This window comes from Lactuca virosa, chromosome 5 (genome assembly GCF_052849685.1).
Source record: "Lactuca virosa cultivar CGN04683 chromosome 5, Lactuca_virosa_CGN04683_v6, whole genome shotgun sequence".
Lineage (NCBI taxonomy): Eukaryota > Viridiplantae > Streptophyta > Magnoliopsida > Asterales > Asteraceae > Lactuca > Lactuca virosa.
Genome location: NC_136430.1, coordinates 409,336,585 through 409,408,673, shown reverse-complemented (window position 1 = coordinate 409,408,673; position 72,089 = coordinate 409,336,585). Strand labels below are relative to the sequence as shown.

The window sequence follows — 72,089 nt, the reverse complement described above, 5'->3', positions numbered from 1 at the left end:
AACAGTGGCGAAGAATACCGTCACAATGGAACATCCGCGTGGCGGTGACACCCACGACAATCCAACAGTGAAGGAACAATGGCGGAGGGCAGCCGCTCGAGTGGTAGATGGTGGCAGGAAAGCAGCAACAGCAGCGCCATCTACGACAGCCACCATGGGCGGCAGCCATGGTGGTTTTCCTCGGATTTTTCTGGCCAGACGAACACATATACACGCCTCTGCCGGCAAACTCGAATCCAACCGTTCTTCACGGTGGTTTGCAGCGGTAGCTAACGGGGAGAAGCGAAAGAGGTGGCAACGTAGCAACAGCGAACGACCGCAACGAAGTTCCGGCGACAGAATAGATACTCCGGTGCTCCTACGGTGGTTTGTGTCCCCAATAGCGGGGTGGCGGGCGGCAAGGACGGCGACCGACTCCTGGCAATGTAATGGCGGCTGAAGGAGCTCTCACATTGTAACATCCGGATTCCCAGGTATCTTATTTTAGTTATTTATTTTGGGTTTTATGTAGGGACTCGGCGAGTAGACGCTCAGACTCGCCGAGTAGGATCGCGAGTTCTTGACTGGATTAATGATCGGACTCGACGAGTAGATACGTGAACTCGGCGAGTCCGCGCTGTAAAGTGAAACCCTAAATCCCCGGGCATGTGCCCTATTTAAAGGCCTTTATGGCCTCCATTTGCGGCCAATGCACCACAGAGAAACCCTAGAGAGAGCAGTGAGAGAGTTGAGAGCAAGAAGAGGCTAATACATCACTTTTGGTGTAGTTATGCTAGAAGGAAGAAGGAAACACCCATCTAGAGCGTGAAGGGAGCTTGGATCTGGGCTAATCATCTTGAGAGTTCATCTCTGGAGGTATAATCCCTTCTATTTCGTGTTGATATGATAGATTTCATGATTTTAGGGTTTTTACCTCTATTTTATGTAAGATCTAGTGAGTATGAGGCCCCCTTTGTGTTAATAGCATCAGATCTGGACCATGAGAGGTCCATAGAGTCACTATCCCTCAGCTTTATGCAAGCAAATGAAAGATTGAGGACTAGGTTGCCATTTTTAGAGTTATTTCTCCATTTATGACTTGTTGTGGGTTGCATGCACGTAAAGGTTGCACCTTTATGTGACATTTGAACATTTGAAGGGTAGATCTGATAGTTAGGGAAGCAGATATGACCTTAGGAGGTCATTTGAGGATGAACATGGAGGCAACTCGCCGAGTCCATAAGTGGACTCGACGAGTCGAGTCGGGGTTGCCCTGCGATTCGTGACAGGTGTATCCCGTCGAGTGGAAGGATGACTCGACGAGCCAAGAGAGGCTGAAGGGATTCAAAGGACCTGCATGGACTCGCCGAGTCGCCGTTGTGCACTCGACGAGTCGGGTCAAAGTTGACCGTTGACTTTAGGGTTCTGGTCAAGACTGATTCAGGAGAGTTCAGGGAAGGGTAGAATGGCCTTCTACCCAATCTGTAGAGATGAGATCATGAGTGAATATTGATCGGGGATGTTATCTGAATAATAGGAGGAGGCTAAGTCGGGACGTTGAGCACGAGAGTTTATCCGATTTCATTGAGGTGAGTCTTCTCACTATACATTACCTAGAGTGGTATTTATGTGTAGACCAGAGGGTCTTGTATGCTATGTGTATATATATGAGTTATGTGCATTGTGTTGTATGTATGCTATGTGTTGAACAGACCGGGCCGGAGGGCCCAACGATATAGACCGGACCGAAGGGTCCAACGACACAGACTGGACCAAAGGGTCCGACGATCTATGACCGGACCAGAGGGTCCAACGAGCTACGGGACTGGAGGGTCCCGCTGAGACACATCGACCGGAGGGTCGTATTGTAGCCTCGAGTGGCGTATGTGTTGCATGTGGTATTTTGGGGAACTCACTAAGCATTTATGCTTACAATTGTTGTGTTATGTGTTTCAGGTACTAGCAAGGATCGCGGGAAGGCGCCGGCATGATCCGTACACACTGAGAGGATTTATGTATTTGAGGATCTTGGGATTTGTTTATTAAAATAACATGTGTTACATTGGATTACTATGATATTTTATGAATGAGAGTATGTTTTTTTTAAAATGAAAAATTGTTTTGGAAATTTACGTCGTTACACACATGGTGGTGGCGGCTGGGGGGGAAATGGGAGGTATAAGGTGGGTTGCGGGTGATGTAATGGAATTAGGTTTAGGGTTACGGGGAAATGCAACAGTTTATACCGCTCCCTTCAAAACTATTATCCATATTGACAAAACCCGCCCCTCCTTCTCCTTTCCTTTCATATTAAACCCCAAAATTACCATTTAACCCTTGACTCCATAAAATCCTTTCAACTTTGATCCAATACTTACCAAATAACCCCCATCTCTCATAATTCATTACAACTTAGGTACAATATTTACCAAACACACCCTAACCTCTGAAATCCTTTTCAAACAAATCCCAAAATCACACTTTAACCCCCGAGACTCTAACTCATGACATTTGGCTTCCCGAAACCAACACCCCGCTAATTATTATTTGATTTTGGCTATAACAACATAAAATAATAATAATAAAATTACTTCTCGGGCTCTGGGTTTATTATTTAATTAATCTATTTTAAACGGGATGTTACAACTCTCCCCCACTTAAATTTGATTTCGTCCTCGAAATCGTTTCTTATCATTCCTTACACGTCAGACAACTTGAACTACATGGCCACAATCCCAAGCATAACCCCACCCTTTCCAAGGCAACCGTAACCAACCCTCACAGGGTTCTAAAACCTGAAAACAAACGAATCCATTGCAGTATGATCACATTTACTCGACCCGTAACCTGAAGTCTCGAGATGGTCTGGCTCCCTGACAGACCTCTCATACCAAATCATTATTGTTTAGCCCAATCCGCTTGTCTCTCATCTGACTATTCAACATTTGATATCTGGGGGTTCCGGCATGAATACTCAATTTGTCAATACCACCCTAAACACGGAAACTGTCTGAACACTGATCTGCCTGAAGCAGTATGCTGCCACAAGGCTGCTTACCAAAATCTACCGAGACCTCCCTGGCCTCAATTTGTTCACCGATCATCTGACATACCGGGTTCCGGCCCGGTCGAGGAGCTAAAGGACTCGCACATAGTTGCCTCACACACGACTTCCGAACGAAATCCTTCCCTGGACTAGTTGCCACTAGTTATCATGCCATTGCAACTCTAACAACCTCATGATCCAACCGATCGGATCCATGTGTCGAATCCCGTCGTTACCAAATCCACGGCTAAAAGTGATTGCTACATGACCAATGGTAGCCTTACTTCACAAGCAACCTTAAGCAATCCATTGCTTCCATGATCTCGTAACCGTAGTGACGTTCCTTCGGTCTTATCAATGGCTTAACCAGGTCTAATCCCTCTGGGGAAACCCATAAACCAATCCGTGGATTTTCATATCCTTACTGCTACACCCGAACTGGTGGGTACTACTGTCCATTCTACGTCCTAACAACACGCTCATGCTATCTACCAACCTAGTAAATGTTGCGGCTACACCCGCAGACTTACAACACTTCTAGCACTATCTACTGCTAGTGAATGCTACGGCTACCCCCACAGTCTTACAACACTTTCCCAAACTACCTTATCGCTAGTGAATGCTACGGCTACCCCCGCAGTCTTACAACACTTTCCATACCGGTCGAACACGCACTCGAACTAACACACAACTGAACTTAATTCATGGCTAGAATCCCAACCTGATTCCCCAAGTTCTGCTATCATGCACCGAGAAGACACGATTTCCCTGCTGGGGAGTTTTACCGAACTCCCAACTCACACAACACTCAACCAAACAGCCACAAGGGTTGTCTTCCTTCCTGAAAACGATGCGAAACTTATCCCAGTTTCAAAACTGATCCTGCTTCTGCATTCCGGGACGATTCTCCCCCACTTAGATTCAACTAAGTCTTCACAATACATGAAAATTTAAGAATTCCCAATCCTTCTCACTTTCTAACGGTCGATCTGATGACAACCAGACCTTTCCAACTAGTACTCCTTTACTAGCCAACCTCAAATGATCACATGCTTCTAATAACTAGATGAACACTTCCTGAATCCCAGGGAAACCAACAGTCCCTAATGCTCGAATGATCATAGACCCAAATCTTGAAGTCCAAAGATAGATGCTCCAACTAATGTCTCAACAACGAGCTACTTCCCTTGGCGCTTTCCTCCGCCAATCAATAACGGTTACTAAAACCACTGAATCCTGACAATGCTGAATAACCATCCTGTGGGACTCAGTCCGCAGACCTCCCACGTAACACCCTTCTTCTCAATATTCTCCAAACAAGTCTCCCGCTATCCGGCTCAAGAAATCATTTCATTCAGGGTTCGCACCCTGACTCAATCACCAGTTTAATCATTCACATCTGAACTGTAGTAGCTGAAACAACCTCTGCCTTAAACCGTCCACAAACTATTCCCAATACATAGTCTCCAATCCCCAGAAGTGTAATAGATCGCACAATCAATCCTTACCGTCAGATACAAGAGGTCCAAGGTGAATCGGACCTTAGCTCCTATGGGTCGGAACAGTAATCGCGTACGCCTCACAAGATACTCATGCCACATCGTGTTGAATTAATGTCTAAGTCCATAACTATAATTGGTAAGACTTGACCCGACCCGGTATGGTCCATTTGGGTTGCATGACATCAGGACATTTGGATTGACAAGATGAGGAAAAAGGATACTAGTGATTTATATTAATATATTATAAGTTCTAATATATTAATATATAATCATATTATTTAATTAGTATTGATCAAGAATTAATTTATAATTAATTAAGTGATAAAAAAGGACTAATTAAATATGGACTCTTAGATATATATATATATATATATATATATATATATATATATATATATATATATATATATATATATATATATATATATATATGTGTGTGTGTGTGTGTGTGATGGACCAAGTTCATTTAGGTTGGGCTAAGCTTTCATGGATAGTCCATGGAGTGTTTAACCCATGGATCATATGAAATGAAAGGTCATGGGTATTAGGGTTTAACCCTAATCTCCACACTATATAAAGAATTCCTTCGTTGGTGAAATTGGTACTAGTGTGTGTACACAAAAGGGCAAGGCCGATTTCACTAGAGAGAACAAAAGTATCCTTATTCTCAAGGTTATTCCAAGTGTTCATGGTGTTGTGTGAACCATTTGAGGTGTCACACTTGGGGCACTAGGAACTCAAGCTTCATGAAGACAAGTTACATAAAAAAACGTATGTATTCTATCTATTTTATTACCCAAGTATATGATATTTGTACTCTAGTATAGGGTAATTTCTTGGAAACTTCATATTTGCATGTATAATAGAGAAAACATAGATCCAAGGTATTTAGGGTTGTATGTGCACCATAGGATGTTGTAGTATACTAAAACCCAACAGTGGTATCAGAGCCATGGGTTGTTTTCTGTTATATTCATGCAAATGTTTGATTTTCAAAGTTGAAAAAAAAAGAAAAAAAAAACATGAAGTTTGTCAAATTTTAAGATAATTACTTGTTCTGTGAAAAACTAATTATTTGTAAAATTTGAATCATTTGCTATATGAGTTGAATTAGGTCAAATTCAGTAAAAGATAAAATGATATGATTATTTTATTAGTTTTAAAAGTTTGATCTAAATGTCTTAAGGAGTTACAACTTTTGTCATAAAATTTTGGAGCTCAAAAAGTTTTTTTTAAAAGTTGTGATCTTATGTGTTTTGAAACCTCCATAAGTTATGGATATGAAAAGGTTTTAAAAAAAAATTGATTCAAAGTTTTTATGGAGTTACAAAATTTGGTGTTAATGTTTTAAAGAATTCCATAACTTATTCTTAAGTTATGGAACATGAAAAGTTTCATCATAAAACAAGCATTTAACTCCATAAGTTATGGATTACCAAAAGTTCTGTGTTTCCTTGATTTATGAGTTAGTTTAGATTAATGAAAAAAAAAATTGTGTTTTAGTTGTTTTCAATCCTAATTAATCTAAAAGTTGTTCATAAAATGTGTTTCTTTTGTAACTTGTCCTCAAGTTATATGAAAAGTCACATTTATGAATCTTAAAACTCATAAATATGCCTTAGGTTACAAAAAAAAATGAAGAGTCTTTTCTTATAAATAGTTTTTATGGCTCCATAACTTGTCCTCAAGTTATGGATGTCCAAGAGTCTCTTCATTAAAGGTTTTAAAGCTTTACTTAAAACTCATAAGTTATGAAAATTCAAGAGTTTTGAATAGTTTCAAAACTTGCCCTCAAGTTTTGGAATTTGAAAAGTTATCTCTAATGAATACTTTAATTCCAAGTTAAGCCCTTAGAATTTTAAAAGTTAAAATTCAACCCTTATACTTTATAATATTATAAGTTAATAATATATATATATATATATATATATATATATATATATATATATATATATGTATAAGAGCAAGTCAGTCTTACCATTAGTAGGCCTCATTCACGAAGCCGGTCTATAAGGGGGGTATAAGGTTGTTGCCTATAAAATGGCAGCTTAATGGGTGTCCACTCTCACCCACCGCTTCCTTGACTGGTGGAGGGTCGTTAGCCGAACAGGTAGGACAATGATTATAATTCTCCCTTCATTAAAATTATTAATGATAAATACTAAGTAACTAAACACTTATAAATTCCCAATCTTAGTTACTTAGGAAAATGTGAATAAGGTGCTAATCTATGAAATTACACTTTGCACTTTGCTTAAACCGTTAGTGGAGCGTGTGTGGTTAACCGACACACTAACCTGGATTTAACAAGGTAGGCAAAGGGTAACTTAATATTTATCATAGTATCGGTGGAGCTCGTGTGGTTAACCGGCACATCGATTGAGGGGTAAATATTAAGGGTACCAAGTATATTTGCATGGTTACTTCACACATTGTTTTGTGATCCTCGGCATCCCAGTCACAAAACCTGAAGGGCACACTCGAGATTGAAACATGCCATTGAAAAGTTCAATGAATCTCAAAAGATCTAGGAGTTTCAAATCCAAGTAAAAACCTAATTAAATTATTTCGTTTTTCATGGTGGAAATTGGTAAATCGTCATTTACCTACCTTCAACTATTTTATAACTCGGATTACGGCATCCCTCTTCCAGTTATAAATAGGTTGTTGGATCCTAGCCTTAATATTTCATATTGGGTGTTATATTAAGGACTTTAGATCAACTATCTTGAATATCTCCCAAAATATGTCTAGTTCAGACATCTATGATCTTCCCAAATCTCTTGGAACTTTACTTCCTCCACCTCCTCCAATTATTCTCCCTAACCCACAAGTTCAAGGTCACTCAAGCCCTAATGGAAAGCAAGGTCTATGTGTGATCACATCTTAGAGATGAAGTCACATATTGACAAGCCAGGAGAGTTGGGTGTCAAAGTCTTGAGAAAGTTGGATGTTCAATCACTTTCTAAGTCACATAGTGAGTTCCTTTGGGACTACTATGAAACAGACTATGACATGAACCTTAATGATCATATCTATTTGCTTGGTGCTGCTGAATCAGCAATGATTTGGAACGATAGTAAAGCAAATTTGATTAGAAGATCAACTTCCCAAAAACTTTATGGACAATGACAATGGTGACACTGGAATTCCAAAAAAAGCATTCTATTCCCAATGGAAAGGGATTGGCCATAGTCAACCCGGTTGACCAAATGGTAAAGAGAAAGGCTAAGTCTGAGATAGTACCATTACCAAAGGGTCCATATGTTTATTTTCCCAAAGGAAGGGGCGTTGATTGCAAAGCTGCCAAATTTACCTAAGGATGTTTATGTCAATAAGTTTGACTCTACATCAGGTAGAGCCCATTATCTAACTCTGTTAAGTTCTATTCTGAGATCCTCATTACATGATGTGACTGGGTCATATGTTGATGTTTTAAGAATCAAAGAATAGAGAGAAATCTTAAAGGAAGTATATGCTGATTCTGATCGCGAAGGTGGATTTCGATTGCATCAGAATTTTGAGCAGTTGCTTAAGAAGTTATGATATATTGCTAAGGAATAGATAACAACAATTTTCCATGTGGATTGTAAGGATAAGTTTTTCCGCAAAGTTTTAAAATAAAAGAAAATTGTTTAATTTTATTTATTTGAAGTATCCTTACAATGGCATTTGTGGAAAATTGTTGCTTATATGATTCCAGTGACAACAATATTGGAAAATGGATTTGATTCTTTCATTTGTGGTAGTGTCTAAATTTACCAAATCAGGAAAGTTCCTTATCGCCCAAGTTTCAATTGGACCGAAACTTGGAATCATGCAAGTTGAATAGTATGATGAATGAGAACTTTCATGCATTGGAAAATCAAGACTAATTACTTGTTCACATGGATGTGTGAGTCAAGTGAAGGACTAAAGGGATCGAGTACACATTCTTGTGCACTGGTCATGTCCACCACAAAGCTCGTTAAGACTATTTGATTTACTAAAGTTTAGTAAATATGGTTATACTTACAAGTTTAAGTATAATTCTGAAACATTGGAAAAGTCTCAATGTATGGCAGAACGAATGGGAAGAATCAAATTAAGCAGAAAGATAAAAGTTTCTCAAATCTGAAAAGATGGGAGAGTACTTTAGTATCATGTTTGTGATCATCTTAATGATTTAGAAATCATATCACAATTAGTCCTCTAAAGGTCATCTTAGTGCATTCTTATGACTAAGAAGAGGAGTCATGAATTGTTGAAATGGTTAGATCAGGAAGATGAGTCATACTTCGTTCCAAAACAATTCTTAGAGTCATACTCCAAGATTGTAACTTGAGTGACATATCTTAAAGAAAGGTTTAAAACACTTGTCAAATGTAAGAGTAAAAGTGTCCTACTCTTGTACATTTGAAATTGGTAAGTTGTGATGTTTTGGATAAAACAAAGACCAACTAAGGCCAATGTGTGAAGTGTTTGTCTTGATAAAGAATCCGCACTATCTCTTGAATATTTGGCAAGATAGTCTTATATGTCAAGAGTACAGTGGGAGTCTTAAAGATCCTAAAAAGAATTTCAAGAACTAATCAAGAATAAAACCTGAGGTTCTTCACTAGCACACGACTTGAGGTTTATAACCTATCGTGTTAACATATTCTGTGCCCATTCCAATTAAAGTTGGCTTTGCATAGGAGTTCTGAAAGTTCTCAATTGGTTGCATAACAACTTGGAAGCAATGACAGGCCCTGTACTGCCAGGTGGCAAGAAGTTAAGATTGCATAAGTTCAGTCCATATGAGTTTGGATTTGTCATTATCCTTGTCTTGTGACTATGGTTTTGACGATTCACATGGATAAGAACACATACACCATAAAATCTAAGGGTCATAAGTTTTCTCTCCGATTCATGAAAATGATGGTGAGGAAACACTTCCCCCAAGTAGATTTGAAGCAGATGGCAAAAGGTCTAAACAATTGAGACTATGATTACGGCATCCCTTTTCATAGTTCTGAAATTGTTTAGACACACATGCATGCTATCTAAGGAAAGGTATATGATTTTGATAAAGTTTTATCAAAGCATCTCGTATCAGAAATCTGAACTTTGGTAAGAAAGTCAATAAAGTATTGATTTCTAGAAGTCCAGCTGATTTCTGAGTACATGTCAAAGCTAGTGGGAGCATAAGTGTTATTCTAATAATCATCATGTTAGTGGGAGCATGATAATTATTGTTAGTGTTGCAAGTTAGCAATGTTAATTATAGAAAACAAAAGTTTCAATTCGTGAGGCTGTAGGGGTTGAAAGAGTTGTTTTGCTATAATTAAGGGAGAGGATATACTTCATTTCAGTTCTAAAGGCTTAGATTGAGACCTTAATCATCTTTAGTCAAGAATATATATATGAATTGCGTGTTGGATTGGTTCAACTTAAGGAAATTCTATATATTGCGTTCTCAAAATTCGTTTATGATTACGGCATCCCTCTTCATAGTCAAATTTTGAAAACATGGCAAATAAAAATATTGTAGCAAAAGACTGGTCTAGAATCATGTCTTTATGTGAGACATCATGAATCGTGTCCCATTTTCTTTGGGTACAGGATCGATTGCATGTGCTATAATATTTGTCTTTTCTAAATTTTTCCAAATGCCTAGAGGCATTAAGAAGGGAAAAGGTCTAGAATTGGATATGACTAAAATGATTAAGCAATTGTCGAGGACAATCTAAGGTTTACCAAAGATTGGTTGCTCAGGGACAGTTGGAAGTATAGTGCTAATTTTAGAAGGACCATATTGACATATTCTGAAAAGAGGCATCTCTTGTTCAGAAGTGATAGTCAAAATGAGAATATGGAGTTGTCTCCATAGGTGGAAATTATCTGTGTAAGATTAGAAAACCTAATGCAAGAAGCATGTCCAAAGCAATGTACTTTGAATATGAGACTTAGTTTCCATGGAGTTGATCTCCATTGGAATACCTTATAATGATTGTTGACAAGTCTTTGTGACTTTGTACATATTCATTACAGGATGGTCAGTGCATATAAGTTTAAAATCTAAACAGATTTCGATAAATGATAGGAATTTGAAATTCTCATATTTTTCGATAAGGATTTGGGAGTGTGAAATTAGAATCATTGAAATCATGTTCAATTGATTTATTTCTCAAAGTAAGGATCATAGACAAACATAGAGTGCATACTTGGTGTATGGCAAAGCTATTGTTTAGAAAAACATAGTGTACATGCTTGGAGCATGGGACAACTAGTGTTTTTAATTCAGGTATAAAGTTGATAAAACCGAAACAATGAAATAATGAGTAATCAGTATGGTGATAAATAAAAGTGGTCTATTTATATTCATAGGGTTTGATACCATATTTGATTCATTTATTCGTGTGTTTCATTTTGCATGTTTTGACTTCCAGAATAAATTAGGTCATTCTTCCTGGATGACTAAGTTATTCAAACTATCCACAGTCGGTCATATGTTGGAAGTAGATATGAATCAAGACTGTCATGGATTGGCTTGTAGAGGTCTAAGATGTTGGACAAAGCGGTGCTACAACACTCATGAGTGCTCATAAGTTATGAGTATTGGATTCAACCCACGCTCATTTGAATCACTTCATGGATTTTATCACGAGTGATCATGAGATGATAATATCTTATATTCTTAAAACCTAGAGATATGAGTTGTTACTATGAGTTGGTTATACATTGATTGCACGGAAACGAATTGATAACTCGATGTTATAAAACGTGTCTTTGTGTATGATTCAACAAGTAGTAGAACAAGCCATATGAGTCAAAGTTTATCCATTCCTTTTACCTTCGGGATAAAAGCGATATATGTGGGCCCCTCGATGATTTAGCGATGACACATGTGAGTGCTTGGCCCAGCCAGGACTGATTTGATTTGTTCAATCAGTCAGTCATCATAAATCGGAAACCGGGAAACAACAAATGGACAGAGAGAATGATTGATAATCCATGTCTCAGTCCATATGATATCTAGAATGGAGGAATATATGATCCCTTATCTAATGGACAAGTCATTGACAAAGGTCAGAGTTCATTGGAAAGGTCAGAGTTCGACAGAAGCTTTTGAGAGCTACAATTGCTAGTCGGGGTTTGAAGTCATACTCAATAATAGTTTTAGACTTATCCAAGTGGGAGACTGTTGGATTAATGTCTAAGTCCATAACTATAATTAGTAAGACTTGACCCGACCCGGCATGGTCCATTTGGGTTGCATGGCATCGGGACGTTTGGATTGACAAGATGAGGAAAAAGGATACTAGTGATTTATATTAATATATTATAAGTTCTAATATATTAATATATAATCATATTATTTAATTAGTATTGATCAAGAATTAATTTATAATTAATTAAGTGATCAAAAAAGGACTAATTAAATATGGACTCTTAGATATATATGTGTGATGGACCAAGTTCATTTAGGTTGGGCTAAGCTTTCATGGATAGTCCATGGAGTGTTTAACCCATGGATCATATGAAATGAAAGGTCATGGGTATTAGGGTTTAACCCTAATCTCCACACTATATAAAGAATTCCTTCGTTGGTGAAATTGGTACTAGTGTGTGTACACAAAAGGGTAAGGCCGATTTCACTAGAGAGAACCAAAGTATCCTTATTCTCAAGGTTATTCCAAGTGTTCATGGTGTTGTGTGAACCATTTGAGGTGTCACACTTGGGGCACTAGGAACTCAAGCTTCATGAAGACAAGTTACATAAAAAAAAAGGTATGTATTCTATCTATTTTATTACCCAAGTATATGATATTTGTATTCTAGTATAGGGTAATTTCTTGGAAACTTCATATTTGCATGTATAATAGAGAAAACATAGATCCAAGGTATTTAGGGTTGTATGTGCACCATAGGATGTTGTAGTATACTAAAACCCAACACATCGACCCACCTGCGCTGAAATATTGTCGCCAACCCCTGAGACTAATTGACTCGAGCTGGAACACAACCTGATCCTGGGGTCCCAAGTCTGTTCACTCCTTTGAGCTCGAAAAATGAAATGACACACTCCTTTCCCTATAAAACGACATCCCAATCTATCAAATAATCATTCTACTTCCAGTTACGAAACCCTAGCTGAACATAATCATCGCTCCTCTTCCGGAGTCCCTGCAACTCGAATCTCGTCCTCGAACAAAACCCCAGAAGCCTCAAATCCAGAAACTCTTATGCCAGTCTCTCCTGCTCAACTTGCGGAATGTAACGAGTACAAAACATCTCCCTAATCCCAAGTAATTGCAGCCCTCTACTCATCAGAATACGTCCAGTAACAAGTCCCCACCAGTCCTTCGGCCCGGACCTTAACAGGTTCAGAGCACGCCTGACCTTCTGGTCAGTAGAACATGAACAAGTGAAGCAACATCCCTCCACGTCAGATGGCCACAACATGGATATAACCGTGTCCCGAACCCTATCGAAAGTTGGGGCTTCGCATTATCGAAGTCCCGATACTGGAATGCCCGACTGGCTCCTTCCCCTGCCGTTGTTACAGCTGCTATAGCTGCCACGACAACCGTCTCCGCAATATCTGCATAACGCTCGTCGAAATACTCAACCATGGCGGTCTTGTTAGACCCAAACATCTCTGGGAATCTGACCCCGAACAATCCCAATCACCTTCTCCCGGATGATCTCCCTGATACGATCCTCTATCAATGTTGGCCTATCCTGGCTGCCAGTTCCCGATCCTGACCTGGATCCGATCTTAAGACGTCTCTGTAGTGATTATAGAACATGGTTTGGCATGCGGAATTAAAGATTGCACAATGAACATGGTGATGTGGGTGTTCAAGAGATGTATTGATTATGTATTGTGTTACAAAAAGGGACATAGATCTACATCTACATAAATAACACACACTTACACACTCACTTTTACACCTCTCAAGCACACCTCTACAAGTGGACTAAACCCACCTTATATAGAGGTGTTTACATGTCTCTCTCTCACTATCTATCTCTCATGTGTCATAAGGCTAATACTCCACATGCAAGTGGGTCTACAAAAGTCAACACATTACAAAGTCATACATGGATAACTTTGCACCCCAACATTCTCCCCCTCAAAGTTAGGAATGGATGACCCACTTCAAATCTTCCAAAATTGAGCAACTACGCGATCCGAGCCTCAAGGGTGACACATGTCGAAACGAACTTCAATCTTCAATTCTTTCATGATTCTTCAATTTGGGCTCTAGGATGTGAGACTATACAAACAGAGCATCAACGAATGATCACGAACTTCTCAAAATCCAAATAATCACCCAAAAGTTGAGCACAAAAGCACACCCCAAAAATCTTCAATAAAACAAAACCCATTTCGAAACGAAATCACTTCCAAACTTCCAATTGCATCATTTCATGTACTTCAAAAATTCAAGGTCACTTCGGTCTTCAAATCCGCGTAATATGAAAAATTCAAGTTCGAATTTCCATATAAATTTCTCCCCCTTTTTATAATCGAAATTTGATTATAAAACCTTCAAGGAAAGAGAACGTGCTCTATTCGGAATTTTTCGTGTCAAAACTCCCCCTTAACATGTGGCATAAACTTTGTGCTTTAATCCGGAAAATCCAAAAAATCTTCAATTTTTAACTTCGTTCACGAATCGCCTTTGACAAAATTTCTCAAAAATGGGTAGAAATTGTCAATTTCAAAATTCTGCAGTGACCTGGTGCGCCCAAAACAGCCAAAAATGCAAAACTCTCCCCTTTTTCCGAAGCTGGGTAGAAAGTGTCAATTTGCATAAACTGCAGGGGCCTGAAATGCATTTTCTTCAATTTTTCAGCAAAATCAGTCCATTTTCGAATTTGGGTATGAACTGCCAAATTTTCGAAACCTCAGGGACTAATTTCAAAACTTCTTTATTTCCCTTCAAAACTAACGAAGCTTTTACCATACATACGAAGGTTTAGGGGCTGATTTCAAAAAATTTCCATTTTTCTTCAAAACTAACGAAAAATTATACCATTTTGTCGAATCTTCTTTGTCCGTTTACGCTCACAAAAGAAAATTTCCGTAATTCTCTCTGTTCTTCAAATCTTCAAAACCCTAATCATGGCTGGTGCTGATTCTGCTTCCCGAACAACTGAGGACATCACTTCTCAACTAATTATGAAGATTCAAAGCACGAATTATCAAGTGGAAGGGGATGTTTCTTTATATCCTGAAGAATTGAAGATGTTAATCGTCGCATTGAAGGGTTCTGTTCTTTCAAAGGAGATGTTCAACTCGTTTGCTGTTCCTCTTTCTTGGCTTTCACAAGCAGGATCCACTACTACTTACAGCAAAGCAATGGATATCATCACTTTTCAACTGGCGAATGAAAAGAAGATCCGATTGTCCAAGAAGTTTTTTGTCAGATTCTTGATATTCCTAATTCTCCAATCTATACTGATCTTTCTTCTACACAAGTCATCCACATGTTTAGTGAGATGGGTCATCAACCCCCACTCACCAAGATCAATGATTTCAAGAAGTCTGGACTTCCGACGGTTTGGAATTTTCTCTTCGGAATCTCTCTACGCTGCTTGACTGGTCGCAGTGTTGGCTTGGATAAAGGTCGAATGGAGGTGTATGCGATGGTAGTTGGTTTGTATTATGATATCACTATGGATTATTCTACACAGCTGTGGAAGGAATTTCAGAAGGGTGTAGAAAATACGAATGTTGTTCAAGGCATTTCGTGTACATGGTACTGGAGTTTGATCCTTGGTTATTTTTATGACAAAGAAGGAATTGCGGTGCCTGCTGATGAAGAGAAAGATGAGTTCATGAAGTATCACTTCCCAAAGGAAGTTTCTGATGATGCCGAAGTGTTCACACACATTGTCAGGATTCCTGATGCAATGTTGAAGAGGGTTGAGCCATCAAATTCGGTGTTGGTTGACTATTTGAAAACAATCAATCCTGATGATGAAACTGGACGGTTATTGTCTAAAGAAGATGCTGGTCCTTCGAAGAAATCAAAACGTTCTAAGAAGGATGCAAAGGCTACACCGGAGAAGCATGTGCACGAATCTAAGAAGTCACCAAAGAAGCCTAAGAAGCCAGAAGAACATGTTTCGAATGTTGTGATAGAGCCTGTGGAACCTATTACTAATGATCATGTCAAGGAAACCATTCCATACAAGTCTGGTGTTTTTCGAAGACTAAAGAAGACAGCTCGTGGTCAACGACAATCTACATATGGATCATCTCGATTTTCTCCTTCAAATGTTCGTAAACCACAAATTACTCATCAAGGGGTAATTATTCGTGAAGTTCCAGCTCCTGTTTCACCTTTATCAAAGAAACGAAGAGCTGAAGACGTGGCTAAACATATTTCGAAGAAGAAGAAAAAGCAACGAAAGTTGGTTATACAAGAGGAGTTGTCTGAAGAGGAGATAGTTCCTGAGACACCCGAAACTATTCTTCCTAAATCAACTCCTGAGAAGACTGTGGTCATACTGTTGGGTTTTGAGCATTCTAACACTCCTAAGGTATACATGCAACCCTAAATACCTTGGATCTATGTTTTCTCTATTATACATGCAAATATGAACTTACCAAGGTATTACCTATAACTAGCATACAATTGTCATATACAACACAAGAATCTAGTTAGGATAACATACCTTATTATGGAGCTTGAAGTCTTGATGTATCTAGCCTTAAGAGCTTAGCCCCAATAGTGTGGAAGCCTCAAGTGGAATCATAACACATCATGGACAAAGGATGAACTTGAGAGAGAATCTTCATGCACCCAAAATCACCATGAACACCAAGAATACACAAGTATCTTACAAGTCTATTACCAGTAGCGATTTTGGCTATGAATGTATGTATTTATATGTGGGATTTCTAGGGTCATGGATATAACCCAAATCCATACCCATGGGTCTTATGATCCATGGTTCATGTGGCCCAACTCTTTATGTATCCATACATAAACTTAGTCCAACATGGATCATAAGCCCAACACATATAAATATAACTAATTAACATAATTAGTCCCCATAGATTTAATTAGTCTCTTTTGATCACCAAATTAATCTCCAAATTAATTCTTGATCAATACTAATTAACCCATATGATTTCATATTAATATATTATAACTTATAATATATTAATAAATCATATATAACATCTTCTCTCAAAAGTCCATCCTAACAAATTGTCCTGATGATATGCAACCCAAATAGACCATGCTACTCTCGGGTCAAGTACATACCAATAATAGTTATGGGCTTAGACATCTAATCCAACAGTCTCCCACTTGGATAAGTCTAAAACTATTATTGCAAGTACGACTTCATAACCTGACTAGCAATCGTAGGTCTTAAAGCCGCTGTCGAACTCTGAACAAATCAAATGACGCGTCCATTAGATAAGTGATCATATATTCCTCCATTCTAGATATCATATGGATTGAGACATGGATTATAATCATTCTCTCTGTCCATTTGTTGTTTCCCGATTTTCGATTTATGACAACTGACTAATTGAACAAATCAAATCAGTCCAGGCTTGGCCAAGCACTTGGGGTGTCATCACTAAATCATCGAGGGGCCCACAAATATCGCTTTTATCCTTATGAGGTAAAAGGAATGGATAAACTTCGACTCATATGCTTGTACTAACTACTTGTTGAATCATACACAAAGGCACGTTTTATAACATCGAGTTACCATGCGTTTTCGTGCAATCAATGTATAACCAACTCATAGTCAACAACTCATATCTCTAGGTTTGAACAATATAAGATATTATCGTCTCATGATTCACTCGTGATAAAATCCATGAAGTGTTTCAAATGAGCGTGAGTTTAATCCAATACTCAGAACTTATGAGCACTCATGAATGTTGTAGCAACCATTGCTATGTCTAATGCACCTTAGACAAATCTTACAAGCCAGATTCATGACAGTCTTGATTCATATCTACTTCCAACATATGACTGACTGTGGATGGTTTGAATAACTTAGTCATTCGGGAAGTCAAAACATGCAAAGTGAAACACAAGAATAATACTAATCCTATATGGCCCTAACACTTTGAGAGTAAATAAAAACACCTTTTATCTAAGGACCATATTGATTACTCATTATTCAATGTTTCGATTTTATCAACTTAATACTTGAATAAAAACATTAGTCATGCCATGCACCAAGCATGCACACTATGTTTACCTATGGTCCTTTCTTTTGTGAAATAGATCAATTGAACACGACTCCAATGCTGCTCATTTCACAATCCCAATCCCTTTTGTAGATGTAAGAATACCAAACTCGTTCCATTTACTGTAATCTGTTAGATTCTAAACTTATATGCGATGATTCTCTTGTAATGGCTACACAAAAAAGTCACAAAGACTTGGCAACAGACATTACAAAGAATTCCAATGGAGAGCAATTCCATGGAACAGAAGTCTCAAATTCAAAGTTCATTCCTTTGAACATCCTTCTTGCATTAAGCTTTCTAATCTTACACATATTCAAAGAATAACTTCCGCCTATGGAAACAATTCCATATTACCATTTTGACTATCACTTCTGAACAAGAGTTGCCTCCTTTTCAGAATATGCCAATATGGTCCTTTCCAAAGTTTACATTATACTTCCAATTGTCCACGAGCAGCCAATCTTTGGTAAACCTCAGATTGTCCTCGACAATTGCTTAATCATTTTAGTCATATCCAGTTCTATTCCTTTTTCCCTCTTAATGCCCTAAGCATTTGGAAAATTTAGAATGGGTGTAATCGATCCTATACCCGAAGCATATGGGACACGATTCATGCTATAAAAAATTTTATTTGCCATGTTCTCACAATTCGAACTATGCAGAGGGATGCCGTAATCATAATCGAATTTTGAGAACGCCACATATATAGAATTTCCTTATGTTGAACCATTCCAACATAACATTCATATATATCCTTGACTAAAGTTGATTAAAATCTCAATCTAAGCTTGTAGAATTGGAATGAAGTATAAAATCCTCTCCCTTAATTATAGCAAAACAACTTTTCAAACCCGAATTGAAACTTTTGTTTACTATAATTAACATTGCTAACTTGCAACATTTAACATAATAATCATGCTCCCACTAACATGATGATTATTAGCATAACACTTATGCTCCCACTAGCTCTGACATATACTCAGAAATCAGCTGTACTTTTAGAAATCAATACTTTATTGAATTTCTTACCAAAGTTCAGATTTCTGATACGAGATTGCTTTGATAAGACTTTATCAAAATCATACACCTTTCCTTGGATAGCTCACATGTGTGTTTAAACAATTTTAGAACTATGAAAAGGGATGTCGTAATCATAGTCTCAATTGTTTAGACCTTTGCCATTTCTCACAAGTCTATGTTAGTGTGCCGGTTAACCACACGCGCTCCACTAACGACTTTGAGAATGCAAATGTCACAATTGCTATCTACTTAAAATCTACTTAGTGAAAGCATTTCCTCACCATCATTTTTCATGAATCGGAGTGAAACCTTATGACACTTAGATTTTATGGTGTATGTGTTCCTATCCATGTGAATTTGTCAAAACCATAATCACAAGACAAGGTTTAGTGAAAAATCCAAACTCATATGGATTGAACTTGTGCAGTCTTAACTTCTTGCCACCTGGCAGCACAAGGGCCTACCATTGCTTCCAAGTTGTTATGCAGCCAATTGAGAACTCTCAGAACTCATATGCAAAGCCAACTTTACCTGGAATGGGCACAGAAACAGAAATATGTCAACACAATGGGTTACAAACCTCAAGTTGTGTCCTAGCGATTAAACAATAGGTTTTATTCTTGATTAGTTCTTGAAATTTTTCCAAGATCTTTAATACTCCCACTATCCTCTTGACATATGAGATTCTCTTGTCAAGAACCATTCCTTGACAAAACAAATATTCAAGAGTTAGTGTGGATTCTTATCAAGATAAACACTTCTCACAATTGGCCTTAGTTGGTCTTTGTTTTATCCAAAACATCACAACTTACCAATTTCAAATGTACAAGAGTAAGAAACATTTTACTCTTACATTTGACAAGTGTTAGAAACCTTTCTTAAGATTATGTCACTCAAGTTACAATCTTAGACTATGACTCTAAGACTTGATTTTGGAACGAAGTATGATTTATCTTTTGATTTAACCATTTCAACAATTCATGATTCCTCTCCTTAGCCAAACAAATGCACTAAGGTGTCTTTAGAGGATCAATTGTGATATGGTTCCATAATCACTAAGATAATCATAAAACAAGATACTCAAGTACTCTCCCATCTCTTCAGATTGGAGAAACTTTTATCTTTCTGCCTAATTTGATTCTTCTTATTCATTATGTTAATCATTGAAACCTTTCCAATGTTTCAGAATTACACTTAAACTTGTAAGCATAACCATATTTACTAAACTTTAGTAAATCATAATGCATAACCTTATTAGCCTTTGTGGTGGACCTGACCAGCGCACAACCTAATGTACCCGATCCTTTAGTCCTTCACTCGACTCACATGTACATGTGAAAAATGAATTGGTATTAAAATACAAAAGATGAAAATTCTCATTCATCATACAATACAAGTTGCATGATTCCAAGTTTCTATCCAACTGAAACTTGGGTGATGAGAATCTTTCCCTATTTGGTAAATTATGACACTACCACAAATGAAAGAATCAAATCCATTTTCCAATATTGTTATCAATGAAATCATATAAACAACAATTTTTCATAAATGCCATTGTAAGGATGCTTAAAATAAATAAAATCAAAACTTTTTCTTTTATTTTAAAACTTGCGGAAAAACTTACCCTTACAATGCAAATACATGTGAAAAACATGTTGTTAACTATTCCTAAGCAATCTATCATAACTCTTAAGTAGCAGTTGAAAATTCTGATCATCGAACCATGAGATCGAAATCCATCTTCGCGATCAGAATTAGCATACCCTTTTTCAAGTTTCCTTTGATTCTTCCAAAACATCAAAATGTAATTACATCACATCATGTATTAAGAATCTCCAAAAGAGACTTCATAGAGTTAGATAATGGACTTTACCTGAAGTAGAGTCAAACTTTTTGACATTACCATCCTTATGATCTTTCAGGTAAATTGGGCAGCTTCGCAACCAATGTCCCTTCTCTTGGCAATAGAAACATATGGACTCTTTGGAAATGGTGCATGAGACTATCTCAGAGTAAGCCTTTCTCTTTACCATTAGGTCAAATGACTTGACCATGGCTGATCCCTTTCCATTGGGAAGAGAAAGCTTTTATGGACTTTCAATGTTACCATTACCAATGTCCATGGAAGCATGGGAAGTAGATCTTCCAATCAAATTTGCTTTACCATTGCTCCAAATCATTGTTGATTCAGTAGCATCGAGCAAATATGTAAGATTATTAAGGGTCATGTCATGGTCTGTCACATAGCAGTCCTTAAAGAACTCACTATATGACTTGGGAAGTGACTGAAGAACCCAGTTAACAGTCAACTTCCTTTAAGACTTTGACACCCAACTCTCCCGGCTTGCCAATATATGACTTAATCTCCAAGGTGTAAGCACATATAGACATTGCTTGCTAAATAGGGATTGAGCGACCTTGAACTTGTGGGTCAGGGAGAATTATTGGAGGAGGTGGAGGAAGTGAAGTATGATGTCTAGTCCTATTAATGCACAACAAAGGGATTGATCTTTCACCTTGATTCCGAAATATTGCCATTTGGGATATCATCTTCTTTAGGAAATCTCTATCCAAAAGGATGAGGAAGACCATAGTTGTTTGAACTTAGACATCTATGAGGGAGAAATTCAAGTTTCAGTTGATTTAAGTCCTTAACATAACACCCAATATGAAATATTAAGGCTAGGACCCAACAAACTATTTTATAACTTGGAAGAGGGATACCGTAATCCAAGCTACAAAATATTTGAAGGTAGGTAAATGACGATTTACCAATTTCCACCATGAAAAACAAAATAAATTATTAAGTTTTAATTGGATTTGAAACTCCTAGATCTTTTGAGATTCATTGAACTTTCAATGGCATGTTTAAATCTCGATTGTGCCCTCTCAAGTTTGTGACTAGGATGCCGAGGATCACAAACAAGGTGTGAATAACCATGCAAATTGACTTGGTGCCCTTAATTTTATCACCCAATCGATGTGCCGGTTAACCACACACGCTCCACCGATCTATGATAAAACTTAAGTCACCCTTTGCCACACATTGTCAGTCCCATGTTAGTGTGCTGGTTAACCACACACGCTCCACTAACGACTTAACAAAGGTGCAAAGTGTAATTTCATGGGTTAGCACCAAATTCACATTTTCCTAAGTAACTAATATTGGGAACTTATAAGTGTTTAGTTACTTATTATTTATCATTATACTTTTAATGAAGGAGAATTAGAGTCCTATCCAACCCGTTCGGCTAACGACCCTCCACCAGTCAAGGAAGCGGTGGGTGAGAGTGGACACCCATTAAACTGCCATTTTATAGGCATTGACCTTATACCCCCCTTAGAGACCGGCTTCGTGAATGAGGCCTACCAACGGTAAGATTGACTTTATCTTATACATATATATATATATATATATATATATATATATATATATATATATATATATATATATATAACCATTAACTTTTAATATTATAATAGTATAAGGTTGAATTTTAAACTTTTAAATTTCTAAGGTTTAATTTGGAATTAAAGTATACATGGGGAGGTAATTTTGCATATTCCAAAACTTGAGGGCAAGTTTTGAAACTATTCAAAACTATTCAATTCCATAACTTATGTGTTTAAAGTAGTTTTAATTCAAAAAACTCTTCAAGTTCCATAACTTGAGGACAAGTTATGGAAGACTTTAAACTATTAAAAGAATATGACTTTTCTTTATTCATTACCTATGGAAATATTTATGAGTTTTATGAATCTTAAATGTGACTTTTCATATAACTTGAGGACAAGTTACAAAAACACATTTTAGAACCAACTCTTAGATTAATTTGGATTGAAAACAACAATTTCACATAACTTTTCTATTAATCTAAGCAACTCATAAGAAGAAGATAATTCAATCAAACTTTTTCATGTAATTAGCCTAACCATTAAACTAATACAAACATGAATCTATTGACAATTATCTTTAAAATTGGATTAGCATGAACATCACCACACCAAAAATAGGTTTATAAGTTAAAAAACAGCTTAGGGTTATGTTCCTAGTCCAATTCCAGCCAAAACAGTCGAAGATATGCTGTCTGGGGGTCCAACTCATCGAGTGCATGAACCAACTCGGCGAGTTGGATGAGTTTAGCCTTGGACTCGTCGAGTCCCTTCATGGACTTGGCGAGTCTGCTGAGCAGACAGCAACAAACTTCGATTTTTCAGTCAATTTTGCAAGTATAACAAGAAAACAAACCAGTCTCTGATACCACTGTTGGGTTTTGAGCATTCTAACACTCCTAAGGTGTACATGCAACCCTAAATATCTTGGATCTATGTTTTCTCTATTATACATGCAAATATGAACTTACCAAGGTATTACCTATAACTAGTATACAATTGTCATATACAACACAAGAATCTAGTTAGGAGAACATACCTTATTATGGAGCTTGAAGTCTTGATGTATCTAGCCTTAAGAGCTTAGCCCCAATAGTGTGGAAACCTCAAGTGGAATCACAACACATCATGGACAAAGGATGAACTTGAGAAAGAATCTTCATGCACCCAAAATCACCATGAACACCAAGAATACACAAGTATCTTACAAGTCTATTACCAGTAGCGATTTTGGGTATGAATGGATGTATTTATATGTGGGATTTCTAGGGTCATGGATATAACCCAAATCCATACCCATGGGTCTTATGATCCATGGTTCATGTGGCGCAACTCTTTATGTATCCATACATAAACTTAGTCCAACATGGATCATAATCCCAACACATACAAATATAACTAATTAACATAATTAGTCCCCATAGATTTAATTAGTCGCTTTTGATCACCAAATTAATCTCCAAATTAATTCTTGATCAATACTAATTAACCCATATGATTTCATATTAATATATTATAACTTATAATATATTAATAAATCATATATAACATCTTCTCTCAAAAGTCCATCCTAACAAATTGTCCTGATGATATGCAACCCAAATGGACCATGCTACTCTCGGGTCAAATACATACCAATAATAGTTATGGGCTTAGACATCTAATCCAACACATACCACCCGAGGTTTCGTTAACTGAGTCAATTCTTGAGGAGGTTTAAACTTCAGACATCACTACACACATATCTGATACGGATGTAAATCTCTCTATGGGTGAAGGAAATTCGAATAAAGAAATTATTGTTTCCACTCAAGGTATTCCTACATCTACTGATACTTTTGTTTCTTTACCATCGTTCATTGTTCCTGTTTCGAACACTACCAATTCACCCACTTTTGAAACCATTCTCACTCAACCCATCACTACTTTGTTCTCATCTCAAACCACTGATCCACTTCAATCTACTGAGCACACTGATGGTTACGAAGGAGGTTTTGGTGGAACTTTCGAAGATCTGGAATTTGATGAAGAGTAAGAGAATTTTCCTGACCACATGTTGATGTTAATGAAACAATTCAAAATTTTGAATAAGAAATTGAATTCCATAATTCAATCTGAAGCAGATCTGGGGGGGGGGGGGTAGTACGTCTGTGTCAAGTCTGGAAGTTGACAGTATGTTGAAACCATTCGAAGCAAAGGTGGTGAGTAAAGTTTCTGGGATGGTTAGAGACTCGGAGTCTAGAATATTGGAGAAGTTTGATCATAATGATCAGAATAATGAGTTAAGAGTGAATTCTTAATCTTCGAAGTTTATGGGGGAGGTGAAAGAATTCAAGCATTTGGTGAAGGAAAGACATGTTTTATTTGTTCAGTATGTCAAGAAGGTCAGGGAGGATGTGAATTTGCAAATTCAAGAACTTCGTGATGACATGATAAAAGAGATTGTTGTTGTTCAAAAAGATTATGCATCTCTCAATCAGAAGATGGATATCATTTGTGATGCAGTCACCAAATATGTCAAATTGTACGAAAGTTTGAGTCCTCAAATTACTCAACTTTCTACAAATGACAGTCAAAGTTTTGTGGAGGTTATCACTTTACTGAAAGAATTGAAAGAATTGTCCATCCAGCCTATTTCATCTTCGATCATAACTCCTGAATTCTTATCTGAGAAGTTTACACAGTTTGAAGCTGTTTTGCACAAACAGTTGGCCCCTTTGACCAGAATCTCGAGCCTTCTACCAACAGATGCCCCGCCTGTTTCCACAGGGGTGCAAGGGGGAGAGAAGAAAGTTGGTGTTGAGAAGGCTGGTGGTGAAGCTTTACATGAAGATTCAAAGGTTGTTGGAAAGGTGTTCTCTTCGAAGATTCCAACAAAAAAACCAATTATTTCTTCTGCAGGGCCAGTTACTTCAACAGTGGTTACTGCAATACCAATTACAAAGCCAATTTTGAAAGGGGTTGTTATTGGTTCGTCTGCTGGAAGTGGTAGTAGTTCAAAGCCAAAACAAAATGTTGATGGCTCTTCGATCAAAGATAAAGGAAAGACTATAGTGATCGAAAAATCAAAGGAAGAGAAGAAAGCTGAAGCAGAGGTTGAGATTAAAAAGTTACGAATAGTGCAAAGCATAATGCGACTTCGTGCAAACGATCCACCTGGAATGAACAAGGGTGATCCTGCTAAGCATTACAACTATGAAACGATTGAGTCGAAAGTTGCATATAATCGTATGTATGCTTTTGAAAATAAGCCGAAGCAGAGCTATGCTGTTGCCAACTCAGACATGAATCAACTGGATTTTCCTATAAATGAGATGAAGTTCATCATGGCTCAGTACAAAATTGTTGAGAAGTTTGACAATGATGATGAATACACATACATGAAAATCAGGTTTCATGCTATTCTTGGAAAACTTCCAGAGGAAATATGGTCACTCGTGAAGATAAAGAAGGTGATCAGCATAAAGAGGGATGTTGTAGGGTTTCAAAGCACTCCATGGATGATGGCAATGGGCCCCTTGATGAAGTGTATGTTAAAAGCCCCAGACTTGTCTTTTCCCTATAAATAGTAATGTATTATTCACAATTAGGGTTAAGAGTGAGGCAAAATGTAGCCGCCACGTTGTGAGGTTTCTTGTAGAGTTAGATTCTTCTTTCTTAAGTGTAATTTGTTCCTCATAATTCAATAAATCGAGTGATCATTCGACCTAATCTTCATATTTGTGTTTGTTCTTATTTCCCGCATCTTGTTCATCAAATATCAATTAGGGTTTTAATCCTAACAAGTGGTATTAGAGCGGGTCTTTGAAGATCTATTGATTTTTGAAGTATCGGTTCTTGATTTGGTGATTTTCTGCATATATATTGAAGATTATTGGTGTTTTGGCGGTATGGAATCAAGATTTCTGTTCAAATTACTGTTCATGAAGATTGATGGTGTTTGCTCTATACATCTGGGTAAAATCTTAATCCTATTCGTATTTCATTCATACTTTCTGTTCGGTTTTTTAGTCCAAAATCAATCTATTATATTTCTTTTGATTTGGCCTAAAGATTTGGTACTTTACTGTGCATCCGATTATCTCAAGCCCAAATTCAAATTGTCATTGTTCGTTTTATCTCAAATCATCACTCGTATTTTGTCTTCATGTTGACGTTCTTCACCGTTTCACGATTATCGATATTGTTCAGAGGATTCTATTTGAAGCCTTAATCGCTTTTTGGTTAATCGATTCAAGCTCCTTTATGAATCACGATTCTCATGATGTCAATCTTTGATCAAATTTATTCTTTATTTAATTGTTTTTTGTTTTCCAATTGAATCACTTTCATCATCAAAATCATCTAGCGATTCGTGGATTTATCCAGACTTGTCATTCAACTGAGATTGTCGATTTCATCATAAATATGAATTAATTTCAAATAATCGATGAATCTGTTGATGTTATTTGTATATCACAAATTTCTCATGAATTGATGATATAACCAATTGATATCTATCGATTATCAATTATCATTCCTAAGTGGATCGTATTTGTTGAATTTGGTGATCTTGATATGACGAATCATAATCGGAAAGATCTTTGAGTTTGTATTTCGGAATGCAAATGTCATCAGAATCGATTATAATGGAAAAGTGACTTCGCAATAGAAGTGTTGATCTGAATGAAGATGAAAGGAATGAACTTGCGAATGATGAATATTGCATCGGAATAGAGGGGACGCTTTGGGAACGCGTATCATAATACACTATTTTATGGAACAATCGGAACGATGATGAATCAAAATTTCTTTGGCCTATCTTGTGACAGTGTTTCGAGATTGGAATGAAAAAGGTTTAGATTATCGGAACTTCAAAATCAGATCGGAACTTACCACATCGCATTCTCATGTTGATTTTGTTTCCAACAGTGATTCCGATCTTAGAATCTGAACCAATCTCGATCTTGGTAATAGATTTCGGAATTATTATGATGAATGGACTCGGAATCGGAACTCCTTTCTTCAACCGGAAGCGAACCTGTGATTGGAATCAGTGTAATCATCTGTTGATTTGAAGCGAAAGGTGATGGAATCGGATTCGCTTTGGGTGTACCTGGAACGAATTTGGGTTCGCGTGATTATGCTTCGAACGAAAGAGGGGAGAACAGAAAGCGAACCTGTGATTCGGTTTGGCTAAGGTTTCGCTTTTGTCATGAAATTGGATTTCGGACCGAACATGGTTTCGTTTTTGTATCAACGATCTTGGACGGAACTTGGTTTCGGTTGTTTGTGCTCGAACCGAATGAACAAATCGTGGTGGTATCGTTCCTTCTTTTATCAGTCGCATATATTGGGGATGAAGATGACTAATATTACATTTTTGGTCCTTGTAACTCCAGCGAATTGGCACTTTTGGTCCCTGTTGTTTTCACAGTTTGGTATTTTTGGACCATTTCCAGTTTTTGTTTCAATTAAAGGGGGAAATTGATGCAGAATTACCATTCCAGCCCCTGTCTTTCTGCAAGTGACAGTTTCTGCCCAATATTCAGAAAAGTTTGCAAATTTGAGGGTCGGTGAACAGTTTTGGATTTTTTTTAACGCACATATTTTTTCGTGAACAGAAAAATAAAGATTCCATCAAGTCTTGGCGGTTTGGAAAGTTGTTTTTCGTGATAACGACAAAATTTCACGACTTTTTCGGATTTTATACTTCATTGTGTATATCATTTTGTCACGGGGGAGCACGATAATTTTTATCCATTCAAGATCATTCTCATGACCATTAGAAGGCTTTATAATCACGTTTTCGATTATAAATCGGGGGAGAATTTGGTATGGCCATTCGAAATTGGATTTGTGACTTTTCAAAGTTGAAGATTTTTAATAAAGCTTGTGGTAGAATTATGAAGGTGGCTTTTACAGTAGAAGTTCTTCATCGAGCTCTGCTAAAGCTTTTACAGAGAAGTATCCTTTACAGTAGAAGTTCTTCATCGAGCTCATCTAAGGACTTGTTATATCTCCGAATTCTAGTATTTTCTCGATCAAGTGGCATTAAGAATCTTAAAGTTTGGGTTGTTACATGATATTTTTTGATGGCTTATATCATTAGCTTATTTGAAGATCATTGTGACTTGGAGGGGGAGCTCTTCAAAGACAAGAAGTGATTCGGTTTCTTTGTTCTGAAATGGGTTCTTATGGCGGGTTTGGTTTTCATGAAGTTTTTTTGGGATTACATTCGAAAATGAAGTTTAAAGACATTACTTCAGTGGTTTATTTATATATCCTAGAGCCCGTTTTTGAAGACTATTGAAGAATCAAGATTCGTGGATTGCTTCATCTATTCCTCGTTGCAAGATCTTTTTATTTGCTAGATGCTTGTTTTGGAAGTTAAAGCATTGTCATCCATTCCATACTTTGAGCGGGAGATTGTAGGGTTTCAAAGCACTCCATGGATGATGGCAATGGGCCCCTTGATGAAGTGTAGGTTAAAAGCCCAAGACTTGTCTTTTCCCTATAAATAGTCATGTATTATTCACAATTAGGGTTAAGAGTGAGGCAAAATGTAGCCACCACGTTGTGAGGTTTCTTGTAGAGTTAGATTCTTATTTCTTAAGTGTAATTTGTTCCTCATAATTCAATAAATCGAGTGATCATTCGATCTAATCTTCATATTTGCGTTTGTTCTTATTTTCTGCATCTTGTTCATCAAATCTCAATTAGGGTTTTAATCCTAACAGATGTTTTATTCGAGAATATGATGCAGAATCTTCGCTTCTTTGTTTCAAGGGCGAATGGTTAAGTTTGTGATTTCTCTGTAGCAGATTTTCCATTGATGAACTTGTATGATCTTATACAAGTTGCATTGTTGTTAAAAGATAAAGATGCTTCATATCTTCGAGAAACTGATCCTGAAGTTTTTCGTCTTGGGCTTGCTCACATCAAGATATTCATAGACAACTACTATGAGTGTTTAGCTCTTACTGATGTGGAGTTAGCTACTGCAAAGGGAATGGAAGTGAAAGTCCCAATGGAAGTTCCGAAGACTCAGGTTGAATTGAAGAAGTTTGCAGATTGGGAGATCTGCTTAAAGCCATTTGGAATGGTTTTCGCAGGAAAGGACAAGAATGGGAAGGCGAAAAGGTTTTTGTTCCAGACCAACGAAATTGAAAGATATACAATGTCCCAGTATACGAACTTTATTGTTCGTATGAATAATTGTTCGAAAAATAATGTTGGTGACAAGAAGGAGCTGAAGAAGATTATTTCATGGTACTCTGAAATTCGAAGGGTAGTGCTGTATGTTATACAGATTCTCTTGAACTGAAGAAGGTCGACATTATTACAAAGGGGGAGAATGTAAGGGTCGAAATTGTTGTAATATGTCGAAGTCTTTTGTACCCTTCGAATGTTTGTTAATATATTTACTAAGGTGTAATTTCATACGAAGCTTAAGTGTCTAAGCCTTAGTATTTTTCGTATGCTTTCACTGTTCCTATAAATAGGGAACTTTACTAGAGTTAAATAAGAGTCCTTTACAGAACCTGTCTATTTTTCTCTGTAAACGTTGAAAGCATAATAGAGCTGAAACCAGATCTTATTTACATCGTGTGTTCAATCTACATTTGTTTAACTCTGATTTGATTCATACTTGATTCTACACTTCATCAGTCTCGTAACCACCATTCTGGTAAAACACCAGAAATATCTCTGATAATCCATAATATGTAAGGGGACCAACTTCCTACCTGACCTTAGGGGTTGTGACTTCCTTGCTACGCGTATGGGTCCTGTGCTTTCAGTAGTACGGGCCCATACTACCTTCCACACCTACCCATATTTGTCTCAAGTATCATCACAACGCCCTAACAATATATATAAGCATAGCAATCGCTCAATCCTCACTCCTAGAGGAATGCTAAATATCTCATAACTGGCCTACCGACCTCACGCAACCCACCCATCCATGAAACTTCCACCAACCCTGCAGCGCTGGTGTATGCTAGTTATACATAACGTTGGACCCTACAGACTTTCGAATATCAGATCCTACCCTAAGCCCCTAAGCGAGAACATAACCTAAGGCCAAATCAAACATTCTCATGCTATAAGATCTTAATTATATACAGTTATGATGCATTCACAAGTAACTACAGTAATGATGTCAATCTCATATAAGGAAAACCCTAGGCTAGCAGGCATCATGTAATCAGGAAATTCTATCATGCAATTCCTGAAGATCCCTAGCCTACTACTAGCATGTTGTTCTAACATATCACATAATCAAATAACTATATGGTATTTTGGGGTCTACTTACTGGCGCCGGCTGATCGCACACCCTGCATCCTCCTTAACTTATTTTGAAAACCATTTTAGAAATCATTTTGAAAAGCTTTCCTTGATTTGAGACTGGATTCACACGAATGTTCCTCCAATTCACTCAAACCAAGGCTCTGATACCAACTTGTAACACCCATAAAATTCAAGCCAATTTAAAACTTTTTAAAACATTTAAACCATTAAGTTATTACAGTTTGTTTTCAAAATACTTTAATCATCAGAGTATCCCCAGAATCAAATCATAAAATAATGAGATATGAGGAGCTGTACGATCACGTCTTCGCCTTCCCGCGATCATCAGAAGTACCTGAAACATAATCAACAACTGTAAGCCCGAAGATTAGTGAGTTTCCCCAAAATACCAACGCCATACAAATATAACCATATCATATAACAAATACAGAACAACATGCATAATGAGCCTTCACCCTGACTGGACCGCCTCGCAGGGCCTACAACCTATCTGGACCGCTCCCGAGCCTTCGGCATGACTGGACCGCCTTGCAGGGCCTACAGCTCATCCGGACCGCTCCCCGGGTATGTTGGCCTACAACACAAAGCAGGACCGCCTCAACCCAACCCCCAATCAAACAAACATGTGCACATAAATATCATACGCTATCTCATATCATATAACAGTCAAACCAATCTAACAGATCACTAATTATAGCAACATCCCAATAACCGGGATACAGACCTAACCGGTCACTAACATAGCATCATCCTATAACCAGGGCACTAACCTAACCATGTCACTAAGCATAAGCATACCACCATCCTAACTACCAGGATGCAATCGATAAACATATCATGCCATAATCCAGATACAAATATATAAAGGGCCGGCCTTGGTGCCTTAGACCCTGTTGATATAGTGAGGATAACTCACCTGTTGCACTGCTGAAGTCCCACATACAAAACTCCAGCAGCTGGTTGACAGATTCCCAAGCTTTCAACATCAAACAACACCCAATTAATAATTGGGTTCCAAGCCCAAGGTCCAACTCACACTCCAAAGGCCCAATAGTCAACCAATGGGCTAAAGCCCAACATATGGCCACATTTTCCAAATTGGGCCAAGACCTCTAAATGGTCTTTCCTTAAGGCCCGTTCAATTATTCTAGTCCCAACTATTTGTATTCCCATGGCCCAATATCACATAATCATAAAGGCCCAGTTATGGCCCATCTATAGCCCAATTTTCCAAATTGGGCCCCAGTCCTCACATGGGCCTTATCCTAAAGCCCATCTATTTATTTTGGTCCATTAACTTGCTCTTGGATAGCCCATCTATAGTCCAACCACCAAAACCCTATAGGAAGGCCCAACTCAAGGCCCAAGTGAAACATAGGGTTTTCACATGAAATGACAATTAGGGTTAAGTGTTCCTACTTAACCCATTAAGGACTTAATCCATTAAGGGCTTAATCCATTAAGTCCATTATTGCCTTAGGTTTATTTCCCAATGATTATAATTTATTATTTTAAGTGTATTAAATAATTCCCGAGTGTGTGCGTCCCGATCAATTCCCAAAAATTAGGGTTTTAAGCCATTAGGGTTTTCCAAACCTTGATTAGGGTTTCCAACCCAAATATTAGCCCATTAATAAAATAATTGGGCTTTTAGGTCCATTAGTTCTTCACTGGGCCCATTAAGGTCTCATTGGGCCCACGAGGGTTTCTTTTGGCCCGTTAGGGTTTAGTAGTCCCTTGTCCAAGCATCCAAACAAGTCACAACCCAAACAAAGCACACCGCCACCCGACACGGCGGCCGGTGGCGGCAGCCACCACCCTACGGTGGTGGTTTAGACTTTTCTTTCATTATTCCACTTGTTACAATTTACAATACAATCCGATTAACACACACACAAACACTAATAAACACACACACAAAAATAACACCCTACAGAAGCATACACACCCTCCATGGCGGTCCTTGAGGCGGCAGCCACCATGGCCGGCAGCCATGGTGGTTTTTCTTGGGTTTTTCCGGCAGCAGCAACCCGAGACACCCACATGCTTTCGAGACACGACTGAAACACACACAACCACTACACACACCCGTACTTAACAGCAGCGGCGAAGAATACCGTCACAGTGGAACAGCCGTGTGGCGGCGACGCCCACGACAATCCAACATCGGAGGAACAATGGCGAAGGGCAGCCGCTCGAGTGGTAAATGGTGGTAGGAAAGCGGCAACAGCAGCGCCATCTACGACAGCCACCATGGCCGGCAGCCATGGTGGTTTTCCTCGGATTTTTCTGGCCAGACGAACACATATACACGCCTCTGTCGGCGAACTCGAATCCAACCGTTTTTCACGGCGAACTCGAAATCCTTTTCAAACAAATCCCAAAATCACACTTTAACCCCCGAGACTCTAACTCATAACATTTGGCTTCCCGAAACCAACACCCTGCTAATTATTATTTGATTTTGGCTATAACAACATAAAATAATAATAATAAAATTACTTCTCGGGCTCCGGGTTTATTATTTAATTAATCTATTTTAAACAGGATGTTACATAATTAATCTAAATATTCTTTAATGAGTTCCATAACTTGTCCTCAAGTTATGGAACATGAAAAGTCTTTTCATAAATTTTTTTAATGAACTCCATAACTTGTCCTCAAGTTATGGATTATCAAGAGTCTTTTCATAAAACACACATTAAACTCATAAGTTATGGATATGAAGAGTTTTGACAAGTTTAAAATTTGCCCTCATGTTTTGGAATTTGTAAAGTCTCACTTTTGAAATATTTAAATTCCAAACCTAAGAATTTTAAAAGTTTAAAATTCAACCCTTATACTTTATAATATGAAAAGTTAACACTTATATATATATATATATATATATATATATATATATATATATATATATATGTATAAGACAAGTCAGTCTTACTGTTAGTAGGCCTCATTCACAAAGCTGGTCTATAAGGGGGTATAAGGTTACTGCCTATAAAATGACAGTTTAATGGATGTCCACTCTCACCCACCGCTTCCTTGACTGGTGGAGGATCGTTAGCTGAATGGTTAGGATAGGGCATTAATTCTCCCTCATTAAAAGTATAATAATAAATATAAAGTAACTAAACTTTTATTAAATTCTCAATCTTAGTTACTTTAGGAAAATGTGCAAATGCTGCTAATCCATTAAATTGCACTTTGCACCCTGTTAAGTCGTTAGTGGAGCATGTGTGGTTAACCGGCACACTAATTTGGGACTGACAGTGCGTGGCAAATGGTAGCTTGATGTTAATCATAGATCAATGGAGTGTGTGTGGTTAACCGGCACATTGATTAGGTGATTTGTAACATTGGGTGTACCAAGCTAATTTGCATGGTTATTCACACCTTATTTTTGATCCTTGGCATCTCAGTCACAAACTTGAAGGGCACAATCGGGATTTTGAAACCTGCCATTGAAAAGTTCAATGAATCTCGAAGGATCTAGGAATTTCAATCCAATTAAAACTTAATAATCTATTTCGTTTTTCATGGTGGAAATTGGTAAATCGTCATTTACCTACCTTCAAATATTTTACAATTGGATTACGGCATCCCTCTTGCAATTGTAAAATATTGTGTTGGGTCCTAGCCTTAATTTTTCGTTTTGGGTGTTATATTAAGGACTTAAATTAACTAACTTGAATTTCTCCTCTTATAGATGTCTAGGTCAGACAACTATGGTCTTACCGGATCTTTTGGAAAAAAGCTTTCCAAATGAAGATGATATTCCACAATATCATACTTCACTTCCTCCACCTCCTCCAATAATTCTCCCTGACCCACATGTTCGAAGACTTGAAAAGTTCAAGGTCACTCAAGCCCTATTGGCTAGCAAACACCAAGATGGAAGGTCTGTGTGTGCACATGTCTTGGAGATGAAGTCACACATTGACAGGTTGGGAATGTTAGGAGTCGTTGTGTCGAGGAAGTTGGCTATTGACTTGGTTCTTCAATCACTTCCTGAGTCGTATAGTTAGTTTGTTAAAGACTACTATATGACAGACCGTGTCATGTCTCTTATCGATCTTACATATTTGCTAATTGTTGTTGAATCAGTAATGATTTGGTGCACTGGTAATGCAAATTTGATTGTAAAATCCACTTCTCAAACTTCCATAGACATTGACAATGGAAACATTGGAAGTCCACAAAAGATTTCTCTTTCCGATAGAAAGGGAAGGGCTAACTCTGAGATTATCCAATGTACCATTCCCAAAGAGTCCATTTGTTTCTATTGCCAAGATAAGGGACATTGGTTGTGAAGCTACCGTATCTACTTGAAGGACCATACGGATGGTAAAGTCAAAAAGTTTGACTCTGCTTCAGGTAAGGCCATTATCTAACTCTATTAAGTTCCTAATTGGAGATTCTTAATACATGATGTGGCAGGGTCGCATTTTGATGTTTTGTAGGATCAAAGAAAAGAAAGGAAGCTTAAAAGAAGAGTGAGCTGAATCTGATCGTGAAAAGATGGATTTTGATCGCCTGATTCGATGATCGGATTTTTGAGCTGCTGCTTAGGAGTTATGATAGATTGCTTATAAATTTGTAATAGCATAGTTTTCATATGTAATTGCATTGTAAGGAAAAGTTTTTCCTCACCTTTTATAAATAAATAAAATTTTGACTTTTTTATCTTATTTATATTTCCTTGCAATGGCATTTGTGAAAATTGATGTTTGTATGTTTCTATGGATTTGATTCTTTCGTTTGTGGTAGTGTCTAAATTTACCAAATAAGGAAAGATTCTCATCACCCAAGTTTCAGTTGGATAGAAACTTGGAATCATGCAACTTGCATTGTGTGATGAATGAGAACTTCATCTTTGGGAAATTAAGACTAATTCCTTGTTCACATGTATATGTGAGTCAAGTGAAGGACTGGGGGATCGGGTATAATTGGTTGTGCGCTGGTCAGGTTACACCATCTTTATGAGATAAGTAACTTATTCTCTTAAGCCTCCTCTTGCATATTGGTGTTTGTGAACCATTAGAGGCATCACACTTAAGGTGCTCAAGCTTTCAAATGTCAAGAAATCTACCCTACTCAAGAGGTAAGCATCCAAACTAAGTTTTATATAATATAGCTTCAATTGTATGCTAGCTAGGGTGAATGCTTTGGAAAAACAAAATGCATGTATAATTAGAGAAAAAATAGATCCAAAGCATTTAGGGTTGCATGTACACCATAGGAGTGTTATAGTGCTCAAAACCCAACATGAATGAGTTCTACAAAAGAGTTGATATAGGAAGATTCTAGAGAATTCTAAATAGAGTGGACGGTGGTGAGGCCAAGAACCTCGACAACAGCTTCCTCTGTGAGAGAGGAATTGAGAAGGATGACAGCTCGTTGATCAAACTCTTTCCAAGTAACAAAGGCAGGGTTCGAAGCTTGCTTGTCTTCAACAGTGGTGGTTTCTAAGGAAGAAGGGGTATCATTAATGTAACTGGTTAGCTTCTGATAAGAAAGAAAAGGTAGTACTTGGTTCTTCCAGAGAAGATAGTTGGTAGAAGAAACCTTAATGAGTATCATGTGGAGGAGGGTATTCATGGAAAAAGATCCACCATTAGAAGTGGACAGAGCCATGAGCAGGATCCAAGACCGAATTAGAGTTTAGAAAAGAAAAGAGATCGAAGAAGGAGATAAGGCTAATACTATATAAGATTTATTAAATTAACCTCACACTAAAGACGTGTGATATGTATTGCTTTTATAATAAGAGAATACATCAAATACTCCAATATCCAAGGAGTAGGATAAATACATGATTAATATAAACAACTCAATACATGATTATCTAATACCTACATTTTTTTTCTTTCGTTTTTTTCCAACTGAAATCCAACCCACGGTAGTAATCTTGTACTAAACAAGAAAAAATAGAAAAATAAAAATTAATATGAAGAATTAAAGATATGTCTGGTGGTTGTTAGGAGCCTCCATTGAGAGAGATTTTACACACTTGAAACACACAAAAAATGATCTAAATGAAAATTTACAACTTTATATATTCTCGACTGATGGGTCTTGAAAAATTAGACGGACTACGAAACAGTAGCACATTGGTATTAAATAGTAGTCAAACTACCGTTGACCATAGTCAACTAGGGTTGACTGTAGGTGTCTCTAAAAACCAACGGTTTTAGTGGCTAAAATGAACTAATTTCTAATTTTTGGCTAAAAGGTGAAATATGATAAGCCAAAATGGCTAGATTAGTAATTTTCTCTTAAAAAATAGATAATTTCATGAAGTTTATTTTAAAAAAGGAAAAAGATTCCATAAATGAAAATTTACTACATTAAATGGATTTAATTGCATTGTAATTGGTCAATTTATGCATTCTCTTATTCCAATCATACAAGAAAACCAATGTTTTAGAAAAGGCTGCCTTCGTTCCTACAAAACTCACTAATAGTTATCTGGTAGTGTTACTATTGGGGACCCAAATAGAGCTTTCATTTAAAGGTTGCAATGGAGATTATATCACTTCTAAAACTTGTTGAATCTAAATTCATCTTCACTTCCCCTCACTTTCCATTACCATCTTTAGCTAGATGTAACAAACCCCTCCGGAACGTATCACAATATTGTCCGCTTTTGGCTACTCGGCACGAGGACTTCCCAGGGGTCACCCATCCCGGTACTACTCCCGCCCAAGCACGCTTAACTGCGGAGTTCTGATGGGATTCGATGCATTAGTGTCGGTATGATCGCACCTGATCCCACATCGGCTTGGAAGGAGAACAAAAGATTTCCTTATAAGGGGTGTAGATACCTTCCTTGTTACAACGCGTTTTAAAGCCATGAGGGCATCAAATCCCATAAGAACTCTGAGGTTAAGCGTGCCCGGTTGAGAATAATCCAGGGATGGGTGACTCCTTAGGAAATTTTCACGTTGGGAGCCCAAATAGGACAATATTGTGATACATGTCAGAGGGGGATGTTAAAAATGGTATCAGATCTGGGGCACAGGTCTATGTGTTCGACGGGGACGTCGAACCCTATAATGGCGGGTGAAGGTGGGTTGCGCCTGATCCCACATCGACATGGAAGGAGAACAAAACATTTCCTTATAAGGGGTGTGGATACCTTCCTTGTCACAACGCGTTTTAAAGCCGTGAGGGCAACATATCCCATAAGAACTTTGCAGTTAAGCGTGCCCGGGCGAGAACAATCCAGGGATGGGTAACCCCTTGGGAAGTTTTCGGGGTGGGAGCCCAAAGCGGACAATATTGTGATACGTGCCAGAAGGGGGTGTTACATTAGAACAATCTCTTCATCCAGCATCCCATTCCCATCTCATGTGGCAACATAAAAAATCATGTGGCAGTGTGCTAAGTGTGCTACCACTCCCTTCAGCCTAAGAACTTCTATCGACCATCACATCACCTGAAGGGTTGATATCTTTCTTCAATTGCATTTGGATTATTATCAAATAGAGTTCAATTTGTGCACCAACATAGATTTTATGACTTCAGGCTCTTTATTTGAATTTTTGAAACTCTTTTTGCATTAGAGTTGAAAGTCTACACATAGGAAAATGTTGCCCTAAACTTGTACCAAAATCCACATAAGCTTTGAACATGAAAAGTTACAGAATTGAGTCTGAAAAGTCGGAGTGGCCTTCTGTCATTTTTTAGCTATGGTAGGATGCTTTCTTGCAATTACCCTTATCCTGATTCAAGGAATATAAGAATGATTCCTTTTGTATGTCATTTGAGGCTAGGGAAATGTTTAATTATGCATCTTCATAATGATTAATACAACATTATGATTATTTATAACAAAGTGATTAAAGTTAATATAGTAATGTAATTTTATCTCAATTGTTGCAATGCAAAACCGATTATTGCACTAAGATCTGCAACCTATTATACAAACACCCTCCATTAATAACTTATTTTAGTCCTAATGTAATTATGTTTATTTTCACCCAATATGACTTTTATGATGTGTTACAAAGGGTTGGATTCATAGGCCTAGGAAACATGGGATCAAGAATGGCGAATAAACGATTGTCCAATTTGAGACAAAAATAATGCAATGTCAAAATCAATTTTTTGTGATAACTTAGTGATTTTTGTGAAATTTTATTCATTAAGGATGCCCATATACAAATAATATAAGAGCATCCACAATATAAAGAGTTGTTAAATGAGTTTTTACATGAAAAAAACTCGAAACAACAAAATTTGTTGTATCTTCAACATAGTTTTTTTTCAAATTGTTTTTATGGAAACTTTTTATATGTTATTAGTTACAACTAGTTGAGATATATAAGCCTTGAACAATCATTAAAAAACACATAAAAAAAACTTGTTAATTAACAAGCAACTTGATAAAACTTTGATTTTAAAGAGCTCCCCTTGTAGTTTTTCAATTTTTAAGAGTTCTTTTATATGAAAAAACTATGAAAAAAACTAATATTATGGATGCTCTAAGTTACAATATTAGGCCCGACATGCTTCACGATTGCATTCCAGTTGTTAAGGTACAAAGTTTTATACAAAAGGTTCAATATTTACACTTTTTAAATCCAAATTATTTTACTACTTCACGGTTTTATCCCAACTAAGGTGGATCATTGGGTAGGTTTAGTGTGTTTTGTCCAGAGATGCTTGATACCCTTTTTCTGAAGTTACATTACCAATTATATATAATGTAGCTTATATTTATATAATACAAACATGAAATCTGATAAGTAAAAACTACAAAATGTTTATAAGCCGTGACAACCGATTATTCACAGTTTAATAAATTTGTGTTTTTTTAATTTTAATAACTTTTTATTAATTTAAAACATACTCAAACATATAAAAACTAATAATTTAGAATATCTAACAATTATAGATCAATATTGATATAATTTAAAGATAAAAAAATTATATTGTAAATTTAAATAGTGAAATATAATAACATAATTTTTTGGAAAATATATTTATATTATTTTTAACTATAGAAAAACATAAAATTCATTAACTTTGATATGTTTTAAACAGTAAACAAACATTAAAAAAAGTAGTGATTATTATATTATAAATCATATAGTTGTATAATTTCTAACATTTTGTAGTGACCCAGTTATGATGACATATGCAGAATTTTAAAGATCAAGTGAATCAATCAATCATGAAGAACATAAAGAGTAAATAATTCATTTAAGCTCTCGTTAGATCTAGTAAGCTATTACAAAGTGGGTATGTAATAATTCTCACTAGACTAATCTCACAAATGATTCTTCTATAAATGAGAGTCACTCACTTCCTATTTATAGGAAAGACTCAACTCATTATACATCACAAGAGGGTAAGTCACATCCAAGGAGAACTTTGCACCTTAAAATTCTCCCCCTCAAAGTTAGGATTGGATGTCCCGACTTTAATTTCCAAACGAGCTCGCGATCAAGACCAACCCCCCTCGAAGTAACACCGGTCTTCAAATCCTCTTTGAAAAGGAATATTCGAGAAGCGTTGAATACCCATTTCTACATTCTCCCTCTTTTTATAATCAACAAATGATTATAAAACCCACAAGGTATGAGAAGTGCTTGAGGAATAAACGTGACGAAACTCCCCCTCGATGTGTGACAAAAATGCAACCACGAAAATCTTGCACGAAAAACAATCACGAAAAGTCGAGGAAAAAATATTCAAAAGTTGTCAAGATTTCGACTTTTGGGTGAGAGTTGCAAGAAATTCAAAAACTAGGTAAAAACTGTCAGCTTCAAATGCGAAACTGGGTATAAAGTGTCATTTCGCATCAACTATAGGGACTGAATCTGAAAATTCTTCCCACTTCACAGATTTATACCCACAATTTGAAATGGGTATAAACAGTCAAATTGCTTAAACTTTAGGAATTCGAATTACAACATCTTCACTCTTCACAAAAAATTACCCCCAAATCGAAATTGGGTATTTTCTGTCAACTTGTTGAAACTGTGAGGACCATATGTGAAATAGTGGAGTGTTCTTCCACATTTGATCTGGATGCGAACTTAGAGCGGTATCACCAGTCGAATTCGACTCCAAGGAATACCATCGAAATCAATTTCGATTCCAATCAATTCTTCGTAAAAGTCGAATTACCATCACCACAAACTCGATATTTCAATTCTCGATTCGAAAATATACCGTTCGACTCCAAGTAAAATTCCAAGGTAATTGCAGTCGACTATCAAACCTAAAACACTCAACAACCAACACCAGTCAAGTCGACCACTAAAATCTTACTCCTAATGTAAACAACAATAGTCGAACAAATCATTCCCATATGCGAAAGAACAAGTCGAAATCACAATGCTCGACTCGAATCAATTCCTGACTCATCTGCTTTCGAACATAAACCATAAATCAAGTTCGACTCCCTATGCATTTGAATTTCGATTTCAAGCAAAATCAATTTTCGCTTTCGATTCATAAGCAATGTGGTTTTCGATATCAAGAATCAATTTCGACTATCAGCAATCGAATTCCAACCTATTCCACAACAATCGATATCCCAAATGCGAACGACATAGGTACATCATTCGAAAACGACTGCAATCAACACCGTCAAAATAGAATCCTCTTGAATCGAAATTACATCTATCGATTCCTGAAATTAATATCACCTGATGCGAATCGATTTCTTGATGCGAGGTCCAACAGTTCGTCAATCAAACTTACGACTCCAAAAATCTACTTTTGATTCCAAAATCGATTCAGTCACAAACTCGATTTCGAATAGGATTCTCATTATTTGATTTCGATTCAACAATTCAACAACAATCACTGAATCACAGCCAACAATTCAACTTTGACTTTTTGTTTGACTCTTCAATTGAATCGACTTCACAACATCACAATCAAAATTTTCAATCCATTTCATCTTTTCAATCGAGAATCGACACCAATATATTTCAATTTCAACTTGAAATTTTCGTTGGATTGAAGATCATAATTTGTGTGCGATGAACTATGACGAGAGAAAAGAATAGCTGAAAAAGTCGACTTCATGAACAGTGTTTGAATATTTTTGACAAGGCTTAAGGTGTTATGGATCAAATGAGTAGAGTATTTGATTGGGCTCGAAACACGGAACAAATAATCAGTGGATGAATCCATCATTTCAAATTTGGATTAAAAGAATAGATAAAAAAATATATATTGGATCAACAATGGGGCTCGAAACAAATTAGATCTAACGATAAAAAAAATCAATAATGAAAGCACAAATTGAAAATATGATTTGATTTGAATTTCGAGAAAACCTTAATCGTTCATCATCGGATCTTCATGAACAAGGTATTGATCTTAACATGAATTTTTCGGAATCCATTTGAGAATTTGAGAAACCTTCTTGATAATTCTTTTTCCATTTTCAATGGTCAAATCGATTATGGAAGATCTCGGTTCTTTGGTTGGACCAAGAAAATCTCCAAATTTCACATTGTACCACCCACGATGCATGTTGTACAATCCATGGAATTTCTTCACAATTTTCCAAGATCTAAATTCATCTTCATAACGAACTTGAGAATCTTCAACAGTTTTGGGTTTGGAATTCGAAATCACTGCAACATTTGATGATTGTTGTTTAGGAACCCAAATTTGCTTCATTGATTTCGGCTTCAAAACAATATTTGAAGAATTTTGTCTAGAAACCCAAATTTTCTTGTTTTTGATCTTCTTCTTCTTATTCATCTTTTTGGATCTTGAAGATTTGAATTCAAGAACAACTTCATTCTTCACAACTTGAACTTTGCACTTTATAATCAAATCTTTTGGAGTTTGATACATTTGAACTTCTTGGATTGAAGGTTTTCTATATGGCATCATTCCTTCAAACGCATCACAAGAACTCAAGCAATCATCGGTTTGAACTCCAATTGAACAAAAAACTTTCACCACTTCTTGAAATTCACATTGAATTCCTTTATCTTGAGCTTCAAGAACTTCATGAACATCTTCAACAAATTCAAGAGCATGAAGATCATTTGGGTCTTCAATAAGAGAAACATATTCATTTTTGAATAATTCTCTTTCTTTTCCTTCCTTTTGATTACCATACCAACATAACATATTCATGGAAATTTCAACCAAACTTTCAATCTTACCAAGAGGGTGAAATATCATTTTCCATGATCATCTTTCTTGTCTCCATAAGAAATCAAAGTTTCCCATGTAATAAACCCACATTTCAACAATAATCCTTAAAATTGCTTCTCATTGACTTTGTATTTGACATCTTCAATTATCACAATCCAAGAATCATAATCCAAACACACCATATTTGATCAATTAACAACAAGGATCACAAAAACTTGGATATTTCTAGAGAGAGAAAGTGATTATGAATGAAATCTCTAGAGAGAGAAAGTAATTTCGAATGACTTTCTAGAGAGAGAAAGAAAAATTGATCAAAATTCTAGAAAGAGAAAGTGATTTCGACATGAATTTTTAGAGAGAGAAAGTGAAAATCACATGAATTCTAGAGAGAGAAAATCGAATTTGAATGAAGATCAAAGAACTAATTCGACTTCTAGAATCAAAAACACTCTCAAAGATGAAGAACTTATAATAATTTGAGATTCATCAAATCATGTTGTTATCATGGATCTATTTCTTGAAGACTTCAAGCACACCTCAAGAACACCCGCTCTGATACCAGTTGTAGTGGCCCGGTTATGATGACCTATGCAGAATGTTAAAGATCAAGTGAATCAATCAATCATGAAGAACACAAAGAGTAAATAATTTGTTTAAGCTCTCATTAGATCTAGTAAGCTATTACAAAGTGGGTATGTAATAATTCTCTCACTAGACTCATCTCACAAATGGTTCTTCCATAAATGGGAGTTACTCACTTCCTATTTATAGGAAAGACTCAACCCATTACACATCACAAGAGGGTAAGCCACATCCGAAGGCATATACATGTTAGCATGAGCTGTAGAAGATACATGAAGCACCATAGTGTTGGGTTATACATTAGCAAAGTTTTACAAACACCAATGTATATTGATATCGTTTTAATAAAATTTGAGTGTTTGAAAGTATATTGATATAAATTTTAGTTCCTTGTACTTATTCTGTGTGTTTGAATGTATATTGATGTTGAATGGATTGTTGTTGGAATGAAGTAACAGGCTACATGAGAAAGACTCATACCCATACCCTTTTAAATGTTAGAAAGTAACAAAAAGTCCAAGTGGGAGAAAAGGTAAAATGGGAATTTATTGTTTTTTTGGGTTTTTTTAAGAAACGTATTGGTGTTTTCGATTTAAGAAACTTTGTAAAAAGATGCTTACCTTCTCAAGGCTACTGTTCCATTTTTCTTTATTCATCCTAGTTAGATTATTTAATCCTTACAACCTTATTCTGCTTATAGATTGAAGGCTTATGCTTGGGATAAATCTGGAACTTCTTCTATGCCACTTGGGTCCTACACCTAATTTAATCTATAAATCATTGTATTAGATTTACACATGTAAGACTAAGATATCAGTCTTGGTTCTTTTCTCCATGTTTTCAAAAAAAAGACCCTCTCTTACCACAAGTAGTCTAATATCGTCTGCAATTATTGCAAAAGTAATGTCCTTTGAAAAATCTATCAATTATAACAATACCATCCAAACATAGAGCACTTTTTTTGCTATAACTAGGGTAGATCTTTCAAAATATTAATAAGTTTCAGAATAAATAAGATCGAGCAGCAAATGTCAAACTCTATTAAAAAAAATTCCCTTGAGCACTACCAAGAACTCCTAAAAAAGATGACAATTTTACCCTCACATGTTAATAAAAACCTTACTACATAAAACATATTAGTAGCTTAAGAAACATTTCAAATCCAAAATCTCCAACATCGCACTCATCTTGGACTATTTACACATGTTTACCTTTTATTATTTTTGCAACTTTAACCATGTACTTGTAGAGTAAACTCCAATGGAATGGACACTGATCCTTGTGTTTTTCCTTTTGATTTCAACTTCAGGCATTCACCTGTATGGAAAACCATTTCCTTCAATCAGGAAATTCATAAACAAAAAATGAATCTGAACAAAACAACTGAAAATATCATCGATTTACAAAAGTTGATACTTGTTCAAAAACATTCCCATTGAGTATTAACAATCTTTCCATCACACACATATACAAATCAAATCACAAACATATATACAGATTAGATCGCTGATACATTCTTATCAGATCGCACACATACATAGACACATAAAGATCAGATTGCACACACATAAAGATCAGGTGTGTCACATACACATACAAATTAGATGTTTTATTGTTGTAGCTATATTATGCTTAGGGTTTATGACTCGAAGTTTGAATTTAGTTTCACTGAATCCTACATACAATTTGTTATCAATCTATCCCTTTCAATTGCATATATTCTCCATTCATTTAACAATATATAACCGGAAGAACCGGAGACCTTCACTGTGGCAAGAATAACCACATGGTTGCTTTGATACCATATGGTTCATATATAATTCTACAAACTTAGTTATTGCAATATCAGTTGATCATTTCTCATATACATTTTGTTAAACACCTTTAGGGCATTCTTCACTATTGATTTGTCACCAAAGAAATCCAAAATTACAAATATTTACATCAAAATCCATTTAAAAAACCAAGACTTCGGAACAAATTAATCAAATCTAATATCAAAATGTTCCCTGCTATGTTACACTTATAGTACATTTGTTCCTCAACATCTTTGAATCCTAAACGTTGATGATTTTCAAATAGAGAGGAAAATATTGAATACCATGTAACCACTGTTGATGTTGGTGACTTTTGAATCCAAGGGGGTGTTTGGTATTGTTTTTCAAAACAAGTTATTGGCTTATTGGCTTTTTGAAAAGCTAATAAGTCAAAAAAAAAGTGTTTGGCATACTCAAAAGTACTTTTCAGAATAGATTTTCCATTAGCTTCAAAAAAAACTTTTTAAAAAGCATGTAAAACTTGGCTTTTTGAAACTACTTTTGGCTTTTTAACCAACATAACTTCAAAAATCACTTTCTAAGCCAAACAATTTTTAACTTATTGACTTATTGGCTTTTCACCATAAAATCTGATCCAAACACTTTTTAAAAAACTCCTTTTACCATCACTATAAGCTAATAAGCACTTCTATGTAAAAGCACATTTAGAATTCACAAAGCACTCCCAAACATGTAACACTTGAATTTGGTAAGTTTTGTATTTAACCTCTATATTCTAAAAGTTTGCAAAATTGGTCCTTAAGCTAGCATGCGGCGCGTACTAGGTGGTAGGCTTAACGTACTAGCCTGATGCATGATCGCGGAGCCCATCCACGTACGTTGGGCGTACGTCGAGTACACATGGCGTACGTGAGTTTTAATGAAACCCTAAATTTTAGGGTTTGCACCCTATATAAACCTTATGATAGCCTCATTTGGTCATTTTTACCCAACCTCCATATCTTGAAAACCCTAACCTCGCCCTTAGCCCTTGTTTTGGTGCTTTTGAGCTCTTGTGAAACATTTTGTGTGTTTTTGTGGATCTTGAAGTGGTAGAAGAAGATTGAAGACTCATTATTTGGAGAAGAGCTTAGAGATCCAGATTTAGCTTCATCATTTCGTGACTTTTGAAGTATAAAGTCCATAACTTATCAACTCCTTGTAGATCTACTTTTGGGCTTGTTTATGGCTATGTTGGCCCCTTTTGGTTGGTCCTTCTGAGGTAAGGTCGTTTCAGAAGCTTAACCCTTTACATATGGACATTTTAAGGTCCATTATGCATAAAAATGCAAACTTTATGGTGTATAGGGACTCATGCATGTGTTAAGACCCTTTTTAAGCTCTCTTGAGATCTAGAGCCCCATTAAGCCATGCATGCACATAAAGTTGCCAACTTTACATGATAAATCATCTTTTGAGACAAGATTTGAGAGCATGGAGTAAGGACTGAATGGATTATGTGCTCATTGATGCGGGGTGACCAACTAGGGAGTACGTTGGGCGTGCAAGATAGTACGTTGCGCGTACTAGCCCCAGAGCGTGTACACTAAGCGTACGAGCTGAGTACGCCCCGTGTACTCAGTAGGTGGGCTTCGGGTTTGGGTTTCTTGGTTTTGGGCCATATTCGGACATTAGGGGATTGGGGCCTTATTGGGTTTCTATTTTGGGTTGATGTCATTATGTTGGATTATTTTGGTTGAAGGCTCACAATGGGTTTTGGGCCCAATTTGGAGGATTGGGTCATATTTGGTCCTTGGGTGACCATTTTTGGAATCGGGCCTTTTTGAGTAGCTGGTTTGGGCTTTCGCCTTAAGCCAAGTTAGGTAAAGGGTAAAATGGTCTTTTACCCTAGCTTAGACTCTTAGTGTGAGTCGGGATCCAATTATTAATTGGATGTTATTTTATGATGATAGCACGGGGATTGTCGGACCAACAGCCAGAGATTTATCTGTGAGATTCAGCAGACTGAGGTGAGTTTCCTCACTGTGTTTAGCGGGTCAAACACAGCAATGTCGGCCCATGGTTTATTATGTTAGGATGCTAAATGTCTGTGTGACTCTTGTATGTGTATACATTGGTATGTATACCGAGTGGGGCTCGATGTCGGGCGAGGCCCAATAACTGTATTATATGCTATTATCTTTGTGATTATCGCATGTGTTAGTATGATTATGTGTTTATATGATTATGTGTATCGGGCGGGGTCCGATGTCAGGAGGGGCCTGGTGATTGACATATCTGTAAACCGAGCTGGACGGGGACCGAAGCCGGGTGGGACTCAATGTCGGGCGAGGCCTGATGAAGGAAGGGGGCCCAGTATGTGTTTATTATGTATTGTATGGGGTATTTTAATGAAATCACTAAGCTTTGTGCTTATAGTTTTCAGTTTATGTTTCAGGTACTTCTAGTTCGAAAAGGAAGAGCCCATGATGATTGTAGAGCACACACCACCTTATTCCGCATTTTTTTGATTTACTATGATATGATATGATGTAGTGATATACTTTGGTCTATCTTGGTTGTATGACAATGTTTTGAATTACCGTTTTATTAAATTAAAAATAAAATTTGTGGGTCTTATTTTTGGGACGTTACAAGTTGGTATCAGAGCCTTAGTGTGAGGGATTCAGACATACTCTCGGGTGTGTCTGAACTCAAACTGAGGATTTTGTAAAAATTTTCAAAAAGGAAATGTTTTTAAAGAAAAATGTTTTTCTAATACAAGAAAGAGTGTGGTGCATGCAATCGACCGAGCTCAAGTAAGTTTTCCCATGATACCCATACGTGTTATTTGATATGATTTGATTTGTGAATATGTGAATCGCATGGTAGTTAAGGCTAAGAATCTGCTCAATATTTTCATGATAGAATCATTTGTATGCCTATCGTATGAGCTTATAGACCTGCATGCTAGTACTGATCAGTCAGTGATAGGATGGACTGATTATGATATGCTTGATTATGATTACTTGATGCTCAAATGCTGTTTTCTTTGTGCTTTTTAGGAGTTCTCACTAACATCAACTAGCTAGTAAGTGAATATGTTAAGTTGCATATTGCGGAAACTAAATAATTTTAGAATGTTAGGTTTTAACTATATTGCGGAGCTCTTGTCTGAGTCCAACCGTTGTAGTGTGAGACCTTTCATTCGAAGAATTATATGGTTTTGGTGATATGTAATTGTATTCATGAGATAGTTAGAGGAAGTTAGCGGGATTCCCTTCTGCAGCTGATGGCAGAGAGTGGTATTGAGTTTGCCCTAGGAAAACCTAGGAAGAGATTTAGTGTTGGGAGCCTTATCTTGATGAGGGATAATCGTATGGTTATAGAGTGTCTTGGCAAATTCAAGGCAATCCTTGAGGAAAGTATGTATAGATGTGGAAGGTAGTATGGACTCCTACTATTGGAAGTAGAGGATCCGTAATCGAGTCAAGGAAAGGTGCGATGAAACCTGAAAGCTTATAAGAGCATGAGATCCCTCGATATATATATATATATATATATATATATATATATATATATATATATGTATATATATTATGATGTGTATTCTGACGGTTTATACGGTCTCTTTTCAGTATGGTGACTCTTCGAGGCAGACCGGTTGGTAGTTCTGCTGTTGGTGAGAGCTCGGATTCAGGTTTTGGAGTCGGGCAGTTGGATGATCAGGCGAGGGAGTTCATTTCATTTGAGATTACGTGTTGCATTCTCGAGCATACTCTTGTGATCTTTGGTACGATCAAGGAGGGTATTGTGGAGCAGCTGGAGGAGCGTTTGGGCTCTTTTTATTCTGAGATGTTGGCCTTGATAGGGTCGCGTTCGTTAACCTTCAGGGTATTCCGAGCATGTGGGGCTCTGGATTACCACGGGCAGAAGGACCTAATAGTGAGTAGGCGATGGTTAGCAAATGTTGCTAACGCATTCCGCACCAGCAGTTGTCCCTATGGGGCAAATCTCATACTTACTTCCTGTCTTCTAAAAGACAGAGCTCGTGACTGGTGGGAGGTGGTAGGACATGCCTTAGGAGGAGAGGAAATTGAGTCCATTTCATGGGATGATTTTATGTCTATGTTCAGGGCTGAGTTTGCACCAGTGACTGAGGTGTAGCAGTTGGCGCAGGAGTTTCAGGATCTCCTCCAGACTACTGAGACGGTAGCTGAGATCACCGTGATATTTCGTGATAGGGTGCTTTTGGTTCCATAGTATGTGGCTGACGAGGAAATGAAGAAAGCGAGGTATCACGAGATGTTGAGGAGCGATATTTGGTAGTTTGTTAGCCGATCCAGTTGCAAGACACTGGAGGATATGGTAGCAAGAGCCCGAGAGAGAGATTGATATCGAGATGGAGAGGATCGGCAAGAGGCCCAAGGTTCAGGATTCGAGATCGAGGGGCCAACAGGGGCCGAAGCCACTGTGGGAAGTGCGGAAAGATGCACGAGGGACCATGCAGGGTGGGTGGTTCGGGCTGCTTCAAGTGCGGTCAGATGAGTCATTATAGCAGGGATTGTACGGCTACCACCACCAACCCAGGATTTGATCTGATTTGCTTTCATTGCAATTAGAGGGGGCCACAAGAAGGACCCATGTCCGAGTTTGGTTGCAGCAGGGCCGGTGTCAGCACCCGCTCCTGCGACTCTTTGGATCACTGACGGCCGCCAGGGCAAGGCGGATGCACCTGTGTTGAAGAGTAGGGCTTTTTTAGTTGACGACCGAGGAGGCTCGCGTGACACCTGATGTGGTGACGGGTATGTATCTTCTCCTTATCTCTTTATTGATATTGAATTTCTTGCTTATATTTATGTGTCTTATTTTAGGATCGTTCCTCGTGAATGGTAATTTTGTTTTGGTATTGTTGGATTCGGGGGATACCCGATCCTATGTATCGCTTGCGCTTAGCAAGAGGTTCGATGGAGCTCCGGGGGAGCTGGATTGTCCTCTAGATGTCGATACTGCAGATGATCGATCTGTCCGGGTAGCGAGGGTTCATCAGGGTTATCTTCTTCAGATGTTTAGTAAGCAGTATCCGATTGATTTTGTTCCCATTCCTTTGCGTGGGAACAAGATTATTGTGGGTATGGATTGGTTGAGCCCCAATGGGGCGGTGATCGATTGTTTGCAACAGTTAGTTCAAATTCGAACCCCAAGTGTGGTAGAGTTAGTGGTTCAGGGGGAGAGAGCTCAGCGTGGGCCGATCTTGTGTTCAACAACGAGGGTCAGACGCTATATTCAACAGGGTTGTTCCAGATTTGTCGCCTATGTTATGGATACCTGGGATAAGGGAAAGGCGACTGTGGATGATGTGCCGATTATGCGGGATTATCCTGATGTATTTCCAGAGGATTTGCCTGGGGTGCCTCTGGAGAGGCAGGTTGAGTTCAGGATTGATCTGATTCCAGGTGCGGCTCCGATAGCCAAGGCACCATATCGGTTGGCTCCTCCCGATATGCAAGAGTTTTATACACAGCTGTAGGAGCTGTTAGATAAGGGATTCATTCGACCGATCAGTTTTCCATGGGGAGCACCGATCTTATTTGTGAAGAAGAAGGATGAGTCTCATCGTATGTGCATAGACTACCGGGAGTTGTATAAGGTAACGGTGAAGAACCGTTATCCACTCCCGAGGATTGATGATCTGTTTGACCAGCTTCATGGTGCATCTTGGTTTTCCAAGATTGATTTGCGTTTGGGTTATCATCAAATGAGGGTTAGAGATGAGGATATGCAGAAGATGGCTTTCTAGAATCGTTATGGTCATTACGAGTTCGTGGTGATGCCTTTTGGGCTCACCAATGCTCCAGCCGTGTTCATGGATCTCATGAACCGCGTGTGCAGGCCGATGTTGGATTGGTCTGTGATTGTATTCATTGATGATATCTTGGTCAATTCCAAGACCCATGAGCAGCACGAGGAGCACTTGAGGGAGGTGCTGGAGACTTTGAGGAGGGAGAGACTTTTCGCAAAGTTCTCTAAGTGTGAGTTCTGGTTACGCGACGTGCAGTTTCTGGGGCACCTTGTCAACCACAATGGTATTCTGGTTAATCCGGCCAAAGTTGAGGTCGTGATGCGGTGGGAGGTTCCAAGGTCTTCATCTGATATTAGAATTTTCCTTGGTTTAACAGGTTATTATTGGAGATTCATCCAAGATTTCTTCAAAATAGTTGTTCCTTTGACTCGGTTGACTAAGAAGACGGTCACATTTTGTTGGGGGCCTGAGCAGCAGGCAAATTTTGAGACCTTGAGGTAGAGATTATGCGAGGCGCAGATCTTGACCCTTCCGTAGGGTGTTGATAATTTTGTGGTTTATTGTGATGCATCGATCACGGGTTTGGGAGCAGTGTTGATGCAGATGGGTCGTGTGATTGCTTACGCTTCGATGCAGCTGAAGCCTCATGAGGCGAACTATCCGACGCATGATTTGGAGTTGGGGGCTATGGTTTTTGCCCTCAATATTTGGCGACATTACCTATATGGGGTCCGCTATACTATTTAGACGGATTGCAAGAGCCTGGGGTATTTGATGGACCAGCCAAATCTGAATATGAGGCAGCGTTCGTGGTTGGATGTGGTGAAGGATTATGATTGTGAGATCCTTTACCATCCGGGGAAGGCCAATGTGGTGGTCGATGCTCTTATCCGCAAGGCAATCGCAGCTCCATTAGGGATATATGTTTGAGGATGACCGTGATTAGTCCGCTATTATAGCGGATTCGTGAGGCTCAGATCGATGCTATGAAGGACGAGCACCAAAAGAGTGAGCGTATCGTGGGTAAGGTGACTTCCTTTGATTATGATAGACGTGGGTTGTTGGCTCTTCATCGAAGGGTTTGGGTTCCGTATTCGGGTGGTGTGTGTTAGGTTTTTATGGAGGAGGCGCACAAGTCGAGGTTCTTTATTCATCCCTGGGCGACGAAGATGTATAGAGATCTTCATCCTGATTATTGGTGGCCCTGCATGAAGAAGGATGTGGCAAGGTATGTGGAGAGGTGCTTGACTTGCAGGAAAGCCAAGGCCAAGCATCAGCGACCTCACGGAAAGATGCAACTGTTGGAGATTCCCGTATGGAAATGGGAGGAGATCACCATGGATTTCATCGCAAAGTTGCCTCAGACTGCGCGCGGAGTGGATTCGATTTGGGTCATCATGGATCGGTTGACCAAGAGCGCACATTTCATCCCGATTCAGGAGAGTATGTCACACCCCCGAACCAGAACGGCGGAAACGCCTGGGGGTGGATGACTTTCATGTACAATATCATAACAAATGAATGGTAGTGATTAAAGCATTACAACCATCATATTGAATATTTAATAAGTTTACATTTAACTCAAAGCATTGTTCGATTGATATCAAATACGTATAGCAAAAATAAATAACATGACACGACGACGCCCCACCCTCTAAAAACTCTTTGATTACCTGTTTACTGATTTCCTTAGAATACAAGTGATTTTGAAAAGTGTTAACAATTAAGTTGGTGAGTTCATAAGCGTTTTGTAAGAGAATGATTTATAACTTTTTCGTGTAAAAATGATAGTGTATACTTTCAGAAAATCCAATATTTTCCTTAAAAATGAGTTGTAAGTCTTGAATCCAAAGGCAAAAAATGTAAGAAATGCCATACTGGGAAATAGTATTATGTAGTTTCATCTTTTCATAAAACTATTTGAATGTATGTTAACCTCGTAAACCAAATGTATTGTTAATACCCCATGAGAGTTATCATAACCATGCTAATGACTAGTTGGCCTGCTACGACGTAGGCGTCAGAATGTTATGACATTTTTCACCCTAGACTGGCCGGTCTAACTGTAGCTAACAGCTCAGGTGAGGGGTTGTCAATCCCGTATAGATCTATACACAAGTGTCACGCTCTCCCTACAAGAGACTCTGGTTATAATTCAGGACTTAGTGTGTACTCTGGTAGGTACGGTGAAGCCAAATGTCTCACAAAATTGTATTAACCAGCTTACGTGTACTGAAAACCCCTTTTACTTGTAAATAAATGCATTACTCTTCCATAGTGGTTACATAGTGTAAAAATAATTATACCTTTAAATAATTATATGTTTCTTTCGTAATCATAGTGTAGTGTTTGTGACTCCCAAACTATACCAATTATAGTTTAGTATGTTTGTTTGTTAAGACTATTTATATAAATACATAGTAGTTATCTTGTCTAGATGTTTTAAAAGATTATGTCATAAAAACTTACATCTAACACAAGTATGAGAAATTTGGTATGAAAATGTCCATTTTGAGCTTTTGCCCCGTTTTTAACGGTGTTTTTGTCAAGTTTCAACATGTATGGTCAAAACATCATATTTTTGGGTTGTATCCCACAAAATGGTGAAATAACTAGAATATAACCCTTTTTGTTAGAAAAACTATATGTTGGTAAAAAGTCTAGAAATCCTTGTAGTTTTGTAATCATAACTTTTCTTATGATTATATAACATAGTTAATGTTTTGTTTTTGTTAGTTTTGCATCTCAAAACTAATATATCATGAATAATTGTCTACAAACTAGTGATAACCATATTTCATGCAAATAATATTTTATATTTAACATAGAGATGAAACATGCAAGTATTTGTGGGATAAACCAAACTTTACTTGTACCCCCCCTCCCTTAAAACATGAAAAACTAAAAAATGTGGGGGTATGAACTCACCTTGAGTGTGGTTGTGGTTGGATAAAGAGATGATTGTGAAGATCTCCAAGCCTATATCACATGTGACTTCGGCCTAGCACCACTGAGATCACCTAGTGATTTCGAACCATGCACCCACCGAGATCACCTAGTGATTTCGGTCCATACACCAACTGAGTTCACATGGTGATTTCGGTCTAGGTACCAACTGAAATCACAAGGGTTTGGGTCCTAGTCGTTGACTTGTTGACTTTACTTGATTTTTGTTGGCTTGTTTAACTTCTGGTGGATCCAACATTGACAGTTGTCACAGAATATTTCTGCGGAGAAATTGACTGAGGTTTATATCAGGGAGGTTGTGTCACGACATGGGGTGTCGGTTTCGGTGGTTTCAAACAGAGATGTCCGGTTTACTTCCAGGTTTTGGAAGAGATTCCATGATGAGTTGGGTACTCGTCTCCATTTCAGCACAGGATTCCATCCGCAGACCGATGGTCAGAGCGAGCGGACTATTCAGAACTTAGAGGATATGCTTTAGGTGTGTGTTTTGGACTTCAGTGGGATTTCGGACATGTATCTTCCGTTAGCGGAATTTTCGTATAACAACAACTATCACGTCAGCATCGATCGACCTCCTTTTGAGATGCTCTACGGGAGGAAATGCAGGACCCCGATTTGTTAGGGTGAGGTCGGTCAGCGGGTTATGGGGAGTACCTAGGTGGTACTCAAGACTACTGAGTTGATACAGTAGGTTCAGAGTAGGTTCCAGTCAGATCAAAGTCGGCATAAGAGTTATGCCGACAGACGCCGCTCAGATCTAGAGTTCTAGGTGGGGTATATGGTTCTCCTGAAGGTGTCACCTTGGAAAGGTTTCATATGATTCAAGAAGAGGGGCAAGCTGGGCCCCAGGTATATCGGTCCTTTCAGGGTTTTGGCCCGGGTGGGCCGGGTTGCATATCGCTTGGATCTTCCATATGAGCTCAATTATATCCATCACACGTTCCATGTCTCTCAGCTGCGGAAGTGTTTAGTGGATGATTTCGTAGTGGTTCCATTGGAGGATATTCAAGTTGATGACCGCCTGAATTATGTTGAGAGACTGGTGACGATTCTTGACCGAAAGACGAAAACCTTGAGGAACAAGGTTGTTGGGTTGGTGAAAGTCCAGTGGTAGCATCGCAAGGGTTCTGAATGGACTTGGGAGCTGGAAGATGAAATGAGGGAGAACTTTTCAGAGTTATTTGGAGCAGCGAACTTCGAGGACGAAGTCTGATTCAAGTGGGGGAGAATTGTAACACTTGAATTTGGTAAGTTATGTATTTAACCTCTCTATTCTAAAAGTTTGCAAAATTGGTCCTTAAGCTAGTACGCGAGGCGTACTAGGTGGTACGCTTAGTGTACTAGCTTGATGCATGATCGCGGAGCTCATCCACGTACCTTGGGCATACGTCGAGTACGCATGGCGTACGTGAGTTTTAATGAAAACCTAAATTTTAGGGTTTACACCCTATATAAACCTTATGATAGCCTCATTTGGTCATGTTTACCCAGCCTCCATATCTTGAAAAGCCTAACCTCACCATTAGCCTTTGTTTTGGTGCTTTTGAGCTCCTATGAAGCATTTTGGTGTGTTTTTGTGGATCTTGAAGTGGTAGAATAAGATTGAAGACTCATTCTTAGGAGAAGAGCTTAGAGATCCAGATTTAGCTTCATCATTTCGTGACTTTTGAGGTATAAAGTCCATAACTTGTCAACTCCTTGTATAGATCTACTTTTTGGCTTGTTTATGGCTATTTTGGTCCCTTTTGGTTGGTCCTTGTGAGCTAATTTCATAAGCTTAACCCTTTAGATCTGGACATTTTAGGGGTGCCTTATGCATAAAAATGCAAACTTTATGGTGTATATGGACTCATGCATGTGTTAAGACCCTTTGTTAAGCTCTTTTGAGCTCTAGAGCCCCATTAAGCCATGTGTGCATATAAAGTTGCCAACTTTACGTGATAAATCATCTTTTAAGATAAGATCTGAGTGTATGAAGTATTGAATGGATTAAGTGCTTATTGACGTGGAGTGGCCAACTGGGGAGTACGTTGGGCGTACAAGCTGGTACGATGTGCGTACTAGCCCCAGAACATGTATGCTAAGCGTACGAGTTTAGTATGCCCCGCATACTCAGCATGTGGGCTTCAGATTTGGGCTTCTCGGTTTTGGGCCCATATTTGGACATTAAGGGATTATGGACTTGTTGGGCCATCAGATTTCTATTTTGGGTTGATGTCATTACTTTCGATTACTTTGGTTGAAGGCCTATGATGGGTTTTGGGCCCAATCTGGAGGAATTGACTATATTTGGGCCTTGGGTGACCATTTTTGGAATCACGCCTTTTTTAGTAGCTGGCTTGGGCTTTGGTCTTAGGCCAAGTTAGGTAAAGGGTAAAATGGTCTTTTACCCTAGTTTAGACTCTTAGTGTGAGACAGGATCCAATTATTAATGGGATGTTATTTTATGATGATAACGCAAGGATTGTCAGACCAACAACCAGAGATTTATCTGTGAGATTCAGCAGTCTGAGGTGAGTTTCCTCGTTGTGTTTAGCGGGTTGAAGATACCAATTCTGTCCCATGGTTTATTATTGTAACATCCCCCTCTGGCACGTATCACAATATTGTCCTCTTTGGGCTCCCACGCGAAAACTTCCCAGGGGTCACCCATCCCTGGATTGCTCTCGCCCGAGCACGCTTAATTGCAGAGTTCTTATGGGATTTATTGTCCTCGTGGCTTTAAAACGCGTTGTGATAAAGAAGGTATCAACACCCCTTATAAGGAAGATTTTTGTTCTCCTTCTAAGTCGATATGGGATTAGGTGCAACCCACCTTCACCCCCATTATAGGGTTGGACGTCCTCGTCGAACACTCGACCCATGCCCTAACCCTAATACCATTTGTACCATCCCTCTCTGGCACGTATCACAATATTGTCCGCTTTAAGTTCCCGACACGAAAACTTCCCAGGGGGTCACTCATCCCTGGATTGTTCTCGCCCGGGCACACTTAACTGCAGAGTTCTTATGGGATCTGCTGCCCTCAAGGCTTTAAAACGCGTTGTGTCAGGGAAGGTATCCACACCCCTTATAAGAAAATGTTTCGTTCTCCTTCCCAGCCGATGTGGATCGGGTGCAACTAACCTTCCAGCCTTCATCCGATAAAATTGGAACGATACAGAGAAGATTAGCATGACCCCTGCGCAAGGATGACGCTCACAAATTGAGAAATGGTATCAGAGCCAAGCATGAGTCGATGTGTTTGACGGGGATGTTGAAACCTATAATGGGGGATGAAGGCGGGCAGGTTAGCTGTACTTACTTAATCCCACATCGGTTGGGAAGGAGAACTAATCATTCCTTAAAAAAGGGTGTGGATAGCTTCTCTGTCACAACGCGTTTTAAAGCCGTGAGGGCAACATGTCCCATAAGAACTCTGTAGTTAAGTGTGGCTGGGCGAGAACAATCCAGGGATGGGTGACCCCCTGGGAAGCTTTCGCACCAGGAGCCCAAAGCAGACAATAATGTGATATGTTCCAGAGGAGGGTATTACAATTATGTTAGGATCCTATATGTCTGTGTGACTCTTGCATGTGTATGCACTTGTATGTATATCAAGCGGGGCTCGATGCCGGGTGAGGCCCGATGAATCTATTGTCTGCTATTATCTTTGTGATTATCGCATGTGTTAGTATGATTATGTGTTTATATGCTTATATGTGTATCGAGCGGGGTCTGATGTTAGGCGGGCCCTGGTGATTGACAGATTTGTAAACTGAGTGGGGCATGATGTCGGGCGAGGCCCGAGGCCGAGTGGGACTCGATGCCGGGCGAGGACCCAATATGTGTTTATTATGTATGGTATGGGGTATTTTGGGGAACTCATTAAGCTTTGTGCTTACGGTTTTCAGTTTCTCTTTCAGGTACTTCTGGTTCGAAAGGGAAGAGCCAAGGATGATTGTAAAACACACACCACCTTATTCTGTATTTTGTGATTTACTCTGATATGATATGATGTAGTGACATACTTGTTGGATTAGGTGTCTAAGCCCATAACTATAATTGGTATGTACTTGATTTTATTGTAGCATGGTCCTTTTGGGTTGCCTTCACTCTTGCAACTTGACAAGATGACTTTTGGAGAGAAGTTGAATTTATTGTTTGAAATAATAAATTCATATAAATGATTTATTAATATGTTATGAAAATAATATATTAATTGGAAATCATGTTGTTTAATTAATATTTAATCAAAAATTAATTTGGAATTAATTTTTGGGATTAAAGGAATTAATTAAAAGTATAGGGGCTGTTTTGCAAATAATTGATAGTTATGAAACTTGCCTCTTGAATTCCTTAGATAGGAGTGGACGAAAATTATAGGGTGGCCCTCTAAGATTTTCGTCCAAGGCCTTCTAATGAGGAGTCCATGGGCTGCTTAGGCCTTAAGCAGGGAATTAGGGTTTCCACCTGCAAACCCTAGCTTTGGGACTAAGCTACCTCATGCATAAAAGGGATCTAACCCCTTAGATTTTCGGTCATATGCCTAAGAACCCTAGTGGAGCCGATTTCTAAGAGTATTCCCTCCTCTCTCCTCTCATCCTCTTGCAAAGAGTGTTTGTGAGCCATTAGAGATGCAACATTTGAGACACTAACTACTAGAAAAATAGCCTTTTACGACGCGCAATGTGTGTCGTAAAACGCTCAGACGACGCGCAAATGCATGTCAAGGAAGGCCTTGTCATAACGAGAGACGACGCGCTTTTGCGCGTCGTCTATTTACGGCGGGGATGAGCTAGGGTTTTCAGCCGGTGGAAACAAAGCGGACTTTTTAATTTTTGGATTTCATTTCCCCCTTGGATGAAGCGCGCGTTTCATTAAAATTTATAAAGTGACATGGTTAGAAGACACACATTTTATTTAAGGTGTCCTCCGTGTTTTTTTTATTAGACACTAATTTTAGGGCACGCAAAAATGCGTGCCCTCTATGCTTCATATTTTGGAAAACTTACATCAATTTTTAGGGCACGCACAAATGCGTGTTCTCTATCAGCGCGTGTCATTGATTGCGCGTCGTAAAAGGCTGTTTTTCTAGTAGTGACTAAGCTTTCAAGAGTCAAGGATCTACAAGGTTTCTTGTTATTACTACATAACAAGTAAGGTAAACATCAAAACCCTTTTATTGTGTCATTTTCGAAATTATATATGCTTGTTTCTTAGGGTTTTCCTTTGGTATTCAATTTGCATGTTCAACTAGTGAAAAACTTAGATTCAAAGCAATTAGGGTTGCATGATCTCATATGTTGTAGTTATGCTCAAAACTCATCAATACTTTGGTCTATCTTGGTTGTATGACAATGTTTTGAATTATCGTTTTATTAAATTAAAAAAGAAATTTTTAGGTCTTATTTTTGGGACTTTACAAAACACCCCCCAAGATTGGGTTTTCAGGAAATTGTCATAAAGGTGTGGAAAGGAGAAAATCGATTTTTAATAGAGGAAAGAGGACGACCAGACGCACGGCGACGGAGAGGCAAAGTCAAAAAGCTTGTGATGGTTATTTGCTTGTTAAAACGACATAATATTAAATATTGGGTACCTAAACTTATATTCCTTCAAGAGTATATATATATATATATATAAACATATTATATTACATGGTATTTACGAAAGTAAACAAATCTTATTGCATTCTTTGAAAGAAAAACTAATTGCCCAAAGAAAAAATAATCCAAATGGAAATTATAACCGTCTCCGCATATCATGACTATTAGTATCATATTATCTTAAACGAAATTCCAATAAACACAAAACTGACCGTCATAATTGTCCAACAAACTAATATGAAATTCATATTTTTTTAGTAACAAATATCTTCCATTTTTTATCCAATATAGCTACACACTTTCATTTTTACCCATATTAGCAAATTTATAACATTTCCTTTACATAACAATCATAACAATACTTATGATTTTTCTCAAAACGAATTAATTACCAAAAAGAAACACTTCATGGTTGCCTGTTATAATAATTTGTACATGTCGATTAATGGTAAGTGGTATTTGTCAACACATTGCATATTTTAACATAACATGCTTCCGGAAAGAAATTATTTAAAGCAACCACCAAAGAGAAACTAATCATTGAAAAAACTATTCATCCCTTTGTAATTGTCGCCGTTGCATCGCACGGGTACAAGAATTAAAGAATTGGTTCTCAAATGGTCATACTTTTATCTAAATTTATTCTCCCTCAATATGAGTAGCTTTACAATCTTTGAGTGTAACCTCATGATCTTCATTGTGGTATTGATAAGAAACATTCTCTTCTTTAATTAAAGCTTTGTGATTTTCTTCGTTGAATAAACTCTCATCACTGAAAGGAAACAAAAAAATGTAACAAATTCTTCAAGCTAGGAAGAGAGCACCATATCTACTTTTAATAAGAGGGAAATACAAAAAGTGTAATATATCTTCATTGTTTTTACCAATCTATGCAACAATTAACCATTAATTTATGTCCTTTTGTGTAAATCTGATAAAAATGAAAAACAAATTAATAAATGTATTGCATCAAAACGGTTTAATTTATATAAATAGTTTAAAAAATGATAGTTTGTTACAAAGATGTCAGAGTTGTTGCAACTTAAAATGGTGAATAAAAGATAGAATCTTTTTGACAATTTAATTTATTAATATAAATTAAGCATTGAAAGGAATTCATTCAAACCTTGGTTCGTTTGTCTCTTTGAATTGGAATTTTTCTTCATGTGGTATATCATTGAGCAGAAGCGATTTGAAATCATCACATACTGAAGCATGTAAGGTCTGAAACGGTTGAGGCTTGACATCGAAGCAATTGCCAGACGACGGTGGCGAATCATCTACGGCGGCCCATGATTGGACCGGCACCACCACATTATCATCTCCCCAACCAGTAGTATCCTGTTTCCCTGAACCAAATTGATCGTGATCTTTTTGTTCATGTTGTTGTAGAGGTATGTTGCCTAGGTCAAGATCTAAACTATTTCGACGATGAAGACGATCGACGGAAGAATGAGACTCATCGCACAACTGTGCGTCGACGTCTGGATTGTTAACGAGATGAATATCGCAATCGACCTCATCAATAAGGATCTGATCATGATTAAATTGTGGTTGGGTTTGTGTGTGATTCTGCACAGCAAGTGTCCGAAAATATGCGAGCTGTTGAAGAACGATTTCAAGCTCGGTTCGTGAGATCTCGATTTGACGATGGAGTTCCCGGATGATTCGGTAGCATCCACCCACAGGGTCTTGAGCACGAACGTCGGATTGGTAGATAACCGTGCGCATGGCTTCGTCTTTCTGTGGTTGATCCAGGTGACGAATAATCTTCGTGATGTTGCTTACACCGAAGAGTTTATGAGCGTTTTGGAATTGACGTTGCCGATCATGAGGGAAGTAAGGAGCGAGAATGCAGTCAGGGGCACATTTCCGGCGTTGGTAACGGCAGGCGGCGCAGGCTTGGATGGTGGAGTTAGAACGGGTGGTGGTGGTGGTGGTGGTGGTTGTGGTGGGTGAGGGGAGGAGGCGGTGGTGGATGATTTTATTGTTGTTAGGGTTGTGGTTGTTGTTATGGTTGGTCATAATGTTCAAGGGAAATGAAATAAAAATGGAAAAATGCAGTGCAGAGCGTCTCCACCGGGGTTGGTGGAGGGGAATGGTGGTGTTTAATTTGTAATAGCGAAGAAAACGAGAGGAGGAGAAATGAATAGGTGGCGGTTATGGTGGTTATGGTGGTTACAGTGAGTGGCCGAGGGTGTGAGAGTGATGGTAGTACATGGAGGGGTACCTGGCCACGTGGCTTTCGTTTCTTTTTATGGAAATTACGTGTGTGGTTAGAAGAAAAGGTTGTGTTATTTGGACGAAAATATTCCTAAAGCTTTCTACAAAGGGCAACGAAAGAGATTCTAAATGAACGAATACAAACGTGGCGTCAATCAAAACTAGTTCTAATATGAATTTGTAGTTCTTCCCCTCTCACTTTTATTAAAGTTTCAATATCTTTCTTTATTTTTTCATCTCTATACTATATTTTGTGTTCTTATTTTACATTTTGTGTTCTTATTTTAAGAAACATAATAATACTATATAAAATTACTTTCTCAAAAAGACAACTTCTACATATTAACATAATACAATTTTTTTTATAAAATTAAACTCAAATAATAATCAAGTTACTAGTTTTGACTTTTTAATTTATTTTAGAGTAAATTAGACGCATGGTCCCTATTGTTTAGGGCAATTTATGTATTTGGTCTTAAACTTATTTTTTTAACTCGGATCATCCCTGTAGTTTGATTTTGTTGCATCTGATTGATGTAGAAAGACTATTATGCCCTTATGCATTTCTTTTTTAATTTTATGATATTTTTTAATCATTTAAAAAAACAGTAATCCAAATTCCCCGCCCATAAATTGGTCTGACTATACCCTTCACTTCTCTCTTTCCCCCTTTCTTCTTCATTGTGTCTCCTCCCTCCTTATACCCGGTCTCCTCCGTCACCACCGCTCTCATCCCCTTTTAAAGAAATATGGTACCCATGCTTCAACTTAGGTGAAGAGAAAACTCACACACGTCCGCCTCCTTTCCCCTTTGTAACAACCCAAAATTTAGAAAGATGTAATTTTAGACAATATTGACAAAAAAGGGAAATTTTGTCATTTATGATAAAAAAAAGATGAGAATATGAAGTTGTAACTTCATGATAATGGCCAAGACAAGTTTAAACCACTATAAGAGGTTAGATGGATTGAGTTCTAGAGAAATAATGCATGAGAAATGCATTTTTGGCCAAAATGGTAAAATTGGTATTTTTATGCTTTTTAGGCTAACTTCTTGACCTAATAGATTGGGATCTGAATTAATTTAGTGACATATGACTTAACAAACATGTAGAGCATGTTTCCACCTTCGCGTGGATATAAAGATCATCAAAAACGGATAAGAAACGAAGGATATGTGAGCGTTTGAAGATGGGATAAAAATGCCTAATGCTGGAATGATATCAGCAATGTACTTTGCTAATTGCCACATCTCACGACCTGAGCAAGATAGGCTCACGACGTGAGCATGATCAGAACATAAAAAATAAGATCTGTGAACGTTCTATTCCGAACCTAAACACCCAAACATGCCCCCAAGTGCAAAAAACACATACTTAAGCCCTGGGGGTTGATTTTTGAAGGGTAACTTGATTTAAACTTCAATTTAGTGAATCAAGGTAAGAATAATCATCTTTAATACATTAGATTTGGATTTTTGGCAAGATTTTTCATAATTGTGATGAAACCCTATGTAACGCCCTGTTTCGAATCGTTACTCATTTGGGTGTGGGTGATGAAATGTAGATGGTACGGGCATTCGAAATTGGTTTTGGTGCCAAGGGGGCATTTTGGGTAATTTGGCAGCGGGCCTTTATGGAATTTGGATTTTATGTTCGGAAACTTTAAGTCAAGTATGAGTTGATAATAGTGTTGAGCTTCTCGATACCTCTTCATGGATATAAAGATTGTCAGAACCAGAGTTGTATTGAGAAAGTTATGGCCTTCAGAATGAATTAGGGTTAGGGGAAAAACCTGGTATGTAGGGCGTACCATGCGAGTACGCGGGGCGTACTAATGCGAAATGAGTTACGTCATGCGTAATGAGGAGTGCGCGTAGCGTAGTGCGAAGCTGGGATCGGGATGCGAGACCTCGTACGCTGGGCATACGAGGGTTGGTTTGAAACCCTAATTTTTATGGATGTACCCTATATAAGCTTAATGTTAGTCCCTTTGGTTCATTTCTAAGCCAGCCTCCATACCCTAAAAACCCTAAATCGACCTTGTAACCTCTTGGTGGTGTTCTTGAGCTCTTAGAAGGTTTTTGGTGCACAATTTGCCCTTGGGAAGGAAATAAGAGAAGTTTAAAGTTGCTTGGCTTGATGGAGAGACTTTGGATCCAGAATCATCACCTTGTGGGGAAGCTTTTTGAGGTATCAAGTTTTCATCTTGGCTTGTGTATGATTAGATCTATTCATGGCTAGTTTATTGTGATTTTGGTCTCCTTTTTGGGTATATGGATTAGTTGGGTTGTTTAAGGGTTCATCCTTCCAGATCTGAGTTTGTTTTGGTATCCTTGAGCATAAATGTGCAAGCTTTATGTATTTTATGGAGTCATGCATGCATTAAGTCAATCATTAAGTCCCTTTTAAGCTTAAGATCTTCTTTTAGCCATGTGTGAACGTAAAGTTGGCAACTTTACGTCATAATCCAGCTCAAGGAGGTCAGATCTGTGTTTTGGAAGCCTTGTCTTAATGGATTAAGTGAAAATCGAGTTTGGGATGAATAAGAGTGAGTATGCTGGGCGTACAAGCAGGTAACCTTAACGTACAAGACTTCAAGCGAGTACGTTGCGCGTACGTGCCAGTACGCCCCACGTACTCTGTCTAATTATGCTTGGTGTGTTTGGGCTTCAGTTTAGGCTATCTTTTGGGTTTGGATTGCTTGAGGCTTTTGTTGGGCCATCTGTAATCAAGTGTTTGGATTGGGGAAAAGTTAATGGGCTTTAGGGTAAGGCCCATGTAAGGGTTCGACCCCAATTTGGAAAATTGGGCCATATTTGGGCCTTAGATGTTTATTTTGGATTTTGGGCCTTTAGTCATCTAGTTTGGGCCTTGGCTTTGGACCAAGCTTGAGGAAGGGTGAAAAGGTCTATTACCCTAATTTGGACTCATAGGGTGAGTTAGAGGCTAGATATTGATCGGTTGTCATTGTAGTATTTGATAGCGCGTGGATTTTAGCGGATCTGCGGTCAGAGATTATTCTTGGGATCAGCTGTTGATGGGGTGATGTCTTGATATTGACAGTTCGTACTCGGTCTAATTGCGCTTGGTGTGTTTGGGCTTCAGTTTAGGCTATCTTTTGGGTTTGGATTGTTTGGGGCTTTTGTTGGGCCATCCGTAATCAAGTGTTTGGATTGGGGAAAAGTTAATGGGCTTTAGGGTAAGGCCCATGTAAGGGTTCGACCCCAATTTGGAAAATTGGGCCATATTTGGGCCTTAGATGTTTATTTTGGATTTTGGGCCTTTGGTCATCTAGTTTGGGCCTTGGCTTTGGACCAAGCTTGAGGAAGAGTGAAAAGGTCTTTTACCCTAATTTGGACTCATAGTGTGAGTTAGAGGCTAAATATTGATGGGTTGTCATTGTAGTATTTGATAGCGCGTGGATTTTAGCGGATCTGCGGTCAGAGATTATTCTTGGGATCAGCTGTTGATAGGGTGATGTCTTGATATTGACAGTTCGGGGATCTGTCAGCCAGCAGCCAGGGATCGTCTGTATGATTCGGCAGTGCGAGGTGAGTTTTCCTCACTGTACTTACGGGTCGAAGGCACCAAGGCCGAACCTTTGGATTCGATATCCTGTTATGCATGTTATTATACTGTAGTGATCTGTTAGATCGGTATCCCGGTATATAGGATGATGTTATGCTTAGTGATCTGTAGATATGCTCGATTGTCTGTTGACTAGTTATATGTTGATTGATGGTTGAGGTTTTACTACTATGTGCGTGAGCCAACAGACCAAGGGTATTCCATCCTGAGGATGACTGGACCCGTTTTATATTGGCATTCCAACCTGATGGTTGATTGGACCCGATATGATTATATGATATATGGTGAGACTGGACTGCTTTGTGCATCAGTCAATAAGCCTTGGGTATTCCAACCTGATGGTTGATTGGACCCGACGTGTTTGGTATTCCAACCCGATGGTTGATTGGACCAAACCGCTTATGGTACGAGGGTATTCCATCTCGGAGATGACTGGGCCCATTGTAGACATGCCTGGTAACCCAACCCGAGGCTGATTGGGCCAGGCATAAGTATTTAAGCATGCTGTTATTTTGTATATGTTATCTGTTTATGTTTTGGTACTTTGGGGGAAACTCACTAAGCATTGTACTTACATTTTTGGTTTATGGTTTCAGGTACTTCAGAGAATCGTGGCAAGGCAAAGGCGTAACCGTACACATCCTGATTTTATGTTATAGATCTTGGGAGACACCGATTTTAAATAATGTTTTTTTGAAACGATGTCTTTGTATACACTTTTATTGATAAATGGATTGTTTAGGAAAGCTTTAATTGGTCCAAATTTTTTGGATGTTACACCCTATAGTAAGGGAATGAGCTTAATTAATGGTATTGGGTTGGAATTGATATTATATAGTTTAATTATGATTGGTTCTAGTGATTATGAGTATTATAGGAATGATAGATTGTAAACATGATGATTTATGTGAAATTTGTGTTAATAAGAAAAAGGGTCTTAATGGGTTAAGACAAGTGAAGGTAAATATGATATGTATGATAGTTGAATTGAATGAGTAAACCTTTTATGAATGTTGAATGCTTGATTTACATGGAATTAAAAGCTATAAAGATGTTGGTTTCGGTATATCGATAGAGTTATTGAGTATGATTATAGGTTAAACCGTGTCAATGGTTTAAGAATTGATGATTTTGGAATTTGATCAAATAGGAAATCAAGGAAGGACCTTTGGCAAAGAGGAGGAATTATTGGAGTATCATCCTCATAAAGCCTAGTTAAGGTGAGTTATTTCTCTCACTTTTCCTTATGATTATTATATGTTTAAATTATATATATATATATATATATATATATATATATATGTGAATTTGAGGCACTAAGTGAATGCCATCAAATGATGAGTTAATAATAGAGCATTAATATACATAGATATCATGTATTTGAGCATGTATGTATATGATTGGCATATATGTATGAAATATACATACAAACATGTAGCAGAGCATGTGATGAGCATACTTCCTTCGGGATTGATGATGATATATGAGTATCTTTCCTTCGGGATTGATGATCAGATATGAGTATCTTTCCTTCGGGATAGATGATGAGATATGAGTATGCTTCATTCGGGAACAATATTGAAATATGAATATACTCCCTTCGAGGATAAAATTGAGAAATGAGTATAATATCAAAGTAATTAGTGAAATCTTTGATTATATAAATAAATATGGCTTTTATGTAAGTATATGTATTAAAGATAGATAAAAATGTCAAAATAAATGATTAGACCAATGAGGGTATTTTTGTCAATTTGTGTAATGGTCAAATCGAGGAGAGTTTTTGATATTGATAAAATATTGATGTAATCTTAGAGTATAAATAAGTTTTTAATGGGAAAGACTTAATGCAGTGACAGTGGGATACGATGAGTGAGGGTAAATCAGGAAAATTAAGGAAGTTGTTGAATTTGCAGTATTCACGACGTGACACAGATGAGTCACGACGTGAGAAAGTACAATGCCAAATTTCTTTTATGATGAAAACTTTCAGCGACATATCAGAAATGACATATAACAGAGTCTAGTAAAGATGATACATGTAGAGTGTATGAGATTGAGTATGAGATGAGTTATATAAAGTATAGGAAATCGAGTATAAGATAATTTATAAGTAGCATACGAGATTGAGTTTGAGATGAGATATACTAAATGATATATATATATATATATATATATATATATATATATAGTGAGTGAAATTTAACAATAATAGGATATAACAGAGTACATTAGATTGAATAGAAATGAGACTTAACGGAAAATATGATATCGAGTAAAGGCAAGATGTATTATGGTGGAAGAATTAAGATATATGCATAGAGTGAGAAAGAATAGAGAAGTAACTATGAGGAAGAGTATAATCTAAGAGAAAGAAAGTTAATAAAAGATAGGAGAATAACTCACCAGACCTAGTGTCTGATGTAGTAAGGATTTTTTTGTTTTTGTAGATAAAATTATTAGCAGCCGTGGTACTGGAAGAGAAAACAGGAGCACAAAATCAAGATTCAGATTGTAGGATGTTATTGTTGTCTTCTTCATTTTATATAAATAGATAAAATTTATATTGTGTTTATTTGATTTAACCTGAGATATAAAAGTCTTAAATTTTGAGTATATTTTTCCGCATTAATAAATAAAATTTTGATAATTCTTATGAATTAGATGTTTTAGATTGAGGGTGTCACAGCCTTCCCTGATCTCTCTATCTTTCTGTAAAATGATGAACACATCAAATTCATCATCAGAAACACAATAGCGTCACCGAGTTCAGACCCAACACACATTTTCACTCATCTTCGATTGCAATCGTCCTTCCCCTTCCCCTGTTCATATGGTCACTCTGGTACAGTCGTCTTCACTAGCACAACCACCTGCCATGAAACCCAACATAAGAAACCATCTTCCTTTATGGCATTGCTACTTTTACTTTAATCTGACTATTAGTGCTTGTATTTTGTTTCTCCAGGTAATTAAATCTAAGCTTATTTCCCTTAATTTGAATTTTTAATTGTATTTTATATGGCAATATGATGATGGGTTCATGGGGGTTTTGGAAAGATGAGAATGAAGACACAATCAAGAAAGATCAATATAATAGTTATTAAGTTTTCAAAATGAGTTCATAGGTGGAATTATTTGGGATATTTTTTTAGATATCAGAACAAAAGGATTTTGTTTTGTCATGTTGGTCGTTTGGGGGTTGGAAAGCTGAGACGGTGGTTATTGTTGGTGGTTGGTGAAAATCTTGCCACACACAGAAATCGAGCCATTGTTTGATGGAGCGGAAATGAAATGTTGAAGGATGGTACATAAATATAGAGCTGGTGAACAGGAGGTGTCCAACGACAGCGGCGGAGACGTACGACATCGGCGATGTTCATCGGTGACGTCTGGTACCGACGTCTGGTGTAGGAGGGCAGTAATGTTTAGGGGTGAAGGATGAGGTATGGCCCGTATGGATGGGAATTGGATTATTGTGTTTTCCATTTAAAAAATAAATAAAATGGTTAATAAATAATATAAACTTAAAAAAGAAATACATAAGGCATAATAGTCTTTTTACATCAATCAGGACCAATGACGCAACAAATCAAACTATAGGGATGGTCCACGTTAAAAAAGAATAAGTTAAAGACCAAACGTCCAAATTACCCAAAACCATATGGACTATTCATGTAATTTACTCTTTATTTTACTATGTTTTTGTATAGTCCTAAGTTTCTTATCATTTTCCTTTTTTATTTTATTTCACATGACGTATATGCTAATTACCGATGGTTGTAACTTTTAATTCTTTTTAAATGAAAATCTCTATGAATTATTATGTATACTATAGGACTTTAATAAACTAGTCATTTTCTTTGTTATTAAACAAATAACAAGATATTTTAGAATTTAAAATCCAAAACAGAATAACCAACCAAACCAATGATGTTTGGTTTATTTTGTTCAGGTTATTTGATTATTTGGTTAACCAAATAAGAATATATTATTTGGTTTAATTTTGGTTAAATTTTTATTATTTTGTTAAAACCGAATAAACATTTAGTTAATATATATTCTTATAGTTTATATCTATAAATAAATATTTTATATTTAAATTGATGGATTAGTTGCTAAATAAGATTTTGATAACTTATTATTTAATTATTAACCATTATAAATTTATAATCGTTTATATATTGTATTAGAAAAACAACAACTAATTAGTCAAATGTCATTTAAACTTCAGTCATTTCTTTATTTTTATATACAAGTAAAACTATGTTAACTCGTCTCTACAACTTGTATAGATACATCGAAACTTCACGACAAGATATCGTGAAAGACTAAATATAATATGTTATGTATTAATGTATGTTTGTGTCAAGCGTAAACGACGTTGTGTCGCATTATTTCGAATCAATCCTCAAACGGTCAGCCATTTAATCAGATAGTTTGGTCATTATTAGACACCCATAATGTTTAGTATTTGTATGATTTTGAACGCTAGAAGAAAAGAATCTTTCTAAAACTTATCCATGGAAAAAAAATATATGTCCAAAATGCTAATAGATTTCCTATGTGATAAAAAAAATGTTAATTTGGCAGGCCGAATGCCTCACCTAACTTTCCCTTGATCTAGCCCTATAAATAGATCCCCCTCCATGAGGGGGATCTATCCATAAATTCTAAGATAAGCCTTCATTACACATCTCCAATATGGTTCTCTTTAAAAAAAAAAAACAAAAACAAAAAAAAACACCTTCATCTTGGGATGGTTTTAACGATATTGTTACTTGATTGCAGTTAATAATCAAATTGGGAATTCGCTAACGATATTCATCTCATATCAACGAGATATATATATATATATATATATATAGGGCTAGGTTATTTTGTTTCTTACATTTATTGTGTGCTAGAATGCACCAATATTAATTTAGTAAATTAAATAATTAATTAATTAAATAAATATAGATATTAAATTATTTCCATAATTATATGTATATTAAATGATATCCATAATTATAATTCTCTTTTTATAGAAACTAATTAAATATGTCATTAATGTCAGCAATAACATTCTTTCAGAATAAATTCGCATCTAGGTTTTTATATATGATTTCGTATTTTGTATCAGGACTCACTCACTTAAAATACAAAAAAGTTGCATGGAATATAAAGAACGAGAGTATATTCTACTAGAATACAGTAACAACGTAAATTTCCAAAACAATTTTTCATTTTAAAAACATACTTTCATTCATAAAATATCATAGTAATCCAATGTATCACATGTTATCACAATAAACAAATCCCAAGATCCTCAAATACATAAATCCTCTCAGTATGTACGGATCATGTCGGCGCCTTCCCGCGATCCTCGCTAGTACCTGAAACACATAACACAACAACTGTAAGCATAAATGCTTAGTGAGTTCCCCAAAATACCACATGAAACACATACGCCACTCGAGGCTACAATACGACCCTCCGGTCGATGTGTCTCAGCGGGACCCTCCAGTCCCGTAGCTCGTTGGACCCTCTGGTCCGGTCATAGCTCGTCGGACCCTTCGGTCCAGTCTGTGTCGTTGGACCCTTCGGTCCGGTCTATATCGTTGGGCCCTCTAGCCCGGTCTGTTCAACACATAACATACATATAACACAATGCACATAACTCATATATATACACATAGCATACAAGACCCTCTGGTTTACACATAAATACCACTCTAGGTAATGTATAGTGAGAAGACTCACCTCAATGAAGTCGGATAAACTCTCGTGCTCAACGTCCCGACTTAGCCTCCTCCTATTATTCAGATAACATCCCCGATCAATATTCTCTCATGATCTCATCTCTACAGATTGGGTAGAAGGCCATTCTACCCTTCCCTGAACTCTCCTGGATCAGTCTTGACCAGAACCCTAAAGTCAACGAAAGTCAAAGGTCAACTTTGACCCGACTCGTCGAGTGCACAAGGGCGACTCGGCGAGTCCATGCGGGTCCTCTGAATCCTTTCAGCCTCTCTTGGCTCGTCGAGTCATCCTCCCACTCGACGGGTTACACCTGTCACGAATCGCGGGGCAACCCCGACTCGACTCGTCGAGTTGCCTCCATGTTCATACTCAAATGACCTTCTAAGGTCAGATCTGCTTCCCTAACTATCAGATCTACCCTTCAAATGCTCAAATGTCACGTAAAGGTGCAGCCTTTACGTGCATGCAACCCACAACAAGTCATAAATGGAGAAATAACTCTAAATATGGCAACCTAGTCTCCAATCCTCCATGAACAAACAAAAAGCAGAATGGGGAAGGTTCTCTGGACCTCTATGGGTCTAGATCTGAGGTCTAACCCAGCAAGGGACCATAAACTCAACTCTTTAAGCCTTCAAAGGTTATAGAAAAACCCTAAATCATAGATCTTAACCTAAAACAGAAAGGAAGTTCGATTTGATACCTCAATAGTGTAGATCTGAACTTGAAAACCCTGGATCCACAGCTCCCTTGACCTCCTCTTGTTGGAAACCACTTCTCTTTTGCTAAAACACTCAAGAAATGGTGAATTAGCCTTCCTCTAGCACCACAAACGCTCTCTCTCTCTCTAGGGTTTCTTAGGGGTGAAGTGGCCGCAATGGAGGCTATAAAGGCCTTTAAATAGGGCACAGGCCCCGGGAATTAGGGTTTCACTTAACAGCGCGGACTCGCTGAGTCCACGCATCGACTCGTCGAGTCCTTCATTAAATCAGACAAGAAATGCGCGATCCTACTCGGCGAGTCTGAGCGCCTACTCGCCGAGTCCCTCCTTAAAACTCAAAATAAATACTTAAAATAAGATACCTGGGAATCCGGATGTTACAAATACACTCTCATTCTGCTGGAATACACTCTCATTCTTCTAGATATGAATTCATTCTGAAAGAATATTATTGTTGACATTAATGACGAATTTAATTAGTTTTCATAAAAATGAATTATAAGTATGGATAGCATTTAATATACATATAATTAATACTGAATTC

At 37.6% G+C, this 72,089-nt stretch overlaps 1 protein-coding gene, 1 non-coding gene and 1 pseudogene across 2 annotated transcripts; 1 reads left to right on the top strand and 2 right to left on the bottom strand.

The window, feature by feature from the left end:
* Positions 1-37,080: 37,080 nt before the first annotated feature.
* LOC145118306 (5S ribosomal RNA) lies at positions 37,081-37,198 on the bottom strand (annotated as a pseudogene).
* A 19,602-nt stretch (positions 37,199-56,800) lies between these two features.
* On the top strand, positions 56,801-56,905 carry LOC145118255 (U6 spliceosomal RNA). The gene has a single exon (XR_013713215.1). It is a non-coding gene; the product is annotated as a U6 spliceosomal RNA (small nuclear RNA).
* Positions 56,906-59,764: 2,859 nt separating this feature from the next.
* LOC145116831 (uncharacterized) lies at positions 59,765-61,358 on the bottom strand. Its single transcript, XM_079053147.1, has 2 exons — positions 60,393-61,358; positions 59,765-60,038 (listed from the first exon to the last, which is right to left on the bottom strand). Exons 1-2 carry the CDS (start codon positions 61,289-61,291, stop codon positions 59,906-59,908), a joined length of 1,032 nt encoding a protein of 343 aa, XP_078909273.1. The 5' UTR covers positions 61,292-61,358; the 3' UTR covers positions 59,765-59,905.
* Between the last annotated feature and the right edge of the window lie 10,731 nt (positions 61,359-72,089).

Excerpts from the sequence above, each read along its gene's own strand:
- LOC145116831 (XM_079053147.1), bottom strand. The coding sequence starts at position 61,291 with ATGACCAACCATAACAACAACCACAACCCTAACAACAATAAAATCATC. Across the intron at positions 60,039-60,392 it reads AAAGAGACAAACGAACCAAG|TGATGAGAGTTTATTCAACG; the intron begins GTTTGAATGAAT and ends GTTTCCTTTCAG.